Below are 72,089 nucleotides of genomic sequence, written 5' to 3'. Positions count from 1 at the left end.
TCCAGGATTCCCACATGAGCTCCCCACCCTAGAGGTACTGCACACAGTGTTAAAAATGTCTGGTCCAATACACGCCGCGTCCCAAATATATCATGCTGCGCTGCTAGAAAAGCCACACTTACCATCCGGGGCCAGAGAAGCGTCGGATCAAGATTTGGGAACTCCTATAACAGATGTACAATGGACTTACTGCTGCGAATTATACATTTTAAGTTCTTGCATATAATCTATTATACGCCTACATTTCTATGTAAATATAAGCTGAGAAACTATGGGGCATATTATCAAGAAACTGCGTTAAAATTATCGCCGCTTTAGCGGCAGTAAGTGGCGATAATGTGCTTGATAATATGCCCGTGAGAATTCCCATAGAAGCCCATGTTCTGGTGTCAACATGGGCTTCTGTTGGAATTCTCTACGGCATATTATCAAGCCCATTATCACCGCTTTAGCCGCAGTTTTCTGCCGCTAAAGCGGCGATAATTTTAACGCCGTGCTTGATAATATGCCCCGATGATCGCTGTATGAGATGTCTGCAGGAGGGTGCAGACGTCATGCATTTAGCGGGGGCATGCAGCAAGGTTCTGGGGTACTGGCGGGAGGTGCTGGATGCACTATCCAAAATGATTGGGGCCCTGCTTCTGAGGTACCCCTGCTTATGCTGCTGGGATACACAGCTGATATTCCAAAAACGGACACGAAATTCATAGCAATGGGTTTGATGCTGGCCAAGCGCAGGGTGGCCTGAAGATGGGGTAGGGGGCACGTCCCCAAGTTCAAACACGGGCTCGCTGATTGCATATATGGTAAAGATCAGCTCACGACCTATGCAGACCTACTGCCAGTTACCTCTCACCCCAGAGACATTTGGGAACCCATGATGGCATACTTACGTGAACAGGACGATTAAAAGTGTGCACACCCTGCTAGATAACTGTGGAATTCCTGGAAACAAGCTGTGGCGAATGCAAGAGTCTCACCCACAGGAGGTTTTGCATGTATTAAGATAACAATTCTGTTACACGTGCTGGCCGATGTCTGTGTGAAAAGAGATTTCAGGCTAGACTGGTGGTTTGCGGGATGTGGTTTGGATGAAAACTGTTTATAGACATTTAAAGACTGCAAGTCAGATGTATACACGAAGACTCATTACATGTACTGTGCCTTTCTATGTTATAATGTACCTGGCGGTGCCTGTATATTTTTGTGTTTGAAAACTCAATAACATTTCTTTTTTAAAAGGATACCTAACAATTCGGCTTCCATTAATACTTCATGTCAAACTTTAGCAATGCACGCTTGGCTCAAAATTGAAGCAGCCTGGTATAATCAGATGCTATTAGATACCCCGTCGGATGGCGTAAAGGATTTAGATATAGCAACATGGAACCTTTCCAATTGGCTGACCTTGGCGATAGACCAACTAACTCCTTTACAATTGCTTACAGATCATAATACTCAGCAACCTGGTTTTGTGATAAATTGAGAACTCAAAACCAACTTTGTCGACGTCAGGAATGTCAATGGAGGGAAAACTATGTCTCCAGTGAAAGAGATAAATATAAATAGTATATTAGTGACTATATAGCCATGATTCAGGCAGGAAAGTCTACCTATGTCATTAATAAAAATACGTTTCCAAAACATTCAGCCAAAGCACTGCTCCAGCGGAAAAGGCAAATTTACATATTCTCCCTACGTCACAGACTCGTCATCACACCAACTCATTCATACATTCATTTATTGGTGGGGCCCATAACACCAACACTCATACGTCTCACTTGAATCTGTGCACAGGAGAAAAAGCGCTGGACATGTGGGGGTACCTGGTTACCTATCAGGAGTAATTCTTTATTTTATTATAAACATTATGTACATCTGCACCTATAGAATCCTGACTTTGACATTAAGGCACTCCACCACTTGGTCGACGGACCAATAAGTTGGACTGGTTGATGGTGATTTAGAACCAGCTAAAAAACAATTAAAGCCTAGGAAACATTTGTTTAAATTCCAGTACTCAGTCAAAGAATCACAAACTCATTTCATCTTAATCCAAATCGTGTTTATCTAATATTAGTTTGCTCGGCATTAGCATTTAGGCACTACCGAATATAACATAATTCGATTTATTTCAAGAAGACATCAACTTTAGAACATAAACATTGATTTTGCATTGCATCATATTTACCAAAATCTCAAAGAGGATTGTTCAAGTCTCTGCGACAATCTCCAGGAGAAACTGTCCAACCCACGGCAATAATCAAACCATCAGATGAAATCACTCTCTCGGATTTGAAGAAACCCAATGTAAACCATGGAAATCTTCATCAGGTCAACGTAGACCCAACGCCATAGACAATCATCCCAGTGAACCCACCCCCCTTGGGCGGACGAAGGTCTTTATACCCTTTCCCCGCTTACTTCATATCAATATGCAACAATTTTAGGGGTAGAAACTGTTCGGATTGGTCAGTCCAATTCAATTTGTAATTCTTTTCAATTTTCACATGTCCCACGGTTTTCCATGAGACTTGGCATAGCAAAGTATAAAATGTGTCCTGTATTCTTCGGTTCACAGGCGAAAGTTCCGAAGTAAAGCAAGTCATTGTCCCCTTAGTAGTTCACACCGTTCCATTACTTGGCAACTCTCCATGCTCCTATCATTGACAAGGGACATACTGTTCACAGGAGCTGAGGTCACTTGGAGATCTCCTGAGCTATCCGATTCTGCGCAGTAGACATCGCGCTCACATGACGGCGGCACCCTCGGAGCTCCATATTAAGTACCGCGGCCTAGCAGGCCCGAATGCCAACTTAAGCAAAAACAGACATAACAGTAATTAGAATATAGAAATGAAGATTCTAATGTTTAATCCCACGCTAATCCCAATATATATTAGTATTTTCCTAGCTTGTAGCATCATTTAAAGCAATAATACTCACCATTCTGCATGTCTGAAAGCACAACACATCACAAAAGCAACGAGAATCATGCACATCTCTACTCCACCACAATCTAAAGTTAGTTTGCATACCATAATTAATAATTTAGTTATTCTGCCAGGCAATTAGCATTTTAGTCCCACGTGTATCTGGTGTTTATCAAGGTGTAAGAGTTGATTAGTCATCTCACTTCAAACTAATTAGTACGAGTTAACACTTAGAATGATTACGTAATTAATTTCATGCAAAATAGAGGAGGTATACAACATTTTGTTTTACCTGCTCCATCAATCCCCCTTTGGTGATTTTTAACATCACCACTAATCACAAAAATTAAAAAACTTTCTCTATGGAAATGGTTACTCATTTCCCTTGCATTTGTTAGGTTACATCATAGTGTTTCCCATATCATTCTCTCTTGTTTTCTTGTACATGTTTTCTTTAAATTCTTCTAGTTCTATATCTTCTGCCTCTCTTTCTCTTATTTCCTTCTCTTTTCTTTTCTTAATTTCTCCTTTTATCTTATTTTGTACTTTTCTTCTTTTTATACACACACATCCTAGTCTCAATAATAACACTAATATAATCACAAAGGTCACAGGTATCAGTATTTTACCCACATAAGAACTACCTAATTTTGTTAATAAATTCTTAATAGTAGAACAACCTTTACCAAGTTTCTTCCAAACACTTTCAGCCTCCAGTGGAACGATTTCTTCATGCAAATCAGTTATATTCTTAATTTACTTCTTTAAGTTTTGACTTTCGTCAGGAATGTAAGTACAACAATGTTGTACCTTCAGCATTCCACAGACTCCTCCCTCTTTGGCCAATATTATATCAAGGGCAAGTCGATTTTGCATAATCATAGCTCTCATAGCAACCATTTCAGTATTTACCATCAGGAACCAGGAACCTGTGCTGGTTGATAAACGATCCACAACTGTAGACAATTTTCTAATCTTATGGGCATTCAGAGATATTCCAACTGCTGGTATCAGAGCTCCAAAAATATCCCCTATAATTTCTGACCAACTCTCCCTCTTTCTACGTGTTAGTTGTCTACCTATTTCGTGCAAACCATCCTCTCCCCATGAAATATTTTTGGGAAGGGGGGGCGTGGTTACGCGCGACTGCGTGATGGCCGCGGTGTACAGGAGCTCCGCGCCGCTTGACCCAAAAACCCCTCCAACCGCCTAATTCATCTGAGTCCTGTAGTGGGAGCCGATTGCCCCGGGTGCTGTGACCCCCCCGGTCTGCCTCCTGCCCCCCGGTCTGCCTCCTGTCTCCGGCGGTGGCAAGGGAGCGGAGTACGGCTGGTAACAAGCAGCGGCCTTGGCATGTTTTGAGCCCGCGGCCCACAGTGATTGCTGCTGCCACCGGGATTGCACTGAGAGGCGTGCACGCGCCTACTTGAGGTCGTGGCTTGCGGCCTGGTCCGCGACCTGAGCTTGCTGCCTACCGTGTTTGTTGGCACCTTTTGAGACGGCCCGCCTTGATCTGCACAGCGAGTGGCCACATTGGAACAACAGTGTAGTGCTCGCCCTCCACAATTTGCCGATCGCTGCCTGCCTGATAGAACACAACTGAAGGAGGCCAAAGACTGCCAGAGGGAACCGGAGACTGCATGGACGTATTGCAGGTGGCCTGATGTGACCGATGGAGGAAGGTCTGAGCCTGGTGACCTGCAGAGAATTCCCGACCTGAGGCTAGCGACACCCCAAGGCACCCACGGGGTACTACCATCGTCCAACTGGTGAGGAACTTCGACCTCCCTTTATCTGTGCTATATCCCCAGGGACTGTTTCTGTGGGGGATCCTGTGGTTCAGTGCACATAGAAATAGCTGAGGCCCCTGGTGGAGTGCGCAATGGCAACTGGAAGAGGCACGAAGGTGATGCAACAGAACAAGTTAGATAGGTACATCTGCCCAAAGAGCCCTGCCCCTGATCTTCCGGCCCGGCAGATATCAGCTGGAGAGTCTGAGAGCGCGCTCCCTGAACTATCCCTTAAAGATGTCATGGAGGCCATAGCAGGGGTGCGCACCTCTGTGGAACAGCGAACTGACGCCATCATGGTGTTAGTGACTTTGATCAGAGCTGATCTCGCAAAAACCCATGAAAAGGTCAAACAGTTGGAGATAACTGCGCAGAATCTGGTGAAGTACGTATTGCAACTACAGACCGAGATCCAGGCTTTACACACCTTTAGAAAGTTTGCAGTAGACAAGCTGGATGAATACGAAGGGTGAAATCAGAGGGGCAGGCGCCAGACCTGTTAGTTGAAAACCTGGTACTTAACCATCTCCAGCCACGTGGCATCTCGAAATTCTTCGTAGTGGAGCGGGTCCATCGGGTCCCGGGAGGTCGCCCAAAACCGGGGGCTCCTCCCCGACCCATCTTGGCGAGACTTCTGAACTTCAGAGACCGGGACGTGATATTGCAGCACGCCAGGAATTCGCCGCCTCTCAAGTATGAAAATTCCACTGTCACGTTTTTCCCGGATTTTACCCAGGCGGTACAGAGAAACCGGCGTTCGTTTCTGGCTGTGAAAAAATCTTTGAGAGATAAAGGACTGAAATATTCCATGCTCTTTCCCGCCAAGCTTAGAATAGAGGCCAATGGGAAGGCCTGGTTTTTTGACCATCCGGAGGCAGCAGCGGACTGGCTGGAGAGATGCCAAGGAACATTCCCCACGTTGTGCCTGGTGACTATTGACACTTGTGTTATGTGGCTTTGAAAGTATTCTAATTATTTGAGGGGGCCCACGCGTGCTATAGAGAACTGACTGTGGGTCATGCGGGGGTACTCCACCATAGACCTTGATATACTGGTGTTACTGAATATACATCCTCTACTGTTGCCCGGGAGTAGTCTCCTCGATCAAGACTAATGTATTGTATGTTTTCTTTCCGGGGATGGGGGGGGGGGGGGAGGGGGTCGGGCGGACGGGGTCCTTAATCCCCGCATTTAACTTGTGTTGGTGTTCTTGGGGGACAGACACTCTTCGTAGTTTGTTGTTGGGCTGGTTTTTGCCCGAGATGCAGGGAGGGGGGAGTTGGAACCGGGGTTGGGGGGATGGGATTGTTCTTTGTTGTTTTATCGACTTCAACGATGCTCATGGTTTTGGATATGGGGTCATTTTTACTTGGGGTGGGGTCATGGGATGCGTATCCACACTAGTACTTCCTCATGGGACCACACTGGAACAAAAGTTTCACTTTAATTAGCTGGAATGTCAATGGACTGGGAGACAGGGTAAAACGCACTGTAGTCCTACAATATATCAAACGGCACTCACCGGACCTGGTCCTCCTTCAGGAAACGCATCTGGTGGGTAACATGTGTAAAGCCCTGAACAGATGGGGGTACAAGCTCCTAGCCCACTCGGGATTCACTAGTGGGTCTCGGGGAGTAGGTATTATGGCCAAAACTTCCTTTCCTTTCTCACCCCAATCCACGCATGCTGATGAACGTGGGAGGTTTGTTGCACTCACTGGTCAGTGGAAGGGAAGAACAGTGACCCTGGTAGCGGTATATATACCTTCGGGCCTACAGGCTCAATCTTTCACGGATCTAGGCACTTTACTCCTTTCTTTGCCAGAGGGCCTTCTTATAGTGGGAGGGGACTTCAACGCTGTGTCATCCGGTGAGTTGAATCGTCGGCCCTCCCGTGCTGTGGGGCCCTCCCATAGTTGGCTTCCTGACTTTATTGAGGCATGCAGACTATCTGATGCCTGGAGGGCCCACCACCCCAGGGAATTGCAATACACCTTCTTCTCCGGAGCCCACCATAGCTTCTCCCGCATTGATTACTTACTCTTGCCTGCCGCTCAGCTACTCCATTTGCATGAGGTCCGCCATCTGGCGAGGGGCATATCTGACCACTCGCCGATGTGGACCAGACTGGTGTTGGGAGACCACCGAGTTGACATGGTGGCACCGGTTAATCCCTGGTTTCTCCGTGACCCATCTGTTCGCAGAGACCTGCAGAAGGCGATCGACCATTATTTTAGTGAGAATCTAGGTTCGGTGGATTCCCCTCAGACGCTTTGGGAGGCGTTTAAGTCCGTCGTTCGAGGGGCTGCCCTCGCTTTAGTGGCAGGGATCCAGAAGAAGAAATCCAAGGAGCTTGAGGCAATTGAGAGGGATGTGATACGCCTGGAGGCAGAGGTGGAGAGGGAGGGTGCTCCGGACGCTGAGCATCTTTTGCGACTAAAAACGGAGGAATACAAGGCTCTTGCCACTGAGCGTGCTAAGTCCTGGTGTAAGGAGAATGACGGTAGGGTGTATGAATGGGGAGATAAGGCTGGGAAACTTCTTGCCTGGTTAGACAAAAGGGAGCGAGCTAGGCGACTGGTGCCTGAACTCACGACTAACTCGGTGTGAGGATTAGAGACCCGGTCCTAATAACTGAAGAATTCGCTGCACATTATACAGCGGTATATACATTACAATCATCTCTCGGGGAGGCGGACTCAGCTGAACTCCTTAAAGACAGTGGCCTTCCATCCCTGACGGAGGATGACCGGAGCTACTTAGACAGCGATATAACTAACAACGAGATTGCGCAAGCAATCAGGGCCCTTACACCGAGTAAGGCGACGGGGCCCAATGGACTGCCCATTGAGCTTTACAAAATGTGTCCAGATAAGCTGGGACCGCATCTGCGCGCCATGTTCGGGGATAGCAGGGAGGCGGGAGAGTTGCCGCCCAACCAATGGCTGGCGTCAATAGTGGTCATCCCCAAGGACGGTTAACCGAAGGACAGGTGCACATCTTATTGACCCATCTCCTTGATTAATGCGGTACCCAAAATACTAGCTAAGCTTCTAGCCACCCGCCTATCGCGAGTGCTTGCTTCCCTTGTACACCCTGATCAATCGGGCTTTATGCCCCACCGTAACACGGCTCTAAACCTGAGACGTGTTCACGGGGTGATAGAGCGGGCCGGCACAATACAGGAAGATGCCGTAATTTTATCTCTAGATGCGTCGATGGCTTTGGACACCGTCGAATGGCCCTACTTGTTCGCAGTACTCGCTAAATTTGGATTTGGCCCGCAGTTCATCTCTTGGGTCAGACTCCTCTACTCCGCTCCTCTTGCGCAAGTGGTGGTCGGGGCACTAGGCAGGGATACCCGTTGTCGCCCCTGCTCTTTGCCCTATCCCTGGAACCATTGGCTGCCTGGATCCGGCGCGACTTGTCTCTCCGAGGTTTGCGCTGGTTGGCGGATTGAGAGGATCGCATCTCCCTTTACGCAAACGACATTCTGCTTTATTTGGCTTCCCCCACCAAGTCGCTCAGATGTGTCTTGGATATCTTTACATCCTTCGGTAAATTCTTGGGCTACTCTATCAACTGGGGGAAATCTCTCCTCTATGTCCTGTCCGGCGGAGCCCCGTCTCTTCCTAGGGACTGCCCAATCCGAGTAGTATCAGATGGTTTCCGCTATTTGGGGATTTATGTCACAGCTGATGCCTGGCTCCTGTATGATAAAAACCTGCTCCCACCCCTGCAGCATCTTCGACGAGATATCGCAGTCTGGAGGGCACTTCCACTCTCGCTGCTCGGACGTGCTGCTCCATTTAAGATGATGTCCCTCCCCCGCTTTCTTTACGCCCTTCAGAACTACCCCGTTCCGGTCCCGGCGCAATATTTTAGGGAAATTGAAGGACTACAGAGACAGCTACTATGGGACGGGAGATAAGTTAACCCTCAACTGGTATGACGGCGGAATTAGCCTTCCCGATATTAAAAAATATTATTGGGCAGCACACCTAGTTGCCATCAACCAGGGTACATACCGGGCCCATGGAGATCCGGGATATGCCATGGATCGATGTTTACTGCCGGGGGGATCATATAATTGAGCCCTCTACTCTAATCCTAACATCCTGCATCTGACTGGGCCAACATCTCACTCGGTCCAGGTGTGGCACGCAGTTAACAAGAGTTTAGGATGGGAGCACAGATTGACACTTGCAGCCCCACTTTGGGACACAGCTAAGCTGGGTCGTCTTCATTCCTCTAAAGACTTCGATAAATGGAACCTCATAGGCATTTCCCGGGTTGGTGATTTGTGAATCAAGGGCCGGGTCCTTAGTTTTGACCAGCTGAAACAACAGTATGAACTTGCGGATACAGAGTTTTTCCGCTATCTCCAGATCCGTCATGCCCTGACCACCGCCATTACTGAGGGATCCATCCTCCCTGACTCCTCCCCACTGGAAGATAGGTTACTAGACGGGCTTCTCCCTCAGAAGGCCATCTCCCTGATTTATAAGAAACTCGTCAATAATACACCAGATCCCCTAATTAAAATGCGTGATACATGGGAGGCAGACGGCCTCCTACTCGATGATGAAGACTGGACAGAAGCGGTGGTCTCTCCTAAAGAGGTAGCGATTTCTGCACTTCTCCGCCTAATACAACTGAAAATCCTTCATAGGATTTATATTACGGGCCCGCAGCTGGCCCGTATGGGGCGTGGTGACAGTATAACCTGAAGGCGGTATTGTGGAATGGTGGCCACTTTCATAAATATTCTTTGGGAGTGTGAGTACATTCAGAAATATTGGAAAGGGATCCATAAAGTCATGAGTGAGGTCCTGCACAAACCTGTTAGCCTTGAGATCAAAAGATGTCTGCTTAATGTGTGGGAACCCATGGACTTGGTAGCAGTGGTAAAGCTATGGGTCACACTTGGTGCCATGGTGGCCCAGAGGGACATTGCTCAATTATGGGGGGGATCGGTACCCCCTACTGTCACAATGTGGAAGCGCAACATGGACTGGTGCATGTTCCGGGAAAAGACTGTGTTTGAGGCACGGGGTTGCCCCCAAAAATGGTCTCGAGTCTGGGCCAAGTGGAACTCATACAGGGAAGATATCTGTGTTGCTCCTATTATTCCTCCTGATGTTGACCCAATGTCCCCGCGAGTGTTTGATTCGCAAAAGTGCGGATCACCAGGTAAAATTATGTAGCATTGATGAACTACCATATTCAGACATGTGTAATTTTTTTTTTTATTTAAAGTCAATGCAAATGCCGATTGTTTGGTTTGTTTTTCTTTGTTCTTGAAATGAATAAAAAGATATTTTAAGAAAATATATTTTTGGGAAGACCAGGCCTAGGTAGCAGGTTCCATACCAGTGGTCCGGTAACCTATAATAAGCTCTGTTCCCACAGATGTAATATATTCCAGGGAATACCGGATCATTTCCTCCTTTAAATCCCCATCCTCCCATGATTTTATACAAGTCATGGCATTCACTCGCACCTACAAAGTAATTATCATAGACGGTATTATCTCTACTGATGCACAACTTCCCTTTCTGGGGCCAATCTAAAGCCATTGCAGGATTTGTTTCTCCCTTTAAATGATTTTCCTTTTCAACATCCCAAAATGTTGTTTCCATCTTTCCCCCAACACTTTCCTTTGCATCTTAATTATCCTCACCTCAACCATGTTCAAGAAGGTTTTCTCTTCTTTTCTCAAACTACAAGTAACATTATTCTTAAACACTTCTTCTAAAGTTAATTCCCTCGTTTCCAAGAAAGATTCACCTAAGAGTCTTCCAGGAATCACCTTGTTTAGTTCAGGAACTACAGGTATTTGTGAGAAAACATTATCAACATCAGTGTAATAGTATTCTAATTTCCCAGTTCTATAAAACAAGCTAGCTAAAACACTACAAGTTATCCCATATGTCAAAGGAAGATGATGATAAGTGACACCTTCGGATACAGATGCAGGTAACTGCATGCAAACATAGCAATCCCTAACCTCCATAGTCTTTACATACTCATACAGTAACCTTGAAAAAACATTATTAGAAAAATCATTTATAGACTTATCCTTGTGAAATTATGTTCTATCTACCAGTTTAGTAAAATGACTGTCATCAATCTTTCCCTTGTTAGTCCTGCTCTCGGTGTGTTTTTCTATCTCTTCAAATGTTACTCTAAATGAAATTATTATTGCCAATATGATCCAGACAAGCATTAGTAATCCTGTACAACAAAAACACATTTTACACCATTCTCGGAGAAACCCACATGTGGGTTTTCTGCCTTCTATGTTTTCCATTTCGGTAATGATCAGTGTCTTTTGACTTAGCCTTTTTCATAAATAGTTTTCCTTCGTCTAAACCCAAGGCTCGGACTGCCTACTTGGTTCTTTTTCCTCTGGTCGGGTCTCTCATCCAGAGTTTTAATTCCTTGTGATTTTCTTTGTCATTTCAATCCATGCATGAATCGTATTTGTCTTTAGGTTCACAATCTTTGTTCAGAACTTCCTGATCATCCGTTTCTTCTCTGATATCAGACAACATAACTCTCAGGATTTCCGAATCTTCTTCTCCATCTTCAACCACTCCTTGTACAGTCACTCCTAGACTTTCTTGGCTATCTGCTTCCTCTTGTATATCAGCAAGTGCCACATATGTCCATTCCGGTGACTTGTACTTCTGGTTCGGTTTCTTTATCCTCTTTGCTCCTTGCAAGCGTTTCTGATCAGTGTCTTCTGATTTTTCTTGACTAGACACTTCATTCACTTGTTCAGCATTAGAAGATTTCACTCTCATTAATCGGTATCTCAATCTTTTCAGTTTGTTGGGACAAATTTCTTCTTTTGACGGCCTCTTTAATTTTGTTCCTTTCCGTTCTCACTCTTTTTTCCAAACTCTTTTCCTTAAAGTTCTCCCTCCTTTATCTTCTTCTTCACTCTCTTCAGATTCTGTATCGGTCTGGCTTTTACGGTCTTTGGATTTTATTCTAAGGACTTCAGGTTCACTATCTACATCTATCCCTCCTCGTGTTTCTTTCACACAATCTTCCTGCTGACTAACTGTCCCTTCTTCTACCTGAGTGTGTGTTGTCCCTACACCTTCTCGGGGGTCTTCCGCAATGATCTTACCCTCACTCTCTGTATCTAATTCCTCACTGTCTATTTCTACGATTTTGGGCGGAATTGCTCTTATGCTTGTAGTGTACTCGGGACTTCTTTACCAAAGATTTCTTGTTCAATTTCTCCAGTATTCTCATGTATTCTTTCTTGTATTCCCACTTGTTCTGTCTCTGATTCAGAGCTGGTATCCAAAATTTCAAGCCGTCTCCTTAGCGGTATATTCTCCTGTCCCACTACTGGGCTCAAATCCGCTTCTCCTGCTCTTGGGGTTTGTCTTGTTCTGGTTTCTTCTGATTCTGATTCAGAGCTGGTATCTGACACTTCCAAATGCTCTTCTTCAGACCGATTTTCAGGACCAGGGACTCGAAGAGTGTGACTGGCATGAATCCAATTCTTTACCTTTGCACACTTCACAGCAGTTGTTGTGGTCAGAATCACTTGACGTGGTTTCCCCCAGCGTGGAACCAGACAATTTCTCCTTCTGTATGCTTTGATGCGTACCCAATCTCCAGGACTCAAGTCATGAGCTGGCTTCTTTTCAAGAGTGGTCGCATCTGGTCCAACCTGATGAAACACAGAATGAACTGTATCAGCCAACCCCTTGGAATAATCCAAGACGAAGTCATCAGATATAGGCAGTAGCTTGTTGACAGGAATGAAAACATATCTCATTGCTCTACCCATGATAATTTCATGGGGGCTTAGACCAGTGCTCCTATCAGGAATTGACCTAATAGTCATAAGCACAAGAGGTAAGACATCAGGCCATTTTAGGCCTGTGGCCAAACACATTTTTCCCAATCTGTTCTTTATGGTGCCATTTACCTGCTCAACCACTCCAGAAGCTTCTGGTCAGTAAGCACAATGCAATTTTTGTTGTATATTCAATGCTTCACAAATCAATTTTACAATTTCGTTTTGGAAATGTGTTCCTCTAGCCGATTCAATTGTTACTGGGAAACCAAATCTCGGAATGAACTCTCTCAGTAGGAGTTTTGCTACAGTAACTCCATCATTCCTTCTAGTCGGGTAAGCCTCCACCCAACGTGAAAACAGACACACAATCACCAGTACATATCTTAGCCTGTTACATGGGGGCATTTCAATTAAATCAAGCCGCATTCGAGTGAAAGGTTCTCCCTCCCGTCCTATGGTTCCCAAGCTCACCACTGTTTTTCTTCCTGGATTATACTGCTGGCATATAAGACATCTCTGACAAAGACTTTCAGCTATAAACTAAAACTTTGCATTATACCAGGTCTGTTTGAAGAGTCTGATCATGGCATCCCTACCTATGTGAGCCTGCCCATGGTACATCCGTGCCATGGTAGAGATCATGCTATCAGGCATCACTGGTCTTCCATCGCGATAAACCCAAACTCTGTCTACCTCTCGTGGTGCACACCCTGATTTTATCCACTGTTTCATTTTCCTCTTCCCCTGCCTCTTCCTGTAGCTGCCTCACCTCATCCCATGTATTCACAGCGTTAGTAAACGCAAGGGACATGACTCCATTTCCCTCTCCCAATTACGATTCAATGAGGTTTGTTTTCGCGCACAATATTGTGCTATATCATTGGCAAACTCGTTTCCAGCTGACACATAGTCAGTTCCCTTGGTATGCGCTGCACATTTTATAACTGCTATTTGTTTAGGCAGCTGTATCGCCTCAAGTAATTTTCCAACCATCTCTGCATTTCTGATTGGAGTTCCACTTGACGTCAAGAAACCTCTTTGGGACCAAATCTGCCCAAAATCATGCACCCCTCCAAACCCATACTGACTGTCAGTGACCACAGTGACTTGCAGATTCTTTCCTAACTTACATGCTCTAATCAGTGCAAATAACTCAGCAACTTGAGCAGATCGTACTCCTCTCAAGCAAGATGCTTCCAATACAGCCGCTACAGTACATACAGCATATGCAGCACTCAAAATCCCTTCTCCAGTATGCAGACATGACCCATACACAAACATCACATAGTCACTCTCTTTCAGGGGCACATCTTTTATGTCTGGACGCGGTTTGGTGCAAAAATCAAGCACTTCCAAACAGTCGTGATCAACATCATCCTTCACCTCCGCATTCACGGCATCAGGTAGTGCTGTTGATGGGTTCACATTAATGCATCTTACAAGACTCACATTTGTAGCGCCCAGAATGACCTTCTCATATTTGGTCAGACGACTATGCGTCATGAATTGTGTTTTCTCCTTGTCTAAAGGATTGCAACAACATGGGGCACAAACACTCTCACATGATATCCCATCACAATTCCTTCACTCTGTTCCAAACTCTTACACGTGGCTGCCACAGCTTTCAAAGAACCAGGCAAAGCTACGGCTACGGGATCTAACACAGCCGAAAAATAGGCAATCGGTTGTCTCAATCTTCCATGCCTTTGTACCAACAAAGAAAGTGCACATCCATCTCTCTCACTGCAATAAAGCTCGAATTCCTTTTCGAAATCAGGCATTCCAAGAGCTGGTGCTTCACACAAGCTGTCTCAATTGTCTATAAGCCTTAATCTCTTCTTTATTCAGTTCGAGGTGATCTTTCACATCACTTTTTGTTAAGCGTACCAATGGTTTTGCAATCAGCGAAACGTTGCTGATCCACTGGCGACAATATCCTACCATCCCAAGAAACATTCGTACTTCTCTTTGTGTCATTGGTGCTCTCGTTCCTTTTATTATTCTAATTCTGTCCACAGTCACCTTTCTCAGACCCTTTTCAATCTTATGACAAAATTGTAATTTCGATGGGGATACTTTTAGTCCTCCATCCACCAAATGATTTAACAGTGCAACTGTGTCCACTACACATGTTTCTCGTGTCTTAGACGCCACCAATAGGTCATCGAGGTATAGCACGAGTACTGAACTTTCGGGCATTTTTAAATCTTCCAGGGACTTCTTCAGAATCTAATTAAATATTGATGGACTTTCTGTATACCTTAGAGGGATACGTCACCATGCCAAGATACGCTCAACGAACTGGAACGCAAACATTTGTTGGCTGTCTGGGTGCAATGGGATAGAGAAGAAAGCATGACACAAGTCAATGACTGTGTACCATTCCGCATCATGGGGAATCTGATATAGGATTACCAAAGGGTTCAGTACAATGGGACAACATGGAACAACAATTTTATTCACTTTTCTCAAATCCTGTACTATCCCAAAAGTCGGTTTTTTAAACCCATGATCGGAGAATTACATGGACTACTCATTATTTCTCTCATAATTCCTTGTTCAATCATTTTGTCAATGACAGGCGGCACTCCGGCAATTATCTCTGGTGTCAGTTTACACTGAGGAATATTTGGGTAATTTACTCCTTCTTTTACAATTATTTTCACAGGATCTACTCTTTTCATCAATCCAATATCCTCTCCTGTGAAATTCCATACTTCAGATTTTACGGTTTTCTTCAACTCTTGAGGCAATCCCTCCGGATCAAATACAACGAATGCCTCAGTGATTTCAGGTTCTAAGTTTGCCATTGTCATTCTATACAGTACATCCTCATAAGGAATTTCAAAAGCAATGCCATCAGGTGTACAGAAAATAGTGCAATTCATCTTGCACAACAAATCTCTCCCCAACAGATTTACGAGACTAGTATCACACACGAAGAATCTATGCATGTCGGTGAATTTCCCTATTTTGACCTTTACAGGATCCGTAAGATACGTTTTTATCTGTCTATTTGAGACTCCAACTACTTGGATTGTTTCACCAGAGAGAGGAAGATTTTTAACGTCAGCTCATCTAACAGTTGAACGAGTAGCACCAGTATCTACTAGGAAAGTGATGTTCTCTTCATTCACCTTTCCATCCACAAAAGGTCCTGTCTGGTCTACCTCTAGAGTTGCGCCAAGTACGCACTCCTCTTCCTCTCCTAGGCACCGTCAATAACTCTCTTCTGACTCACTCTCATCGCGTTGCAGCCAATACTGCGAAACAGCACTAGCGCGCGGTAGCTTTGTTACCTGTTCCTCGGTGTAGAATCCTGTCTCATTGCTGTATCTCTGAGGATTTACGTGCTGTGGAAAAGGTGGCTTTGGCACCTGACACTGTTGGGTAACAACTTGCTGCTGTCACTGTGGTTGGCAACTCACCTCATTCTGCAACTGTGGATTCAGTGATGCATTATCACCATTAGCCCTCGGTGGCAGTTTACACTCGGACTTCCAATACCCTAGTTTTCCGCAATTATGACATGGCCACTTCTTTTTAGCTTCTTCTATGCTGACCTGTCCTTTTCCCTTTCCAATATTAGGTTTTAGTTTAACTTGGCCCATGCCATTAGCCTGTTCGATCAACTGGGCTTCTTGCCGCTCCGTTACTTTAACCTGTGCCCACATCGCCTTTTCTTTCAGTTTACGTTGTTTAGCTTCAATTTCATCACTAAAATATTTTGCATGTCGTAACACCTCATCTATCTTTTTATTCTGCCAATCTACGGTATGTTGTTTGATCATTTCACTAACCTCAGGCTTTAAACCATAAACAAATCTGTACACAAAATTACTCAGATCCTTTTCGCTTAATTTCTCATCCCCACTGTATTGCTTAAAAGCTAACAACAACCTTTCATAGTAAGCATGAACAGATTCTTCAGCCTCTTGGTGAGTTCTGTCAATTTTTACCTAGTCAGATTCCTTTGGAGGTACTTTATTTTTCAAAAAAGTAATTACTGATTATATTTTTTCATTACTTCTGGATCAGGGGCTCCAGTCTTAGGGTCCCTAGGATACTCTTGCGTTGGCCAATCTATTGTAATTTTACATTCCGCCCATAAATCTGCAGGTACAATTATATCAAAAAGACCATTCAGAGCTATCCACAACACCTTTGACAGTTTGACAAACCTTTCTACCTGCCGGTACCATTCAACAGGTTTTTCCATTAACCTGGGGAAATCATTGGTAAATGACAAAATATCCTGTCTGGTCCAAGGAACATGTACATAACCTCCTCCTGGGATTTCCCTCATGGGACATTCGGTTACCACTGGCTCCTTTTCTCTCACCGGGAATGCTGAGAAAGTCTTATCTGTAGCTTCCTCTCTTTTTCGGAACCATCTACTCTTCCAACGATCTACATCACCCCATTTCCTCAGCAAGGCAATCAGTTCTTTAATTTGAGTCAATCTTTCTGTCGTATTCAAGTTCTCAATATCCTTTTCAGAAAAATCTACTCTATATGGTTTTTGTAATTACCTTATTTTCTCAAAATCAATTCCGATTTCACTCGTTGTCTCTTCTAATGTTTCATGTAAAGTTCTCGCTCTCCAAGTTATACTTTTGCAGAGGAACATTAGCTCCTCATCCTGATAAGCTTTTAACTTTTCAGTTGGAATGGTTCCTACGATTAATTCTTCTAACGTTATTTTTAATTTTGCTACATCTAAAGGTTGTGGTTCTGTATCTTTTCCTCTGTACACTTCTTAACCAATCACTTAATTCTTCAGAAGTGGGTACTACAGGGGTTGTCTCGCTTCTTATTTTATCTGTATTTCTCTCCGGGGTTTCTGTTGCAGATTCCGTTGTCATAAGGGTCTTACTTGCTGGGCTTTGATTTACAGTCAAATTTTTAGGAGTACTCAAACCTGATGTTCCTGTCACATTTTTCCATTCATCTCCTCCAGAACCGCTTCTTTCTGTCTCTATTTGTCATCCACAATTGTAGGGACTGTTAAACAATGCTCACTATCTTTCTGTTTATCAAAGACCGGCATTACCAGTCCTATAGTTACAGGTACGGTCACTGCTTCCATATTCTTAGTTAAATCCCTAATTTTCTCAGTTAATTCCAGGGTAGTTCTAGCTAACTCGGCTGAATTCTCATTTCCAGTTCTAACGGGTAGTGGCATCTCAGACTCTTTAAATGGATTAATTTTTCCCAAATTAGGTGGCGTTTGCTCAAATTCTTTATTCCTCATAGCTTCTTTTACCGGCGCATTCGGCGTCAGTAAATTAGAATTTGGTTGATATGGGGCGAATTTTTATAAAACATGTCCTCCAGCACTTCATCTTCTGATTCACTCACTCCATATCTATAACCTTCTGACCCTGTGATATTTCTCTTTTCTGTACATTTCCTGCCACCATCTCTTCAGCATTTCTCAGAGGAAACATACCATCAGTCATATTCACATTCCGCCATCTTCTCATTCTGTCATCATGACTTTCCTGACCACAATGTCTACCAAACATGTAATTGTACCTTCTTCCACTCCGATGCCTTTCCCTTTCATACATCTCTTCTTCCCACTCCGTAAAAGCCTTGAATTGGGTAGGTCTGGGTTTCGGTTCTCAACTCATCATTCTTTCTCTCAAATTTCGTAATACCGCCAAACTAAACGAACCACTTTCTGGAAACGCTAGTACTCCATCATCTTTGGTATAATTTGCCCAATTCTCCAACCAGATACATGTATGGTACCCATATTTCGCTACCATAAAAGATGCAGGCGATTTCGGTGGAGGAAGTATCTGACCTTCCCTAGTCACAATCCGCTTATCCTTCTTAAATACATTTTTAATTTTCCCAAACCATGATTTTTTCTCTTTTTCAGGTGGATCGTAGTACATAATTTTCAACTTTTCAACGTTCTTAATCACTTAGCTTTGTAAATCACTTCTTTTCACAACTTCTCCGTATTCTGTCCAATCCCAGCGCGACTCACACTAACGCACCAATCCTGGGCATCTACGTCACTCCTGAAGCTCTCCAGTCCTAGCGCGACTCATACTAACGCACCAATCCTAGGCATCTAAGTCACACCGGTAATTCTCCAATCCCAGCGCGACTCACACTAACGCACCAATCAATGAAAGCTTCATCTCTCTACAGCTGACCAATCCCAGCGCGGTCTTTCTGACTTCAGCCTTTCTCGCTACTCCTGCTGACCCCTCCTTTACAAATTTTTATCGGCAAACGTTTTCTTACGTTTTCTTTACTCAAATCTGTTAGTAACAACATAAAACATCTCCACTGCCAGTTTCGTTAAACCAAAGAGATAGTTTTGTCCATTCACACAAGAATTCTGTATTTCCAGTAGGCAGTGCTTACCTCTACCCTACCATAGAATTATTCTTGTTCGCCGATAAAGTAGCACTTCCCTTTACCTTACCCTTCTAACGAGCAAAAAGCAAACTGTTTCTCTGGGGATATAACACATGTGGAGACTACAATGCTCCTGAGAATTAAGGCCAGAGTTTCACAAGAGTACCTATTGCTATTTTCACTCACACATGTTCATACGGAAAATGTCCCTAAAGATAACACACAACGATGTTACCACCTTGAAACCAGACAATGCGCTGTGCAACTCCACTTGCCACACATTTTCCCTTCCTGGATACAGGGCAACCAACTTCCTACTTCTTGGAAGTCTTTAAAAGAATTGACACCATAAAACGCAACACAAACTCAACATAGAGTGTTAAACATAAATCAATAATCACCAAACCAATGCAATAAAACCATTCTCTGCTACTAGGAAAACTGTTCCAGCGGAAAAGGCAAATTTACATATTCTCCCTATGTCACAGACTCGTCAGCACACGAACTCATTCATACATTCATTCATTGGTGGGGCCCATAACACCAACACTCATACGTCTCACTCGAATCTGTGCACAGGAGAAAAAGCGCTGGACATGTGGGGGTACCTGGTTACCTATCAGGAGTAATCCCTTTATATTATATACATTATGTACATCTGCACCTATAGATTCCTGACTTTGACATCAAGGCACTCCCCCACTTGGTCGACGGACCAATTAGTTGGACTGGTTGATGGTGATTTAGAACCAGCTAAAACACAATTAAAGCCTAGGAAACATTTGTTTAAATTCCAGTACTCAGTCAAAGAATCACTAACTAATTTCTTCTTAATCCAAATCTTGTTTTTCTAATATTAGTTTGCTTGGCATTAGCATTTAGGCACTACCGAATATTACATAATTCGATTTATTTTAAGAAGACATCAACTTTAGAACACATTGATTTCGCATTGCATCATATTTACCAAAATCTCGAAATTGGCGACCCTCTGATCACAAAAAGGATTGTTCAAGTCTCTGCGACAACCTCCAGGATAAACTGTCCAACCCACTGCAATAATCAAACCATCAGATAAATCCACTCTCTCGAGTTTAAAGAAACCCAATGTAAACCATGCAAATTTTCATCAGCTCAACGTAGACCCAACGCCATAGACGATCATCCCAGTGAACCCACCCCCCTTGGGCGGACAAGGGTCTTTATACCCTTTCCCTGCTTACTTCATATCAATATGCAACAATTTTAGAGGTAGAAATTGTTCGGATTGGTCAGTCCAATTCAATTTGTAATTCTTTTCAATTTTCACATGTCCCACGGTTTTCCATGAGACTTGGCATAGCAAAGTATAAAATGTGTCCTGTATCCTTCGGTTCACAGGCGAAAGTTCCGAAGTAAAGCAAGTCATTGTCCCCTCTGTAGTTCACACCGTTCATTACTTGGCAACTCTCCATGCTCCTATCCTTGAGAAGGGACATACTGCTTACAGGAGGTGAGGTCACTTGGAGATCTCCCGAGCCATCCGATTCTGCGCAGTAGACATCGCGCTCACATGATTACATGTAATTAGAATATAGAAAAAAGATTCTAATGTTTAATCCCATGCTAATCCCAAAATATATTAGTATTTTCCTAGCTTGTAGCAACATTTAAAGCAATAATACTCACCATTCTGCATGTCTGAAAGCACAAAACATCACAAAAGCAACGAGAATCATGCAATTCTCTACTCCACCACAATCTAAAGTTAGTTTGCGTACCATAATTAATTAATTTAGTTATTCTGCCAGGCAATTAGCATTTTAGTCCCACATGTATCTGGTGTTACCAAGGTGTAAGAGTGGATTAGTCATCTCACTTCAAACTAATTAGTACGAGTTAACATTTAGAATGATTACGTAATTAATTTCATGCAAAATAGAGGAGGTATACAGAATTTTGTTTTACCTGCTCCATCAGCATTTTTCCAGACGGTTAACTCTTTAACCAACTTCAATGAAACGAATATCTCCGGCAGCAATCAAATTGTCTGTGATAAACTTGCTAACTATTTCTAAACTAAAGTGGAAGAGGTTTATAATGCATTTTCCTGAAACAAGTAAGTCAACCTAGGCGTAACTAAAAATCTAACCTCTCATCCTCTAACTCAGACCTTGAATAAATTCACTTATCTCATAGTTGAGAAGACAAAAACAATTGTTGGGATCATTTAATTCAGGCTTTCCATCTGATCCTTGTCCTCCATCAATTTTACATCTTGCCCCGATTTAGTAACACCACATCTCACTAATAATTTCAATGAGATATTTAGATCAGGATATTTTCCTAAAGCCGGGAAAATAGCCTCTGTGTTATCCTCAAAGAAAAAAAGTCCGCACTCAATCCTGTGGAATTTAGCAGCTACCTCCCTATTTCCCGTCTTTCGATGCCTGTCAAAATTGTAGAGAAGGATATGAACCTGGAACTACCTTCCTTGCTTAGTAAAAAATCATTTTCTAGACTCCTCACAGTTTGGATTTAAAAGTGGTCGCAGCACTGAATCAGCACGAATTGTGGAATCACAAGAAATTAGAGCAATCCTGGACTATGGCCGTAAAGCAGCTCTCATTTTACTTGACCCGTCAGCTGCGTTCGACACAGTCAACCACAATTTGTTACAGGATTGTCTCAATAACATTGAGGTCAAGGGTACTGCTTTGGACATCTTAAACTCTTTTCTCTCAGACAAAAAACAATTAGTCGCCCTCAATGCGTTTGTCACTAGTCCTTTCTCCCTCCCTTGCGGGGTACCTCAAGTGTCGTCATTGAGTCCTACATCTTTTTATGAATATATCCCACCATTGACTAGCCTGATTAGTACCTTTAGTTTTTCTATAGTGTCCTATGCAGATGTCACTCGAATTGTAGTTTCTATCTGTAGCGATGATATGAGGCAATCAGTAGTATTCATGATTGAATGGTGGTCGTGGGCAATTGGAGGCAGGGCAATTGTCTTAAACTAAACTCTGGGAAAACGGAGGTTTGGTAATGACATCTCCTTTTGGTCCCCCACCTGGTGGACACAAGATCTTAGAACCTTTCCAACTCCCGTCAGGAAAGTTAGGAATTTAGGTGTCATGTTTGATGATAAGCTGATCCTTGGAGACCAAATCAGTACAGTCATCTCATCCTCATTTCATACTTTAAGGATAATAAAACAAAAAACATTCTCCCTTGCATTCCTTTCTATCTTCAGAAGATTGTAGTTGTGACCCATGTTCTTTCTAAAATTGACTACTGGAATGCCCTGTACATGAATATGCAGCAGTGCCAGCACCTGCTGAACAAGCTACAACCCCTTCAGAATGCAGCAGCACTCATGCTTTTAGGGATTCCCAAGTTCCAGTCAGTATCTCAAGCATTGCATAAGTTCCACTGTTTCTAATTAGGAAACGTATTGCCTTTAAGGCGCTCTGCATCACCAATAAGACCCATCACACTGCTGGCCCTGACTACTTTAAGCACAGTTTTAATGGTATACTCCCGTTAGGACACTATGTTCTATTTCTGCCAAAAATGTATGAGTCCCTAAATTCAAATGCTCTTCCTGGGGAGCCGAAGTTTTACTTGCTGTACTGATAAATTATGGAATAGCCTTCCTCTAAATTTAAACATTTAGACCAGTTTACTCTAAGAAGGCAGTAAAAACCTGCCTGTTTACTAAAGAATAATTGACCGACTGAGTTATGATCCTACTTGACAGTTGCCAGCGCCATGTCTCTATGCTGAAACTCATGGATCAAGAAGTGATAAACTACGCTATTTCTGTCTTGACCATGTTCCCATGAAAGTAAGAGGAGGTGACAGGGTGAAGCTGCTACGGCAGTTAGAAGCAAGATATATCATCGAACTACGCACCTGAACCCCCCTAGGGCTCAACAGTGAAGAAGAACTGTGGTCTTTTGTGGGTTGAATCAGGTTGCCAATATAAAATTGAGAGATATGGTCAGTTGGGTTCTTGTGCTGGTAATTTGTATTGGCCAGTAAGGGCAGGACTGTGTGTGTATATATGTATATATATATATATATATATATATTCACTTAGAAAACCATAGGTTTCACACATGTTATAGTTAGGTGGACATTTCACTCGTAAAAAAACAATGAAATTCCCCCGTTATAGTTAGTTCAGATAACTAAAACTCGCGCGCCCGCAATCCACTGCTCATGACGTCACATATTACATCACTCATGACATGGTCAGTGGCATCACTCATGACATCACTGATGACATCATCCTTTTGATAGAGTGGCGGTCGCGCGAGTTATAGTTATCTAAACTAACTATATCGGGGGAATTTCATTGGTTTTTTCCGAGTGAAATGTCCACCTAACTATAACATGTGTGAAACCTATGGTTTTTTAAGTGAATTTGCAAGGTTTTTTAAATGCTAATTCCTAACTATAACGTGTGTGAAACCTATGGTTTTTTCAGTGAATTTGTACGGTTTTTTAAATGCCAAGTTATGTATTTATTATTATATTTTTGATATATTTATTTTACAATAAACTACGTATGAAATTTTTTTTTTTTTATGGTTTTTCACCGTGCGTGCACCCCGCGATTTTTTTTTAAAAAAATTAAAATGTTTTTTTCTGCCTTCGGGGTCCTTCAGGGATCCCCTGACAAAGGCTAGGGGGTCAGGAACTCTCTACCCTGCCCCCTTTTCACGTTCGCCACCTTCCTTTTTCGCTCTCGCACTCAAAACAAACAAAATGGCGGCCGACACTTCCTGATTTCGACGGATTCCAACGTTGACTGACATGTAACCACCAATCAGAATTACGCTCGCGCACGTTAGGGTGCGCGGCTATAGATATTTATGTACTTTAACTGCAATTTTCTTAGGAACTACTGAACAGATTGACTCCATATATGCAAAAGGCACATCCCTGACCTGAGGACTACCTCTTTGCCAAATTTCAAGTAATTCTGTTCAGCCGTTCGGGCTGTACCTTCGACTAAAGGTCCTATGGGAAAATGCATGGGGGAAAACGCGTTTTGGGACCCCCCTTTTTTCTCGGCCCCCGCTTGACGAATCCCCCCCGAGACTTTCAGGGTAGGAGCTGAGTGGAGCGTCCCATTAGTTTTGAAAATTTCGCGAGGATTCGTCAACCGGCGCCAAAGTTATTCAAAATAGAATTTGGAGATTTCCTATGGAAACACGGTCCTAACTATAACTATCTACTGGCGACCGCCAGTAGATAATATATATATATGTATATATATGGTGGCAAATGTTTAAACTGCTGAGCACTATGAAAATATAAATTCCTCAGAAATTTTCCCACTATGGGAGTTCATGTCGTGGCAGGACATGAGCCCATTGAGGGCATTATGGTTCGGAGAATGCCAGTAGATTAGACTCTACCTGCTAGCTCATTGTAAGGGCATATAATGACATAGGACTATTGCATATGAATGGCCAATGTGTTTTCAATATTCTTCTCCTATTTTAAATAATGAATTTAGAATGGAATTTGTTTTTTAATTCTCGGTGGCTTTTTGTCCGCATATATGCAGTGGCGACACCGGGAACCAAAAACAACAAATAATGCAGGAATCAATCAAGAATATTGAATGAGATGATGTATATTTCTGAGTTCTTGAAATGATCATGAAAAAAAGTCCTTGAAATCTCATTATGCCTATGAAATGCTTACATGATGTATTTAATAATGATATTGAGTAAGGCAAATAGAGGTAGGCCAAGATGGCCTACACAGAAAGTTCGAATGAGCCACCATATGAGGAGTCCCTTTTCTATGTTTTTATTTTTTGGTGAGTAGTTGCATGAGTGTCTATATGGGTTATTGATTGCTTGCCTGAGTATTTGTAGGGCTGCCTGAGTGTGTGTGTGGGTGGGTGGAAGGTGTGTGACTCTTTGCATAGATGTGGGAGTGGTTGATTCACTGGGTGTATGGGTCCAAGAGTGCATGTGGAAAGAGCTGTATGGGTGGGTGAGTGTGTGTATGGGTGTGTTGGTGATTGAATGGATATCTCAGTGGTACATGTGCAAGTAACTACATATGTAAAAGGCAGTATATGTGAGTGATGGTGTATATAAATAACTATATGTGAGAGTCAGTAATTGTGAGAGTAGCTGCATGGATGAGTGTGTATTTGTATCAGTGAGTCTATAAGAGAGTAATTATGTGTTAGTATCTGTATGAATAAGTGAGGTGGTGTCTGTATAACTGTATAGGTGAGTAAATGGAAGTATGATTGATTCTTTGCATGACTGACTAGGTGTGTGAGTAACTGGATATGTGGCAGTGTGTGAGTGTCTGTATAGGTGTATGAGTGCATAAGATAGTGTTATATTGATGAGTGACTGCATGTATGAGTAACTGTATGGGTGAATGAGTGGATGTGTGTGTAGACCTAGGAATTAGTCAGTGCGTATTTAGTAACTGGTATTGATGTGTCTATTTTTTTGAAAATTGTAGTCTGTATTTTAGAGTGGGTGTATCAAAGATTATATTCAGGTGTGAGGAGGTGCGTCAGATTTTCACGTGGATAATGTCATCAGTGATGTCACTGACCACGTCATGAATGATGTAATATGTGACGTCCTCAGCAGTGCATTGCGGGGGCACGCGTTATAGTTAGCTGAAATAACTCCAACTAACTATAACGTTCCTGAAACCTATGTTGTTTTCAGTGAATTTCTATGGTTTTTTAAATGCTAATTTCTAACTATAACGCGCCTGAAACCTATGGTTTTTTCAGTGAATTTCTATGGATTTTTAAATGCTAATTTCTTACTATAACGTGCCAGAAACCTATGGTTCAGTGCATTTCAAAGGTTTTTTAAATGAAAATTTGTAAGTCTAATGTACCTCAATCCAATGTTTTTTTAATTTTCTATACATATATAGATTTAAAAAAAAATTGTGAATAATTTTTAGTTAGGAAAACTATAGTCAATCTTTTAAAAAAAAAAAATATTATACAGAAGTCGCGCACCCTTCGCGCACCCTACACGATGGCTGTGTGCATTTTGGTAGCCATTTTGAAAAGTCGCGCTGTGGTCACGAATTTGGCATAATTTGTAAAGTATGAAATATCTTTAAATTAATTATAAATAAAAGTTTTCCTTTAAGTGTTTGTCTAAATGTATTAATATAAGTATTTTTAAAGTATTATTTTCAATATAATTTCAACGAAAAATTATTCGATTATTATCAGATTCGGAGGTTAGGAGGGATGGCCATTTTGCTTGATCTGTTTTGCAAGATTTTTTGGTCTAGTCAGGTGGAGGTACGGCTTGGGGATTCTATTCAAAAGGTGAGGAATCCACAGGGAGAAGTATCAATCAGAAGAACAAGTTACTTACCTTCGGTAACGCTTTTTCTGGTGGATACAGTATCTGCCTGTGGATTCCTCACTGTCCCACCCGCCTCCCCGTTGTCCACCGGTTTCTACCAAAAAGATGATATTACTGTTTGGCATGAATGTTTTTAATATGTCTTAATCATGCGTATGTTTTAATAGTGAGAAATGCTTGATCTGTTGCCATTTCTTTATGCCTTTATTGGTTATGCATTTGTGTATATACATATTTAGTATACTATGTATACATGTGAAAATGTCTCGGTCCACCTGTTTGCCTCGGTGGCACGGAAAAAACGGGTGGAACTGACGTCAGGACGCCGACGAGGTTCTCTTATGGCTCCGATGGCTCCGATGACGTCATACGGTGTCGCGAGCGTAGTCGTGCTATTATGACGTCCTCGTAGACGTGGGAGAGCTAGGAAAGAATTTCCGTGGAATGCTGGTGCAGGGGATATTCACCTAAGTGTTCAGGCTAGTCCTTTGGGAGCAACTGTTTATGTTGCCACTCCAGAAACTGAAACCAGTGATCCGAGGGCAGAGGCCCTGCAGAAGGCACACGAAGTGGGGTGCCCAGTCATGTGCACCGGCGGGGCAGCGAAGTGACAAGCACCACAACCCACAAAAAAGTTAACGAGGGCACTGAATAACACAGGATCTTCTCTTTGTATCTGGCAGGAACAACAAGGTTAAAATGCCCTAGTTCCAAAATGTAGAATTAGTTCTACAATGGTCTTCAAGAGGACCTGCGATGCCGCTTCAGTACCCTGGAGGCGGCACATGGGTCACGCAGTACGGTCATACTGCGGTGGGACGCACACTGATTGACCTCTCATGGCACTGCTCTACATTTCAGGGAGGACGCTTTCCATTAGCTGTGTTTTCTGAGGACATGTCGCGCCGGCCCCGTCCAACAACAGAAATCCTTTAGATCCAAACAGACTCTTCCACTCTCTCACCGGAAGTGAAACCAGGCCACACGGACACTTTCACAATAAAACAGCACTTTTCTGTAAAAAAAAAACACATTCCTTCCTCCTTATTTATCAAATAAACGACTCATTGAAGAACAGGGGCCAGCTTCAATCGGTAAACAGCCGTTACAACGACTTTTTTACTTTGTGATACCATTACAATGCATGCTTTACCACGCATGCGTTGTACATCGCAAAGTCAATACTATGCATTTTTTTAGAACGCATGGTCATTTACCACGCATGCCTTTACAACGAATTTCGTTGTAAAGGTATGTATTGTAAATGACCATGCGTTCTAAAAAACATGTAGACGATCCACGTCGTTGTAAGAAAACAGAGGCTGTTCCATTTCCTCACAATGACGTGCACCTCCCCTCAGAGACGATGTGAGGCAGGAACTACGAGGAGTGAGAGGTAAGGGGGATTGGGCATGGGGTGGGTATTTTCTAGGGTTAGGGTAGTGCAGTGGTGTTTGGGTAGTGTAGGGGGTCGTGCTGCAGGTAGTGTTTTAGGATTTAGGGCAGTGCAGTGGTGTTTGTGTAGTGTAGGGGGTCATGCTGGGGGTAGTGTTTTAGGGTTTAGGGCAGTGCAGTGGTGTTTGGGTAATGTAGGGGGTCGTGCTGGGGGTAGTGTTTAAGGAAGTGCAGTGGTGTTTGTGTAGTGCAGGGGGTCATGCCAGGGGTAGTGCTTTTGGGGTTTAGGGCAGTGCAGTGGTGTTTGGGTATTGTGTTGGGGTGTGTTTTAGCATTTAGGTTAGTGCACTGGTGTTTTGGTAGTGTAGGGGGTCATGCTGGGGGTAGATGTAGCGTTTAGGGTAGTGTAGTGGTGTTTGTGTAGTGTAGGGGGTCGCGCTGGGGGTAGTGTTTTAGGATTTAGGGTAGTGCAGTGGTGTTTGGGTAGTGTAGGGGGTCATGCTGGGGGTAGTGTTTTAGGGTTTAGGGCAGTGCAGTGGTATTTGGGCAGTGTAGGGGGTCGTGCTGGGGGTAGTGTTTTAGGGTTTAGGGCAGTGCAGTGGTGTTTGTGTAGTGTAGGGGTTCATGGTGGGGGTAGTGTTTTAGGGTTTAGGGTAGTGCAGTGGTGATTGTGTAGTGTAGGGGGTCGTGCTGGGGGTAGTGGTTTAGGGTAGTGCAGTGGTGTTTGTGTAGTGTAGGGGGTCGTGTTTTAGGGTAGTGCAGTGATGTTTGGGTAGTGTAGGGGGTCATGCTGGGGGTTGTGTTTTAGGGTTTAGGGTAGTGCAGTGGTGTTTGGATAGTGTAGGGGGTTGTGCTACGTGTAGTGTTTTAGGGTAGTGCAGTGGTGTTTGTGTAGTGTAGGGTGACAAGCTGGGGGTAGTGTTTTAGGGTTTGTGGTAGTGCAGTGGTGTTTGTGTAGTGTAGCTTGTCGTGCTGGGGGTAGTGTTTTAGGGTTAGGATAGTGCAGTGGTGTTTGTGTAGTGTAGGGGGGTCGTGTTTTAAGGTAGTGCAGTGGTATTTGTGTAGTGTAGCTTGTCGTGCTGGGGGTAGTGTTTTAGGGTTTAGGATAGTGCAGTGGTGTTTGTGTAGTGTAGGGGGTCGTGTTTTAAGGTAGTGCAGTGGTATTTGTGTAGTGTAAGGGGTCATGCTGGGGGTAGTGTTTGGTGTTTGGGTAGATCGACAAGAATAGATCTCGCCAAGCGTGCAGCGCATGCGCTGCGTCGCTAGGCGAGACCTAAAAGCATTGCACCAAGATGACTGCCAACACTTCCTGGATTTAAGTGTTGTCAGCCAATTAGAGCCAAGCTCGTGCTTGTGTAGTTAGGTCCCGCCCAGATATATAAACACATGTTTCCTTTAATATCTCAAAAACTACTGAACGGATTTACACCATTTAAAAAAAAAGTCTCTTTCTGAACCAAGGGCTACCTTTTTGCCAAATTTGGTGTCATTCCGTTCAGCAGTTTCAGCTGTAACTGTGTGTAAAGTTTCCTATGGGAAATTGATTTTCCGACCTCTGTTTATATATATATATATACAAAACGTGCACTGCCCATTAATCGTTGCTCTCAGTAGCATGGGTGCTGCAGCTCGCGTTGGCCGAAACGCGTCATGATCGACTGCACCATATACTCTGAGAAAATAAAGAGCAACATTGGCAAAAAGCTTACTAAGTCGTCAGTATTTCTTATGTGCGCGGAAAGCATGAATGAGTGGTAACTATATATATATATTATCTACTGGCGGTCGCCAGTAGATAGTTATAGTTAGGATCGTGTTTCCATAGGAAATCTCAAAATTCTATTTTGAATAACTTTGGCGCCGGTTGACGAATCCTCGCGAAATTTTCAAAACAAATGGGGCGCTCCGCTCAGCTCCTACCCTGAAAGTCTCGGGGTGATTCGTCAAGCGGGGGCCGAGAAAAAAGGGGGGTCCCAAAACGCGTTTTCCCCATGCATTTTTCCATAGGACCTTTAGTCGAAGGTACAGCCCGAACGGCTGAACAGAATTACTTGAAATTTGGCAGAGAGGTAGTCCTCAGGTCAGGGAAGTGCCTTTTGCAGGTCTGGTGTCAATCTGTTCAGTATTTCCTGAGAAAATAGCATTTAAAAGCATATAAATATCTATACGCGCGCACTGTGCGCGCACGGTGCCGTGCGCGAGCGTAATTCTGATTGGTTGTTAAATGTCAGTCAACATTCGAATCGGTCGAAATCAGGAAGTGTCGGCCGCCATTTTGTCTCTCGCACTGAAAAGGAAAGGGGGAAAAAAGGTGGAAATCGTGAAAAGGGGGCAGGGAAGAGAGTTCCTGACCCCCTAGCCTTTGTCAGGGGGTCACAGAAGGACCCCCAAGAGGGAAAAAAACAATTTATTTTATTTTTTTTAAATTGCAGGGTGCGCGCAGCGCACACCCCAAGAGCGCGCACGGTGCGCGTAGTGCACGGTGCGCGCACGGTGAAAAACCTTGAAAAAAATATATATTAATAAATACATAACTTAGCATTTTAAAAAACGTACAAATTCACTTCAAAAACCATAGGTTTCACACACGTTATAGTTAGGAATTAGCATTTAAAAAACCTTGCAAATTCAATTAAAAAACCACAGGTTTCACACAGGTTATAGTTAGGTGGATATTTCTCTTGTAAAAAACCAATGAAATTCCCCCGTTATAGTTAGTTCAGATAACTATAACTCGCGCGACCGCCACTCTATCATAAGGATGATGTCATCAGTGATGTCATGAGTGATGCCACTGACCATGTCATGAGTGATGTAATATGTGACGTCATCAGCAGTGGATTGCGGGCGCGCGAGTTATAGTTATCTGAACTAACTATAACGGGGGAATTTCATTGGTTTTTAACGAGAGAAATATCCACCTAACTATAACCTGTGTGAAACCTATGGTTTTTTAATTGAATATATATATTATATAGTATTCTGATCACTTCAATGTCCTTAGGCCACACTATGTACAACTGCAAAAAAAAAACAAAGGTTAGCAAAGAGTCAAGACTGAAACATTTGTTCCGAACCGACGCCAATGTCCAACTGTCCACCGTACCCATTGCTATCAATTGGTCCCATGTCATGAGGTGGAGTCCTCAGCCGGTGCTGGCGTTATAGCCGAAAGCTGGGACCCTTAGTTTCACTTTTCCACATGTATATATGAGACTATAATTCACAGCATGCTTAGTGCGGTTGCTGAAAAACAAGTATTGCCACAATATGAGTAACATTAACCGCTAGGAGACATGATGTTATGTTGTTATGTTCCATGTGCTATGTTATGTATCCTGGTGGAGAAGTAGAAGCTTTATGGGCAGAGTCATGGCTGGTAACGAGCCTGGTCCTCCGTTTCTTGTGGAATCCAAGAACTGAGGAGGTGGTTCTGATGTGTGGGGACGGTTGTTCCAGGCTTTAAGAGCGAGGTAGCTGAAGGCATGATCGCCTGATCTGGTCCTGCTTATGGAGGTGTGTGTGTGTGAGTAGGGTTCCGGGTGAGCAAAGGTGTCTGGTGGTTTTGAGTACATTTACCATACAATTACACCTTAGCAAGCATATGAAAGGCTATTTAAGTGAAAGTGAATGTTCAAAATGCCTGTGCAACTGAGACGGGCCGCAAGGCATGTGCTTTGGCAATTATTTGGATTAAGCCACTGCACAAGGGGACTGGAGCATAGGTCAAGGAAAACTGGTTACATGCTAGATCTTCAGGATGTCCACAAAGAGATATATTTACATAAAATGAATATAAATCGAACTTATTTACATAGGGGTTGTCCTGGAAATCAAGCATTGATCCTGATCCCTTGGAACTATGAAGGCCACATCTCAACCAGGTACTATCTATCAACATTCCAAGTACCTTCCAAGAGACAAACATGCCAGTGCTCAGTCACAGCCAAAAGCTATTGTTCTGAGAAGCTTATGAAATGAAAAACTTGATGACTTGTGACAAGAGAAGGATAGCTCTGCTGCTTCTGATAAGAAAAGGATATCTCTGCTATCTGTGCTAAGCGAGGAAATGTTCAGCTATCTATCAACTGAAAGACTACTGTCATATGTGAAGAGAGGATCAAATTATGGTGCAAAGGTAGCTCTGCTGGCAATGGCAAGAAAGAGATTGGTCTTCTGTAAGCATTTCGTGAGGGATCAGTCAGCTGAGCAAATGATAGCTCTGCTGCCTGTGGTTAAGTGAGGGATAGTTCTGAGGTCTGTGCCAAGGGATAAAAACAGTTGGGCAAGAGACCGATCGGATGTTGTGTCAAGTGAGGAAGGGCTCTGTTGTTTGATGTGAGCCATGGGTAGAAGGTACACAGGTATACTGGTATACACTGTGGAAAGAGGTAAACTTCTCAGAAGGGGATAACTTTGCTGTCTAGTACAAGAGGGGGATAGCTTTTCAGTGTTAAGTAAATTAGGGGTAAATTGTAGCAAGAGTGGTAGAGCTTCCTTTGCAATACACAAAGGATCAGTCAGTTGAGCAAGGGATAGCTCTGCTGCCTGTGGTAAGTGATGGATAATCTGTTGTCCCTTGTTCCATGCTTTCTGCACACAGCAAGGGATAGCTCTGCTGCCTGTCGTAAGTGATGGATAATCTGTTGTCCTTTGCTCTATGCTGTCTGCACGTAGCAAGGGATAGCTCCTCTGCCTGTGATAAGTGATGGATAATCAGTTGTCCCTTCCTCTATGCTGTTTGCACACAGCAAGGGATAGCTCTGCTGCCTGTGGTAAGTGCTGGATAATCTATTGTCCATCTATGCTGTCTGCACACAGGAAGGGATAGCTCTGCTGCCTGTGGTAAATGATGGATAATCAGTTGTCCCTTGACCCATGCTGTCTGCATGCAGCAATGGGATAACTCTGCTGCTTGTAGTAAGAGAGGAACCACTGTTGTCAGTGACAAGTAAGGATCACTCTGCTGTCTGTACAGAGCAAGGGATAGCTCTGATGCTTGTGAACAGTGAGGGGTAGCTGGAATGGCCGCAAGGGGTTAAAGGTAGATGGACTCGAATACACTAAGTGAGAGCTAACACCGATCAGTAAAGCATAGCTCTCCCATCTAGGTTAACTGATAGACAGCACTACTGTCTGCCACAGAAGGGTAGAACAGCTGCATGTAGCTAGTGAGAGATATCTCTGCTACCTATGTTAACTGATAGCACTGCTGTCTGGCATCGGTGGGTAGAACAGTTGCATGTAGCCAGTGAGGGATAGCTCTGCTATCATGTTAACTGATGGACAGCACTTCTGTCTGAAGAATAATTTTAAAAAAAAGAAGTACGAGTAAGTGCTGTCTGTGAGAAGAAGGCGATAGCTCTGCTGTCTGCACTCAGTTAAAGAGGAGAAAGCTGAGCATCGGATAGCTTTGCTGCTGTGACGATATGTGGCTTCCACGCATGGATTGTTCGTGAAGACTTAACTTTAGGCACACCTTGTCCTGGCATTACTCAAAAATGTGTATCTTTTCAAAGTCAGATCGCACCTCCCTCGTGCCCCTGCCCATTTCTCAGTAACTGCATTGAAACCTGACCCACTTTACATATAATGAGTACACAATTAGACTCTGACTGTAATTGGTTAATAACAATGCATCCTGTATCCAACCTACAATTAGTGTCCCTCTAGGCCTCATACACAGTCATGTTTTATGCAAGCGTCAACCCCCTGATCAGCAGGCAGACACAACCAAAACACTGACCTTGTTGTCAGGTAGAACCTTAGCGCACTCCAAAGAGGAAAATGTCGAGTATAAAATCTTGTTCAATGTCTCACCCCGGATGCCACCGGCATTGGGGAGGAGAAATGACATTGCCCTCGGAAGCAGATACAATTGAAATAAAAAGAGGGGATTTAAATATATAAGAATTTGGAATCAAATATAGGACTAGAAAAACAGAAACAATTCCATGGCTCATGAGTTATAGCTGCTCCACGTCATCTAGAGAGCAGTTACAGAAGTATTCAGGAACACTATCAATCAATCGGGATTTATAAAGCACAGCTAGTCAACTGATAGGACATCCAGGTGCTTGCAGATCCCGGAGGCTTATTAGAACAGGCAGGTCTTGAGGGCCATTCGGAATTCCAGAAGTGCGGTGATGGTCCGGAGTTGCGTGGTGAGGATGGATAAATAAATATATATATATATACACACACACACACACATATATACATATAATAAACAGATCCGGGTCCTTCCGTGATCAGTCCCGTTGCCAGGTGGTGCATCCGCCGGCAGAAACCCAAGCCGGTATATAAATAATCCAAAGTTACTCGAAGTAAAGATGCACACTCAGAAGTCCATTACCAACCACAGGGGTTTATTCTTGTAAACCGCTACGCGTTTCAACACCAAAAGTGTCTTGATCAAGACACTTTTGGTGTCGAAACGCGTAGCGGTTTCCAAGAATAAACCCCTGTGGTTGGTAATGGACTTCCGAGTGTGCATCTTTACTTCGAGTAACTTTGGAATATATATATATATATATATATATATATATATATATATATATATACACACACACTTATACTTGTCAGGGTGAGGCACAAACCTGAATTAACCTGTGCTCTCAACATCTCAACACTCTGGTAGCTTGGCACTGAGCAGTCAGGATTAACTTTGCGGCAATGTGTAAAGTATTTGTGCAACACTTCAAACAGTAATAAAGTGAAAAACAGCACACAAAAAGAATTACAGACTAGATTATAAAAATAGAATGTTTTAAATAAATAAAACAAGTCCAAAATGACGAACATCCAATTAGTAGAGCTGGAGATATATCGTTTTAAAGGTTCTAGTAAAAATAGTGCCAGAAAGCACCACCTGTGGATATTTGGTCGCACAGGACTGGGACAAGGTCGCAATTCAGGTCAACCGTGATGGAGCAAGGGCCTCCTACAGGTACTCAGTTAGGCCCATTGAACAGATTACCTTAAATCCTGGTTTGCAGAGTGTTGTGAGCAAATGCATCAAAGGTGAGTTGAGCAGTTAAAGTGAGGCATCGGTTCTGAGGTGCGACAAGGCTGAGATGCGAATTCCTGCGGTTTTGTTGAGGATCCCATCGACAGAGGCCTGCGATGCAAAGACCGGCATCGAGTATGCACTGCGGAGTTGAGGCGGTGCATCAGTTCCGAGGAGCTGCGATACAGAGTCTGTCGTCGTCAAAGCTGCCGTTGACGAGAAATGTGAGTACCTGGGTTGGGGGTACGTCGCATAGCGGCGGTTCAGAAAAAGCTGCGGCGGTATTGGGTTTCTTAGTGACTGTTCTAATCCACGAAGCAGCAGTAATAGGTCGGTTCTGCTCGGGGTTGCGCTGTGCAGTGGCGGAGATGCGTCCATTCTGCTGGATCCAGAGTCTGGCAGAGCACCTTAAGCCCACTTCAGAGGATCCATGACTGGGGTAGCACCACTTAGCAGTATAGACTCACAGATGGCAGAGTCCAGGTGCAAGTGTGTTAGAAGCCTGTTATGTCCCAGAGGCTTTCGATGAGGAGGCCAGACAACTAGCCCTTGGAGTCACTCTGGGGTTCTGAGTCCAAGAGATACAGATACAGTCCTTCTCCCCAAGGCAAGAAGGCAGCAGGTTAGCATAGCAGGGTAGCAGTCCTTCAGAGCAGCAATCCAGCAGAGATGCAGTCCTTGGAGAAGTACAGAAGTCCTTCCTCCTGGCAGGGTATCCACAGGTCCAAAAGTGAACTGAAGAGGTGGTGTCGGAGGTCCAATTTATATACCCAGTTGTGCATTTGAGTGCAAAAGTGGCCTGCATTCCTGCCCCCAGGCTAACTACAGGTGGTATGCAGTCCTTTGTGTGGAGGCTGGACACAGCCTAGTCAAGTGTAAGTGGGGCTGGGCCCAGCTCCTCATTCCCACCCTGCCAGTAATGACCCATCCAGACACATCTAATCTCCCTATTGTATGTGGGTGTGTAGGAGGAATACACAAAGCTCAACTGTCATCTACAACTAGTCATCTGACCGAGACAGGCTGCTGACACCAAATGGCTAAGTCTGGAAAATGCCAGATTTCCAAAAGGAAACACAATAAGATGATGGACAGAGTGCTGAAACATTTCCACCACTCACCCCCAGTTAGGATATCTGGGTTTAATACAATGTTCTTTTGCTCACTAAGCCACCCCAGTTTGAACCCAGCCAATCAGTCTTGGGAACAGTCCAGCCCAAAATGCCAGGCCAGGTCCTCCCTCGACAGGAAACAAGCATCCTGGAACCAGTTTCGGGGTATCCCCCCTCATCAGGCAGGTTAGATAAAATCCAGTGCCACAGTGCAGTGGCATAGAGTGCCATGGTGTAGAGCACAGTGGAGTGGCTTAGAGGGTGTTGAGTACTGAGTGGCATAGAGTTGAGCAGTGAAGGTGAGTGGAATGGCATAGAGTGGAGTAGAGTAGAGTGCAGTGGCATAGAGTGGACCAGTAGAGTGGAGTACTGTGTCATAGAAAAGAGTGGTGTAAAGTGACATGGAGTGGCATAGAGTGAGTTGCATAGAGCATTGTAGAGTGGAGTAGTGTTTTAGAGTGGCACAAAGTGCATTAGAGCTTAATGGAGTAGACCGTCCTAGTGGAGTGTTTTAGAGTGGCCTAAAGTGATGTTGCGTAAAGCTCAGTGGTGCAGAGTAGATTGGTGTAAAGTTCAGTGGAATAGAGTGTATTGGTTTTGACTAAAGTGGTGTAGAGTGTATTGGCATAGTGTGCAGTGGCATAGAGTAGAGTGATACAGAGTATAGTGCATTAATGTAGAGTAGGTTGTTTCAGAGTAGATTGAAGTGGCGTTCAGTGGAGTGGTTCAGGGTAGAGTGGAGCAGAGTAGAGTGGCAAAGATTAGAGTGGTGTAGAATAGCGTGGAGTGTAGTAGTGCAGAATACTCAATTAGAGTGGCGTGGAGAGAAGCAGAGTGTAGTGGCGTAGAGTGCAGTGGTGGAGAGTGTTGCAGAGTAGAGTGTAGGCTGCAGTGGCGCAGAGTAGTTGGCATAGAGTGCGTTGGTTTTGTGTAAAGTGGTGTTGAGTGCATTGGTGTAGCGTGCATTGGTTTAGAGTAGAATGGCATAGCAGGCAGTGGCGTAGAAGAGAGTGGTGTCGAGTTAGCATTGAGTGCAGTGGCGCAGAGTCGTGCAGAGTAGAGGGTCTTCGAGAGCAGTGGTGTAGAGTACACTTGTGCAGAGCAGGATAGAGTGGTGTAAAGTTAATTGATGTAGAGTACGATGGCAGAGTGCAGTGGTGTAGAGTGCGGAGATGCAGAGTAGAGTGCAGTGGCACAGAGTAGAGTACAGTGTTGCACTGTAGAGTGGATTGGTGTTGAGTGCAGTGGCGCCCTGCAGTGGCATAGAGGAGATTGTTTCAGAGTAAAGTGGAGCAGTGCACGGTAGAGTAGGGTGGCGTAGAATGCAGAGTAGATCAGAGTGCTGTTGAGTGGACTGCTGTAGAGACCAGTGGCATAGAGTGCAGAGTTGCAGACTAGGGTGGTATAGTGTGGAGTGGTGCAGAGTGGAATAAAGGGAAGTGCAAAATGTGCAGTGGTCCATAGTAGAGTAGTTTAGGGTAGAGTGCATTGGCATTGAGTAGAGTGGTGCAGAGTGGGGTGAAGTGGTGTAGAGTGGAGTGGTGCAGAGTGGGGTGCAGTGATGCAGTGTGAAGTGGCATGAAGTTGCGTAGAGTGGAGTTGCACAGACTAGAGTGGAGTGGGGTAAACTGGAGTGTGCATGGTGTGGTAGCACACTGCCATTAAATAAAACACATTTTCAATTGAATATAAGATTACATTTGCACAGACATACAGTTTTACTGATACAAGTATACAGTGCATAAACGATTATGTGTGGAAATGTTATCAACTAGTGTATTGATGTCTTTTGATCATATTAAAATATTTATTTCCACTACACTTCAGAATTACCAAACAATTTGCTTCATTTGCACTTTTTAAATTTGTATATATTGGCACAGTTTATTTACAGACATTTAAATGTTATTGTGTGCTTGAAAGAAAAAAAATAACATTGTACAGCATTCCTCAAGCACACCACCAGTAACCAACATGGTTGTCACAAAAATCCTCTCACTTTGAAGTCAGACAAGAAAAAGTAAACACCAAGCTGTCTGGAAGACAGCGCCTGACATCCAACCTCAGTCTTTGAATGTAAAGCAAATGTGACAAGATAAGAACAGGATTAAAAGCCTGTTTAAAGAAATTCAGTATTAGTGGGAGAATAGAGTAAATAGGGTTTGGGCAACGGCAGGGACGAACTCAAGCTGGACAGCCTGAAAACAAAGAGTCAGCAAATGTGAGTTACAAACTACAAAGCCAATGGTAAGCAAAAATGCATTCGCGGGGAAGCTTTCGGTATGTCCCCAAGATGTCATTAGCAAACTAGACACTGCGCTGGCTAGTAGGTTTTGACCTAAAAGGCCTTTCAAATTTCTGTGGGATCGAAAGGGAGGCTTACAGCTCTACTTTTTAAACCACAGCACGATTCTGTACCTCTTTTTGAGCTTGTTATCGTCTCCTCATGCCATTTGTTCTGACCTTGGTCTAGCTGCAACTATAGAGGGAGAACAGCCTATGCCCTTACCATGTTCACCTTATCAGTCACTGGTCTATCCATTGTCCTAAAGCTGCCTTTGCCCTTTGAAATATGGGTGCATTTTGGAAAGTATTTCCTACTATACTCCGTCTTGTATCGTTCAACATTTTCCAAATGTATGAACTTCAAATTGAAATTGTAGTGAATTTCACAGGGCGTGCCAAATATCAGGGAATATCATAAAAGACCATTTCATTTGGCACTGACACAATCCTGAAAATGTGGAAATCAGCTATACATCACACCCCAATTAGTCACCTGACAAATAATCAACACCCTTTGAAGCACACCAAACAACCATTTTTAGTCTGTTTCCATACACCATAAGTAGTCCACCCGGATAGTGATGTAAAAGAACATACTTTTTGCAAACCTGCATCCGATGCCTTTGCAAGATCCAAATACACCGTATACACCTGATTGCTTACACAATTGAAAGTGCCCATGACCTCGCCACCCAGAGCCCCAAAAAAACACTAGCTGTCCACATCCAAGTTACTTTAATTATTCATCTGTTGCCGTCCGAAGTTCTTTACAAAGTGATCCTTAATTTTACATTACCAGACTGCAGAACCAGTCAATGATACTGGATATTAGCCATTTGTCAACTTAGTGACCCGAGCTAGAAGGACATAAAAAAGCAAATATCAGCATGACTGACAACCTCAGTATTGGCACATGAATTTGCCATCACTGATGACTCCAAACTCTCCTCCCTGCTCCGAGTCTCCGTTGTATTTATCATTATACAAATCACCTCTGTCAGAATTTGTGACAAGCCAATATTTAGTGATAACTGAAGCACACATCCTTCCAAATTACCCCTTCCCATGGACTATTGCCAAAGTAGCCCACTTTTACAACTTTAGGCTCTCAAAAATAACTGCCATTCTAGTTTACGTGGTCTAGCAAATTGATTTTCCAAACTAACATTTGATGACTGCAACAGATTTCAGGAATTTGAATCTTCTAGTTGTGCGGACCTTAAATTACCGTCTACGGCCTTTCAGCTCCACTCAAAATCCCATCTAAGACAGTAGTGATTTAGAATATATACAATAAATTGTCCTGAGCACTCAAAAGTAGATAATGTTTAAACGTCCAACAAGGAGTTGTGAGGTTTCTGTTGGTCTTTTTTTTTTTATTTGTTCAACAAAAGGTTCCTTGATTACAGCAGTTCATGTACAAAAGTTACACACTCTACACAGCCAACACGTGTTTCGTCGTCGTGGCACAATCATGGCCGACTTCCTCAAGGCTTAAGCGTGTCTAGATCAGTCTCTGCCTCCTTATATGGATCAAAGTAAAAACGTCTGTACTTTCCAGTCAAACAGGCACAGTGTTTACAATCTGCATTAGAGATTGGGGAGTACTCCTTCCTTGTGTGTTCTGGCATAGAACGAGGAAGGTGTACTCTCACACCACTAATGAAGATTCTCCAATGTGCCGTCACGACCGGAAATTACAGAACGTTTTTACACGTTTAAGACCTGAGGAACTTGGAGGCGAATGTGCCACAACAATGAAACACTTGTTGGCTGAGTAGAGTGTATAACTTCTGTACATGAAGTGCTGCAAAGAAATAAGGAATCAAGGAAGCATTTGTTGAACGAATAAAAAAAAAAGACAACGGAAGGATCACCACTCCTCGTTCGACGTTTAAACTTTTTCTACTTTTGAATGCTCGCAACAATTTATTGTATACATTTCAACCCTCCTTATTTGGCTTATATGTGGGTTGTTAGGTAACCGACTCCTCCCCTAAAGTGCCGTGCACTTGTTTGACATTTGGTCACATTCCCCTGATACTTTGTGGAAAGCACCCACTTGCCTGGCTACCGGCCCCCTTTTTCAATAATGCTAATTTAGAATATGTTTGATATAACCACAACCCCTTATCCAGAACTCATTGTTTTATGTCACTGAGCTAAATGTCTGGCCACAGCAAGAATGAGTCACTCCTAAAATTTCAAGAGCATCCTTGGAAATAATTGATTCAATTTCTTTCACATTCATCTTTTTCAAACTCTGCTCAGTCCTGCTGCTGTCGTCATACATTGTGTCTAAATAACGCCTCTTTGTCCTGAGCTAACAGTGTGTGTGTGTGTGTGTGTGTGTGTGTGTGTGTGTATATATATATATTTATATATTTATACACACACACACACACTCACGCATTACTGTAAATTCAGGACAGAGAGGCGTTATTATAGCCTTATAGCCTGCCATAGCGGGCTATACCGGCTATTAAAGGCCCGCTCTAGCGTTAAAGTCCCGAGCCGAAGGCCCGTAAAAGCATGGAGCACTCTATTGTCTTCAATGGAGCTCCCAACATTCCAATGTTCTAATTAGAAATGATATATATATATATATATATATATATATTTTTTGTATTCATCGCTTATGAATAGATTACCACCATGAATCTAGCTAATTGAAGCACAACTCAAAAAAACTGAAAAACTACATCAAAAAATAATTGAGCTTGAATAACGTAGCATCAGTAAGATGCTACAAATATTGTATGATGATTTATTTACTTATATCATGAAAGAGCTAAACATATGGACTTTACCGTTCTCTGTTGTAGCCATTAACTGCTGCCCGTCAATATGTGCTCAAGCCTAATGTAAGAGTGTATAAGTGAAGTGCAGGAACAATAACCTTCCCTTAGATGTCACAGACCACCACCAAGCTCTTCCTTCGCGCACTCCGACTACTGGCTCTGTGACTGAAGGCCCCCCCAATGGCATCTACCGTGATCCGTGATCCGCAGATCACAAGTTTGAATCCCAGCATGCATACTGTCTTCTATCCTTCAGAGGTCGATAAATGTAATACCTACCGTTAAATTGGTAACAGTAATAACTCTTATTAGAATGCTAAGAAACGCAGCATGAAGCTCTGATTAAAAAACACCCAAAGACACTGTAGTCAATACAAGAGTACAAGCTGAATAGCAAAAACATGCCTCAAAAAGAAAGGGATCTGGAGGTCCCACCTAGTCAGAGAAGAAATATTCCACGTGTCCCCGTTCTACGTTTTAGTTGTTAATGAAGGTTTAGCAAACTCAATTTAAAAACAAAAATGCCACGTTCTGATACACGGAGAGATTAAAAAAACTGTTGTTTTAATTGATGTTTCAAAGGTCTTGTTGGCCCCGCTGGGCTAATACACCCGATTAGGAACATTTTCCCCTATTCTACAGGCAATGGCCGCCTACTGCATCCCAACACTTAGCCACTGCCGAAGGCGAAGATGCCTTTCTGATAATTTGTTGATGTACAAGCTCTATTGCTGTTGCTCCCATATGACTCGGTAACCTAAGAATCGTCCAATCATGGCCTTGGAAATAATTACTGTAACATCCTTTAATTGATCACATCTTTGAGAACATGGATAATAGTGTTTGTTGTTATTATGGTAAGCAGACAATCCAATTAACACATTTTTAGTAATTGGCAGATTTTCTGATGTTTCGTTTTACATGGCTGATCAGGTTACATCAGTTCCACAACAACAACAAGTTTTACAATGAAGACTTTAATACATGAACCTAGTTATATGGATTAAAACGAGAAGATATGTTTGCTTTTTGTACTCCCAGTGTTTAGTATGCCAGGGACCCAGTACATCAGAGTTTAAGACCTGGTTCCTGACTAAAACAAGATCGTAAAAATGTACTGGTACTGGGGCTTTCATTGGTTATTGGGAGAGTATACACGACTCTGTGACTGTAGCACCTATTAAAAGGCGACATTCCAAAATACTCAAGGAGGGCGTTTAGAATTTCACACTAGCTGGACCTCAAAGTCAGATGAGGCAATGTGGGTCATGGTGAAAAGCCGCCATCTGGTTTTCAATTTTGATTTTCCATGTCAATGGTCATTCGCAAGTTCAACTATGCTGCCAGACACTTGGTCATAATAGCTGCATGCAGAACACACCAGGTTTGGAAAATTTGCCAACAACTTTGCCTAACAGACCCTAACAGACGCTCCGCATGCAGAGGCTGCACAAGTTTTTAATGGCGAGAAGAAGCTACAAAACCAAGAATCTCACGATATAACTGTGGAAGTGTTTGAACTAACTTCCAATAATTCAACTGGTTTAGGACATTCATTTAATCATAAACTTTCACAGTCATTTGGGGTCAGTGTCTGGATTGGTGAGATAATTAATCACTTCTAATGACTCTTGAGAGTTCAGGCAACCATGGGCTGTTTGAGTTCACTGGACTGTCCTGGTTTCAACTCTAATCATTACATCACTAGCTATCTTGCTCTGCCAACCTTGGGCAATCTGGCGCTCTGCTGACCAAGGCATAACAGCATTGCAGTCATACAGTTGGGACATAGTCAACATTTAATCATTGGCTGAACTCTTCTGGGAGCTTCACAAAATTCCTGAATACAGGTGACCCAGGCTGGCATTGAGCACAGAGCTCTTTATTTTGAGGTGGATCTCCATGAATGGAGGATTGTCAGGATACGGTCACTTTTTCAGACAGAAGGCTGTATACAAAAAACTACTATAAGTCGCTTGCTGTCACTGAGTGAGCATTGCAAGTTACAACAAAGAACTGAAGCACAATGATCACCCGCGTGTACTAAGCAATGAACAAGGCTTGGGTCAATGGCTAAACAAGACAGTCCATGCTAACCAACACCCATCTCAAAATGAACAGTCCTGCGGGAAATGCAGAGGATGGTGCGCCAACTAATCATCCCACTGTGTCACTGTACATAAAATGACATTTACAAATCACCTTGTATAAAGGGAAACAAAAAATCAAAAATCAAACGTGTAAAAATTAACTCTGGGTTTTAGGCAGACATACATGCAAAGCAGGACAAGAAAGTACTCATGAAAACTGCACAGCTGGCATTTAAACTACAACTACTCAATATCCTACTTGAGCAGCCCTCAAAGTTCATCTGAATCACTAACAGCATCACACACACAAAAAAAAATGCAAAAAAAGTTCCCCCGGTTGAATGTCGCATGATGTCTGTAGGTTTTTATTCCATAGCAATATAGGAAACCTGCTGTATCGCCATCCTGGCTTCAGTTCTGCAAGGTGGAGTATGGAGACAGACTATTCCTTGGGGATCTCAAACATACAGAGCGTCTTGTATTTCTGCAGGAGCTCATTCTTGGTCCGGACCTGGTCCCTCAGGTTCCGCTGCTCCTGCTGCTGCTGCTCGGGGCTCAAGTCGATCCCCGGCATGGCACCGATCATCCTGCGCATCTCCTGGAACTTGTTCTTCAGCCTGTTTAGCTCCTGGTGCACGTCCTGGCTGTCTTTGTCCATGCTGCAGTGGGAACAGAAACCAGACGTTGTTGACACTATGGACATGTTTCTGATGAGTAACATAGCACCACCAATTCAAAGAATAAACAGCATCTGATCTACAATTAAATGTTCGCCAGCTTGACTGAAATGTGATCGCTAATGACAATACATCTGCTTAAAGCAGCCAGGAGCTCACAGCATATCACGCTGCAGAGGATGCCAGCTGGAGGATTAACTGACAATTTAAATGTGATGCCAACATCTGAAACTACTTTCCTTGCCCAGTTATCTGTGTTTTGGTATGTGGCCAGAGTTTTAGCTCTGGAGGGATTCCTGCAGCACAGCGTTCTGAAAATAAAATCACCATCACTAGATGTAGCACAGGGAAAGTTAGTGTGGAAGTGGAAGCAGTAAATTCAATCGGAATAGAAAGATTGGAAGGGCTTAGATTACTGAAGCAGGACCCTGCATGCCCCCTTAAAACTCCAATGGAACTAGAAAGCCACTGTTGGCCTTCGGTGGTACACAAACCAGATTCTCAAAGGTTTGCTCGAATCTGGAGCCAATTGGAAGGCTCGGTTTAAGACACGGGCACTGCAGAGGAGATAGAGTGCCTTGCAATGACTCCAGTGGGCGTGGCTGATGTTCACTGTAGAAATGTCTTTCTGAAAAGGACTATGCTTTTCTTTCACTTTATCAAAATGGACAATGTATTCTTAGTGTTGCAGAGAATGTTTATCAATTTACCAGCTTCCTTGGGTTGTGGTGCTGGAATGACTTAAAGATGGGATAGGACTTAGTGATGTTGCACAAAAGTAACTTTACACTATTAGTTAAAGAATCCAAATTGCAATGAAAGTCGGAAAAATTGAGAACTACTTAGTAAAAAGCAAACACACTTTCCTGAAGACAGAGAACAGGTGCTTACCTGTTTTCCTGGCAGTTCTCCGTTTAAATGCAAACGGATACAGTCACAAACATATATATATATACCATAGGGTATGTCAGTACCACTCAAAATTGTAATAGAAAACGTGGATCCACTGTGTGACCAAGCCATTTTAACACCTGCCTTCCATTTATGCCAAGCGTATTGTAACGAAAGTGAGGTACAACGCGGCTATAGATCTACTATCTCATAACATTGGGACATTTAGACTGCCAACACAACCGAATCAAGTAAATAATGAATGACTGCCAACACAACAAGGTCAACTCAAAACCGAGGTCAACAGAAAATGCTTGAGTACAGAGAATTTAAAGACTCACTTTCTACAGGCACAAAAAGCATGCCTGCAAAGTGTGGGACGGGCCGCTCTTGGGCGGGGGGTGCTGGCAGTCAGCTGTGGGGTGGAGCCAGAGGTGTGAGGTTCACGCTAGATGGAGGCCAGTTCTGCCCCTCTATACATATCTATTAGAACCAGAATTAAGGGAATTATGCAGCAGAGGAGTGCCAAATTAAGCAGCAGAGTTGACTGAATTATGCAGCTAGAAAAGGCAAAGAATGCAGCATAATGCTGCAAATTTTTTTAATAGTATTACTTAATTATTTTGTCATTTTTACACATGGTTATACTGTCTGGCAAAGATTTCACTTCATTAGTACCGGTTTAACAATCAAATACAGAAATAAGCAACTGAATGATGACCAGTTCATTTTTGCAAAAGGGCTTCCACTATAAGTGAAGATGTGGCCACATATTTAGTAACTTTTGATTTTGAGCTAGAAACAAATTTGGTTTTTGTTAAAACCTTCTGATTATGCATCAGATGATGGATTATGTGGCAAACGAAGCAAATGCATACTTATGAGGACAAAAAGAAGCAAATGCAGAATCGCATAATTCCGGTGGCCCACATTAAAACCAACACAGTTTTGCCCTGTGCCAAGAAAAATGCGCCTTACAACCGATTCCAAATGAACACGACTGCGAGATGGAAATGTTTAAGAATGTATATTACAGGCAAGCGTATTCATCTACAGCTACTTTATAGGACACCCTTTTTAAACTCCCAATGCGGTCAACCAGCACAGCTGACACTCCGTTGAGTCGCTCATAATTAGACTTAATTTCCAATTTTTCTATTCTTGAAAATAAATACACAAGTTTTATTTCCCGTCTCCCATTATGTGTACAAAAAAAAGACAGTAAAAAAACAACATGTCAGTCTTAACCACGAGTAACCATAATAAAAAATACCTGCTGTTGAATTCGGACGGAATGCACACACTTAACTAACAAACTCAACGTGAATTTCATTCGAAAAATAGTTTATTGCCCTGTCTGCACAAACAACAGTGTCATACACAAGCTTGATCAAACTTGACTGTGACACAAAAACAACAGTTACTTTGGAAATCAATGCTGCCGAGGAACCATGGGCCTCAGAAGAACTAGCGCGCACTCGCCATCGTGCTTTTATGTCGACTAGATAAACGCATTGGGTCCCTGAAGGTCGAATCGTTGGAACGTGCGCCCCCTCAGTGACTGAGTGGTAAATCCCCGCGCGCGCCTCTAGCGCGAGCCCAGTTCGCTTCTGAGAACCTGCGGTGATTCACTCCAGAATCGTGTCCTTTACGAGTGAACACAGGTCGTGCGTGGCGTGCCACCGAGAAGGATGCTTCAGAGAAAAAACACAGGTGCTCGGACTTCAGACGGTTGAAGCAGCAGACAACACAACAACAAGCCGCTGCTAGAGAGAATATCCTACACTTACGAGTCGGGAGACGCTATGGCTTCCATTGTCACAGTTTTAATTAATAGGCTCTAGATCCCTGGCTACTATTAATTAGGGGCACTCTGCCCTCAGGGGGAGAGGTGGACAGGACTACAGAGGGCTGAAGAGACTTTCGAGGCTGGGCCCTCAAAAAGTTATCTGGCAGAGATGCAACACACAATTATGACCCCCACCAAGCAAATTGTGTCACGGGGCCCTCGAGATTTTTTGCCTATATAATTACGTTTAATTGGACCCTTCAGAAGGAGTGCCCCCCTGAACCACATGGGCCTTCATTAGACCAGTCATGTTTTTTGGGAACTCAACGGAGTAGAGAAAAGCTAGATGGGGCGAGAGAGAAGTCTCATCTTCCCAGAAGGCCTCTTATACCACTGCCGAAGGCTTCACAACACATAACTAAACAGGCAGTCCAGCGCCCTCTGCCACTGTCCTCACAGGCATGGCACCTCAAAGTGTCAACAAAAGCCACCTTAGTCATAGCGAGCATTCCATTTGTACATTGTTAGACACAGGCCTGTTGCTGAAAAGTATGGACAAGCGTAAGTAAGTTATGCTGTTAAAAAGATGATCTCTCCCGTTAAGTTTGGAGTTGGTTAGCAGCTGACTGGTTCCATTTAAAAACCACATATCACAAACTGAAGTGTCTCCAAGTGCTAAAATAATCAGTGCAGTTATTGGCCAACTTAACCAAACTCACTTTATTCACCATGGAATGCTGAAAGAATCAATAAGGAGACCAGGCTTAAGGCCAATTCCATAGACAGCCACCAAGCTCATTGAGATATCTTATTCTCTTTTTAGTTTTGAACATAATTAAACCTTTTATCCTCAAATATGGTTTGGCAAAACTAGAGACCACAACTGTCCGATATCCAACTTGTAGAGGGACCAGTCTACAACCCAACCCGGAACAACACTGTCCAACCCGGCCCAGTTTAACTTCAAATCCTTCAACCAGGCTAGTTGGACCCCAGTCTAGAATAATCCAGACTAAAGCACAGAGGCGAGTAGCTGCCTACCTCGGTCCCTGACCTAGAGCTGGTGTTACAGAGTATTTTATCAATTTCATTACATCCTTGGGTTGTGGTGCTGGAATGCCTTATAGATGGGATACTAAAAAACAAAAGAGTAAGTCAAGTTTACATGTCATTTCGTTTTGCCCATCAACAGACGGGACTGAGTGGTTTTGCATAAAAGTAACTTTACACTATCAGTTAAGGTATCCAAATTACAACGAAAGTACTGAGGCATTGAGAACTACAAAGGAAAAAGTCAACCCACCTTAATGTCTAAATGCAAAATGATACATTCACAAACATATAGATACCATAGGTTAAGTTATTACTACTCAAAATTGTAATAGAAAACGTGTATCCACTGTGTGACAGCCATAATAACACCTACCTGGCTCCTTGATGGAGGTGACAGAAACTCAGTGCTTCTTGGTGTGTGACACCGTGTTCATGCAGGTGATGAAACATTTTACTCATTGCTCACTCATTTGGCTAGCCTTGAAATGCTTATCTGAAAGGCGGAGAGAACAACCTTCGCATATCACCATCCTGTATATGCCACCTTTAATGTAACGGGTACAGACATCCACCATTACCATTAAAAGAGTCATCCAGTAAGTGATGTCTCAGTACATTGTAGAACACAATGAGACGTCATCAAAGAAAGCAACATCCTGAAATGCCCATTGTTGGTGATTGTTTTTGATGTGGGAAATTAGATCTGCTTTTTTTTCTCTACAGCAAATGCCCCCTTTAAAAGAACTGAGTGTACTGACGACCTGGAACTCACTTTAGACTATTGGCCAGGCTTACTCCAACACAAGTAAAATTTAATTATTAAAAATACTTTGAGCCACCTGCGTTTTTCCTCCAGGTTGTCAATGTTGGAGACCATACACTCAATACCCTGACTGCATATGAAGCTGCATTTACAGAAACATGTTCCCTGTCTCATTTAAAGGAACAAACCCAAGTACCAACAAACAGCATACATTTGTATTGTGCAATGCATGCTCACTAATACTCCAAGGTAAATATGGAAAAAAAGGACGAGCGATAAACACAGACAGACTAGCTTGGAACAGGAAAATCATTGAGTAAGAAGCAAGCAAATTGGGGACAAAGTAAAGCTAACCAAAGGTAAGTAATTGGCAGGCTCTAACCCCAGTACATTCTTGGTTAGCTCACAACACAAAATTGCACTGGTGACGTAAATGTGCTAGGAAGATTGGAAACTAATGCCCAAACCATTTATCCCTCACCCTTTTTAAAAAAAACTTTATTTCCATTCTGGCCTTGTTGCACAGCATCTCCAAAAGGCAATGGCAAAGCCAATAAGTCCCTAAGCTGAGACATTCTGACCATGCAAATACTTGTTTTACTATGAAGTCTGACACTATGGTTTGAATACAGGAATCCACCAAACACAACTCTTTGAGTCACTGCGTTGTAATAACAAACAGGCCTGGTATACCTCCTCAACTTATGACATGAAGAGCTGATGGACTGATAGAAATACTATAAAAATAGTATAACATGCAGGGAAACGTTCAATCCTATTTTCTCACTTTACAGGGGCCATTCATCCTAGAGGGAAAAAAAAGTTAATTTTACCCAATCCATAAACCTCAACAATCAGCAACAGTAGGCCTTCCAGAATGTTTCTTTTTTGTGATGAGGTCTCCTTGGGCTTGGAGATATATTATGATATTATTCGCTGGATGGCCCCTTTAAGAGGAAGCGCTCTGTGTGCGAAGTTGAAACAATCCTGGCGCTAATACAGCATGCTCGAAGCGCAGATGGGGGGACCCGGGCACAACTATCTACAACGTACTTAAAAAAACCTTGATGAATATCAACCGCTACTCTTGTTTCCCGTGCCCAGTTTCCAAGAAGAAACGGCCCCATGTTACCTCAGACCCATCCACAGTCTACATAAATAGAGAACACCTGGCTAGAGTGAGGGCTCTAAATATGACTCAGTTGTAAATATTAACATGAGGCAGCAGATGGCCCTCGCGACTCCTTAATATTTATCACTTCAAGTCCTACGCAGTCAGTATTCAGAGGTCCACCACACACGTATGTCTCTCCAACACATCACCGCGGTCACTCGCGGCGGCTCTGCGTCACTGCTCCTGCACCCGCCATGGTAAGGTGGAGCAGGTCACATGAGGAAAACCTACTGTACGTGTGATGTGATAACCTTGGGAGCGAGAGGTCTATCACATAGGTAAAAGAACAGATGGTTACTGGTCTGCCTTTGCTGTCATTCATTCTTGCGTATGCCCTGGACAAAGCATCCTCCTCTCTAAGTCACTCGCCTAAAAGGGGAAAAAGTTAGTTAATCTTCAATTTCCACTAAAGACACCTGTACACCGATCTAGGGAAATACTCTTTCAACTCCTTGGGTCGATTGGCTAAGCGGTTTGTGCATGTGTGCTTAGTTCACAGGCGCAAATAACCTTTTTTTTTAACACAAGTGTAAAAACGCTTTTGCGAATCACAAACTGATTTTATACTTGTGGAAAGAGCCACTTACAAAAATATTGTCATGAGAATAAATATATTTGGGGGGGCTGGCGCATCCTTACATTTTGTGCATACTCACAAACATTCACGTTTGTGGGTATTAACACATTTTCCATCTCAGCTAAATGTATTCCTGTCAAGGGAAATAATAAATCACTTGCCAGATAGGAAATGGGAATTGAACACCCCCAACACTGGTGGCAGTGTATTGGAAGAGGTGTCTTCATAGGGTAAAATATTTTCCGAGTACAGGGAAAAAAGGAAAGGTATTTACATGCATGGCAAGTAATTTCCCTCCATTTGCAGTTGCACATGCAGAATACACCTTCACATGTGAGTGGATGGAAATTCACATGAGATTCATATGCGTATGCCAGGAAACCAGCGACAGTTGCAGGAAATTTCCTGGAACCTGAGTAAAACCTTTGTGAAAACTAAAAAGTCAGAAATCTGCACCTACGTAGGGGTAAGATAACTTTGGGTGTAGATTTCCGACTTTTTCTGTGCATGAAGGTGTAAAAGGGAAAGCTTAGAACGATTATATTTCGGTAGCACGTTAAATACGTCACTTCCTGATACACTGAGCAAGTTTCTCTTTGTTGGTAAAAGCAAACATCAGGTTGAAATAAGATGGAAGCCAGATCTACGTGAGAAACAAAAAAAACAGAACAGAAGTTGTTTAGCTCTATGTGGTGCGGGGATGGAAAGCTAGGACGGTACCCAAAGGTGTCGACATATCTAGGGGAAGAATACAGAAATCCATCTTGCACAGGATTATGAACATGTTTTTCTCTGAATATTGCAACGTGGATATTTATTGTCGTTCTGTAGTGAGAAGGACAGACCACAGCAAACATCCCTTGATGGAAACACAACTGGAACTGTCTCTACACTGCTCAAGCTCACTGGCAAATCATGAAGCCTTTCCACCTCAATATGCAATGGCAAAAAACCTCATATTTTTAAAGTATGTGAATAGCTCAACTTGAGAGGCAACGCAGACTTCCAAGCACTTACAAGTTGTACACAAGTAGGTGACAGGATGCCTAGCTAATTTCAGATATTGTGATCACATCTTTCCTACATGGCATGAATGAGATTAGCTGAGCTATGGTAACAATACAAGAAAATCTGCTCTGTGACAATCCAGCACAGCTACCACCCCTTCGGTGGAACTCAGTTCATCACTCTTGAAAGCTGTTGAATACATGTTGGAATTTAAGAAAAGCATCAAAACATACAAAGCATGGTCATAATTATATGAGACTCCATTAATGTCTCCACATTCTGGCCCTTAAAGTGTACATTAGAATCTAGATGAGGCTACTACATCCAACCCTTACAGTATAAATTAAACGCCAATGGAACTTCCAATGTCAAACCCTTAAGCTAGACACAAGAAGCCACATAAGCTCCAATACCCAAATGGTATGCTTTAGAAGAGACTCCAACTGAGCCTCCATCATCTAAATTCTAAAATTTACATGAGATTTGATTTCAGGATACTACACCCACCTTTTATCTGGTCAATTAGATTACGCCGGATGTTAAATGACACAACTCTTTAGTTGTATGTTGAGTTTCAACTTGAGTCTACAACAAGCGGCTCTTTATGTCCTCCAGAGTTCAATCTAAGCCTCCAACATCCAAACCCTAAGTTGTACATTAGACTGACCCTATCTAACATGTACATGAGACTAAACACCAAGCCCTGATAATGTCAGCAACACACAGGCTACAAAGAGGGGCTCCCTCTGAGACCAGCCCAGGATGAAGAGCCATGCTGGCTAAACAAAGGCAAGCAAGCTCAATTTAATGATGAAGGACGAAGACCATGGTAAAAAGGTGCGGTTTTGTGGCAAGCATATTGCACCACGGAGGGTGCCAGCACACAGTGGGCTCACGTGACCAACAAAAGTGACACTGCACAAATGATGATAGCGTTGAGAGCGAGCAGCTCTTGTGAAGGGGATGGTGAATGCTACAGTGCAAGAGTAAAGTGAGTGCATTTACAGAAAGTTGGAATGCTGTCATAGTATCAAAACTGTACAGCGAGAGCCGATCTTGCCGTCAGTGATGATTAAACGTTACAGCAATTTTTAAAGCAGAAACCATCGAAAAAGATAACTTTATTTTCTCTTCAGTTTCACTGCTATCAGTTTCGCAGTGGTGTCACAGTCTACACTTGACATTTCCCCCCAAAATCTTTTCTTTTGGGGAGGCGTCATGCTTTCATGATTGATTTTTCTTCTAATCTAGACAGAAGAAATGAAGGGGGAAATGAATATATCCTTGGGGCATGCATGAAAGGAGCAGGGGGAGCCATATGTGACAGCGAGTCACACTATACCACTCAATCCCCTATGGAAAACTGCCAGGACTTTCAGGATCTAAGAGGCATTACAGACAAACAAAGGGCGACCAGTAGTGCAAACATTACAGCACCTGGGGTAAGGAAGTCACTAACATTATGTTTTGGAAAGCCCTACAACTAATATTGAGACAAAGACACACCGAAGCACCTTCCAACCCAGGATCAAATTATCAAAGTGACATTTGAACAGGAATAAAGACACCCGAAAAGGGAGACAATATGATCACCTGATCATGGACAAACTGATGTATACGCTGAAACAAAAGATACTGTCTCATAAACAGAGACAAACACACCTGCACTGGGACTAGAAGTAAGAAAGATCAACAAAAGGTAATGAAAACACGGACATGTACAAAGGGACGGATAGATACAGACATACACAAAACCCACTGATCACACATAGTCTGACTTGATGCAGGACACAAGACAACTAGTATGGGAATACACCTGTACCCGAGTAAGAATAAACAATTATTGGATCTCCATTGACAATGCACGGTCTCAATTTAACACAAACCTTTCCTTTCTGAGCCTGAGATGGGACATCAGGATTGAGACAAATGCTATGTGAAAGATGGATAAGTGCCATGTAACAGAATCACAGGAGGTCAGAGAACACTCTTGCACACTGTTGGAGAAGTTATCTGCAGTGTGGAACACCATATCAGGAAGGACATAGTCACAAAAAACACTGACTTAGGGATAAACAAACGCTTATGAATGCCTTGGTGCCAGATGACACCGCCAGATGACACCGCCAGACAAAGCACAGCCCACAGAGCACACCCATAAAAGACTGGTAAACGAGTTACAAGATCAGATTCCCCGATGGGACTTAGCATACTGGTCAACTGGCAGGAAACCCAATAGAGACTGTGGACAAGAAGGCATGGTACTTTAGATAGGTCACATAGTTAGCACAATCAGAAACAGGCGGCCACACCAACAAGGACAGTCATGAAGAGGCAGAAACACAATGATGTAATGGAACATAACATAACCAGTATGACATACAGATACCACGGAGGACCACAATGCACAGCCTTGGTGATGCACAGGCTATTTCAGGCTAAAACTCCAAACTCATGATGTACCGGTCAGGTCAAACTTTCTGGGACATTCCATCACTTCCCTCAACCCCAGGCTCTGAAAAAATGCTGCAACCTTGGTGTAATATTCGACAGTCAGCTATCTTTCCGAACCCAAATAAATGCTGTCTCAATTTGCTTTCCACAGTGTACGTCTGCTCATAGGGGTCTTACACTGCCTTTCCCTCTCTTAGAAGATTGCCTTGTTTCTTGCTGTTATTTCTTACCTTGATTAATGCAACAGCCCCCTTAGCAAGTCAATCACTAACACCTAACGAGATTAGAACCATGCCGCTAATCTCCTGTTTGGCTTTAAACAATATAACTGCATCAACACCTGCACTGACATCTCTCAGTGGCTAGAGTGAAATTCTAATCCATCTATCTTATGCATAAAGCCTTACGTTAGTGAGCACACAACTGCCAGGCTATGTTGTATGTCCCATATCTCCCTACCAAATGCCTACGGTCTGCCAACTTTAACTTCCGGATAAATTTGCCATCTCACTACAAGACATTCATAGGAAGGGCCCTCCATATGCAAGGTTCATCGCTGCGGAACTCTCTACCACTGCCCTCACTTGACTTTTTCAACACCGGGAGGTCACTAAAACCCCATCTCTAAAGTCAAATATATGATTAGCCCACCAAGGACAGGACTAATCCTGTTTGGATCTTGGGCCTTCGGGTAGGCGCCCAAAACTGACTAACAGCCACTTGGGTTTCCTGTTCATTTCAAACACTTCTCCAAGACTTTGCATTGTTAACAGTATACAAGGTGGTTGGACTCCGTCAGTTCATAACATATCACTGGAGACTAATTATTTCTCAGAACTTGAAACACTCCTCCTTCTTGCGTGTATTTAGCCTAAAATGCTCAGAGTCCACATCAAGATGGTTTATAGCACTTTACAAAAATCATAACTAAATAAAACAAACAAATTAATCAAAAAACCAGAACTTTGTAGCTGTTATTGTGGCATCTGCTAAGTATACACTGTATACATCCACTTTCATATGGAACAGCATGATCACACCACTCGTTTGCAGTAGTGATATTTAATAAAATAATTTGATCTGGTTCAGCACGCGATATCAGACCTTAGTGCTTCACTCATGTATATCCACAAAAACACACACACACAGTTTTGAAGCCTGCCTAGATTTTCGAGGTAGAGTAACTGAAAAGAAAGGTGAAAGCAAGTGCAAGCTGGCAGTCTTAAAATGTTGCAGCCTTCCGTATGTTTCGTGGAAAGTGATAGCGGTAACAAGGTATTCACATAACTAAACTAAATTCCAATTCAACTGTAAATATGTATCTGGTATTTACTCTCAACATGTTGGAAAAATAATAATGCATTTCTAGAATTATGAAAAGAAAGCATTCACCCCAGGTCTGATTTACACCTGGTATTGTTTTATCAAATTGAAAGAGAAGCGTTTATTCTCCCAATTTTAAGGTGTCATAATTGTACCCAATGTAGGGTGGCATTGTTTTTTTAAAGGCTCTTCCTAATCCCTATGTCTGCTTTTCGGTAGCATCCTTCCTGTGGGCCTGTCTGAGAAAAAGAAAGATGAGGGGTTTGCCGCCTTAAATCATTGCAAGCATGTTTAAAAGACGCACGTGTGTTAAGCGACTTGGCTTTAAGAGGTACCTAAAGCCAAACAAGATTTTAACTGTTTTATGATTTTGATATTATTGGTTTGATGAAATTGTGCTTTTATGATCCGTTTGTAAATAGATCGAATAAAGATTTTAATGAATGAATGAAAAGAAAGCATTTTGCACATACATTATTTTTTATCTTTTGTTTCGGAAACGGCTCTCTCAGCTTGAGTTTTCTTCATGTACAGCACATAATAACCACTTATATTAAGTGAAAAAAATTGGGAGCAAAATGGTATAAGGGAAGTTGTTAGGTTTAAAAAGGGATAATGTAAGAGGAGAAAGATTGGTTATCATCAGTAATGAGTGTTACATTTGTCCTGCCTCTCTAGCTCACATCACTTTGAGTTCTAGCACTCCAACCCTGCATTTCACATATGGGTTCCCCCCTTGATATTTCAATTACTTGCTATCTGTGAATAGATTGTGGCTTTAATTATATGTTCAAGTAAAGCATTTTTGGGTTTGGTTGGCTATTTGTAAATGTCCACTTCAAATGAAGACCTGCTGCTCCAAACTCAACCTGGCTATCCAGCGTGTGCCAGACCTGTTGCTGCAGGTAACCATCCTGGTGCACTTCTAGGACACAGGGCCTGGACCAGGGCCAATCTCCGTGCCCACAGCATAATGGTATGACCAAAGGCTGTACACAGCCAGTTCTGAGGGAAAGGATGGCCAGCACAGGTCATTGACAAGAGCAGGCCCGTTGGTCAAAGTCAGTTGGGGACTGCTGACGGCTGTACTCAGCACGCCCTGAATGTAGGTGTCCAGAGCACAAGCCCTGCCCAGATCTCACTGGACACTGCCGAAGGCTGTGTACTGTATGCACACATACAGTTGTGTGAAGACCGTGCCTCCCAGAAGACCAACCAATATTCCCAGAGTCCACTGGGGAAGGCCAAAGGCTGTATTTGGTAAGCTTTGAGGTCAGGGTCACTGGTGTAGGGTATGAATGAAGTCCACGCCTGGTGCTTAGAGAGTACTTCAGGCAGAAGTCAAAAGGACATCATATCAATCAATGCACTAAAGATAAATCTCCTTAAAAACATCAATTTAAGGGACGTTGTAGTTATGATTTAAAACATAAAAACCTCTGGCTAGCAATAGTCATACTGCCACCCTCCCAATGCACTGATCAGGACTCCACACGTCGTCACAATTTATATAATCGATGACATCACTTGTGACAATCAGCACGCCTGATCTTTTCACAGTATATTTGCAGACAGTGGAAATGTAGTCTTCTTTCTACAGGCATCCAATTCCAAGAACAGACATATATGGCCATGGAAAAACATAGATCATGCAGTCTTCCAAGTACATTGACTGCGTACAGGACTTTGTGTTGCTCGCGAGTAAATTAATAGCAAGGTTTATTCTGAATTCACAATGAAAAAATTAGACATGACATCAGCAGTGGCAGACCTGCGGCCATGACACTGCACAACGACACCACTGAAGGACCCCCCCACAACATGTTTGCTGACTGAGTACACCCTTATTTCTACATACATCCATTTCGAGGAAGCGTGTCAGCATCCCATGTAAAATTACATATATTGAATAATGAGAAACTACTGAATAAAACAAAGTGGAATCATTTGTTCACTAGCATTCATAAACATTTTAAGCATGTATCAGGCCTCAAAGTTCTAAAACTTTTTTCAAAATATTAGTAAAGTCTGCCTATTTTTAACATAATTGATAGCTGGGGTGGTACTTCAAAATAAGATCAGCTGCATCGATATCTAAAGCGTCGAAGGAAGCAGATAGTGTTATCCTGACTTTTATTTAGAACAGGGGTGTTATCCTGACTTTTATTAAGAACAGGGTGTAATCACGGTGAGTGATTTCTAAAGTCATCTGTCAAGTACAGTGAGACTTGTGAATTGCGCTGCATTTACCATTTTCAAATACATTTTTAAGTCCTGGCTACAAACAGCTTCGGCTGGCTGCTGGCTAGACATTTTGTTTACATATATTGGATACATTCAAGAAGGGAGTTTGGGTCAGCCCATTGCTCGTGGTTGCATATGTTTGTGATTTATTCCACTTCTATGCTCCTGATGTAATGGCTTTCTTCTCTATGCTCTATTATTTTGGTCTCTTAGTGTTCTGATAGGATGAGTTTTATTTTATTGTTTTAGTGCATGTGTCTCCTTGCCTCCTACTTTTTCCGCCCGCCCAAACCCACACTCTTTTTTCACTCCCCGTATCCAGATCTGTGTTATATATTTCTTATTATTTTAAATTTTTATTTCTATCATTATTTATATATTTGAAACAAGGACTCAACAGATGTTAAGTGCTGCTGCGCCACTACTCCTTTATAATGATTTGTGTGTTCTTTTAACTTTTTTTTTTACATTTTAAACTACCGTTCTGACATGGCTGTCTGCAATCTTAAAATGGGAAAATAATACAGTCGCTATGTGTGACAATGCATATGCTCACAACACTGCTATCTTGGAATGCGTTTTCTGTAATAGAAACCTGATGTCAATATTAACAGCCCTACATACTCATGGATTTTGATATACGAGTTTGCATGTTCGGGCCAAAACGAATTAGCAAATCCGGTAGCTCAGCCTTTCAAAGGGAAAACCTGTTCACTTTTGCAAACCACTGTATTCTATACAAGCTCTAGCCATTGTTTTTTTTGCCTCATGAACCTTCAGCCACTTGCTTGAGACAATGCAATCATCTTGGATCAGCCAAAAGGAGTATTTTAGGCTCACCACCTTTCTATTAGTTATGTTACAGTATCTTTCCGCTTCAGTGGAATGCGTGATGTACTATTTTACATCTGAGACATACACATGGTCATCACATTTTTTATTATTTAGCTCATCCATTTATGTATTCACAAATTAATTTTAAAAATGTGTTTATCACTGCAGCAGAAATTTTTTAATGTTTTTGTCAGTATCCGAATGGCAAACCTAACAGCTTTTGCCAGTGCTTGTTTTAAATACACCACTAATAGTTCTGTGTACTTTCTCTTCCAAGAAAAGCTCTTCATATGAAATGTTTACCCGATGGACTATATTTCACTGCTCGCCAAAGCATACACTGTTCGTGTCAAAGATGACAAAGATGCAGAAAACATCATTTTATGCACAGATGACTGCCCTTAATACAATATTATTCTTTTGCGATTATCCTTTCCATGTGGTATCACAATTCCCAGTTTGTAAAACTTGTGATGAGCACATTTTCATGTGCAAGCATCTTATACATTCTGCTTAGAGGACAAACATAATTTGGAGGCCACCAATCAGTCATTTTAAGTAGTTATCGTATTGCTCTTTTATTAAAACTTCATTCTAGTCAAAATATTTCAGTGGCGAATCTGACGTTCTGCTCCAAATGGGCCTTTTTTTTTTTTTACAAAGTTCATATGCAAAGAGGTATTAAAGATAACTAACAGCACTAAAGTGCTTGTAATGACTCTTTACAACGGTTAAATCTTCACCAGACGTCATGTATGCCACAACAAATTCCTCTCTGCTTCCTGCAGGCAATTGCCCTGCCTTTCTCATGATGTCAATGACCGATCTATTCTCCTCTGACCTTCTATGCTTTGCATTCACATACTGTTTTCCTGCAGTTCACATACTATTAGTTAATCCACCCTTGATCCCCCTTTGCAGTTGAAATTCCACTTATGGCAGTCCAAGATCTTCTGCTGCCCAAGTGTCTTCCCATTTTGCATGCTATGCTCCCGCTCCCTAATTATACAACCGGAGTGTCTTCTTCCTCCTACTGTTCAAACGCATTTTCCTTCCTTGTGTAGGCCAAGTACATCTTATATTCCATCAACAAAAAAAATAAAAAAATCACTCATACTTTTAAAATGGTATTACAGTAACAGTTTGCCCCACAACATCCCACTCTCAACTATGAAAAGGCTGTAGAGAATTCAGAACTTGGCACCATCATTAGTACTACATGAAAAAATACAAACCCCTCTATCTCGTATCCCGAAGGGTCACGACTGGTTACCGGTCGAAAGATGAGCCTTATAAGCTATAAAATATAGCTCACAGAGCCATAAACAGTAAGGATCCTAAACTCCTGCAGCCAAAACTCAAATACTTTTAAGCTAGAAACCTACATTCCAAGATTTCACCACACATCAGATAATTCCAGAATAAAGAGAAAAAAAAACGGTTGGTGGTACAAAGCTCGCCATACAGGCTGCCAAATTATGAAATTTCATCATGGAAGCTCTGAGAACCATCTTGACTTGAGAAGAATGGTTAAGAGTTTGTTATTCCCAAACTGATTACTGGGGAACACCAGTATCATTTGTCCACAAAGACTAGAGTCAATACACATACTGCTGTGTCTACCGACAGAGGGCAACACAAACTACTTGTCTAAGACCAAGAACACTATGATAACAGTAGTATTGTGAGATAATCAGATATTAAACATGGAGAAAAGTTTTAATAAAAAATGTAAACATATATATCATCAGCGGGAGTAGAGAATTTATTTTCTGTCCGTTTTCTAGTTGGTCTGGAAGATTGGCAGCAGGTGTAGTGGAAGTCAGTGTCCTTAGTAAATAAAGTGTGGCCCTTGAGAATCTTCAGCATGTACACTTAGGAATCATTTTGTGTATAGTCTGACATACTCAGTGTGTCAAAATTATAATATGAATAATTAAAAGGACAAAAAAAAAACAGGGAAAAAACCTGAAAAAGTGGCTAGTGCGGTGAACCCTTGCAATCACTCAATGGGTCAAACTACATGTTTATAGTACACAGGAAACCCTAGGGATTACTTGGTCCTGGAGCATCAGTAATATTTCATAGCACAGTGGTTCATCCCTATGATAACAGTAGTATTGTGAGATAAACAGATACAATATTATTTGACAAGTTCTATAAAATTTAGAACATACATATAGATAAGACAAATTCTACATGGAATTTCAGTGGGGTGAGAGAATCGTGCTCGGTTCCTTCCGCTTGTCCTTCAGATACAATTGTAATTCAGCAATTGCAATCTTAACAATTACATGTAATGCTGCAATCATGTACTCGTTCTCAATGAGTCAAAAGACATTGTTTATTTTTCCTGCTTTATTGCCGATTTCTGTTTTTAATTTATGGACATCCTGTTCTTTTTGTTTGTTTCGCCATTCCCTTAGTAACTTAACAGGCTTATACAGATTAACGTCTTGATGACGATCCTCCATGGATAATGGATAGAAATGCCAAGGACATGTAATACATACTCACTCTTTATGTTATTAAATCAAGACATGCGGGCCGTACATGTACTTTTGACTTGTGATACATATATATTTATTTATATACCAAGCATGGTTTATTCACCCTGCTAAAATTCCATGTAGGTTTTATCTGTATTTATACGTGTTCTATTTTTTATTAAAACTTTGGTTCATATGTGTCATTTGTTTATCTCACAATACTACGGTTATCATAGGGGACACTGTGCTTTGAAATATTACTGATACTCCAGGTACCTATTAATAACTTGGATTGCCCTTGTACTAACACATAAGAGCAATAATACGCCAACACTACTACCAGATAAATGTATTGCCATACGTCTTGTTTAAAAAAAAACTTAAACAAATAGTTCACACAACCTACTGCAAGCGTCCACTCCTTTAAATCTCAATCCATAAATCCCAAAACAAATCAACTGAACAAAATATCTAATATAACATTCTATACTATGAAGACGCCGAGTATGAAACCCAGAAGTATAGACACAACCTTATTACAGTCTAGATCAGAGAAAGTGTTTCAACAATACTGGAGGTCAAACCCATTACTCAAGATGACAAAACATACAGTTCCTCATGCATGCAATAACCATCGACCCTTTTACGACCATGGATGAAAATAGGCATGGCTTCCTCCTTCGACGTTCCACCTCACCCTATCAACCTCCCATAATTTCCTCTACACCTCCTAATTATCTTTAGCTATGGCTTCACAAAGCTTCTGCCTTCAGGCCTATCTACACCTTCCTTATCCATCTGCGCACCTCGTAAATAATCTGCATGGATGCACAACTCAGCAGCAACAGTTTTCCCGCTTCCACAATGTAATAAAGACCATTAATCACTTATTTATAAATCTAACTAATCTATAATTATCCTAACTGAACACAAATTAAGTAACTTAAAATCACAAGAATCTTAGACGGAATACACAACATGGTCATCTTGAGAGCAGAAGACTTATACCCATTAATTTCACACAGAAAAATTCTAGAAAAATTAATTAATTAAAACAATGGACTCCTCACTAATCCATGGTTTCCTGGAGTTGCGTGCTACAGGTCCAAAAAACTGCTTTTACTCCTCATCAGGGGTTGGTAAGTGCTATGTGAATGAAATTAGAGTACAATACCTTGCAGACCTTCAGTCCTGTTCCCCCATCAATGTGTGACAGTCCTCATTCATTATACCCTCTCCAGTGGTCTTCATCTCCCCCACAACCTTTCTGCTGTGAATATTTTCATCCTTGCCTTCTGCAGTCTGAACTCCTGTTACATTCTTATGCGATCCAATATCACTTATCTACATGTCCTTTCCTCTTAGTCTGGCCTGTCTCACAAGTATGTTTCTGCATACACCTCCACTTGCAGTCTTTGATCCCTCAATCTCATAGGGCTCATATCCCGTCCTGACATTCTGCAGTCAAGGTCCCTGTTCTGTGCCCCAGAATACCCTCCCTCCTGGTGTGGCACCCGCAACCGCATATAGTCCAATTGCAACTAGCATGCCTCATTCAAATGACAGATGTTTATGACCAATGTAGCATACAGATTCTAAAAGAGAAAAGCTGTGAGAAAACGGGAATGATTTACTATTCTGTTGTTGATATTGACTGGGAGGACACAATGGAAAAACCATGCAACATTTAGCTAAAAAGCAAAAAAGGTGAGTCTCTCTAAAAACTTTCAGAATTAGGCAATTACTGTAGATCCATTACCCCAGCCTTTTGCCTTTAAGGACCATTTGAGAAGAATAGAATGACCTACGAGCGCCCATGTTTGAGGAGAATATGTGGTTGATGGCTGAAGCAAATTGTGTGATCCTGTGAACAATTCAGTAATCCCTGTTCCTCAATACCCTTATAGGACAACCAAATGACAACACATAGAAACAGTTAAGAGAGGAAGCCCTTAACACAGCCAAGATACCCGTTTCCCAGTTGGGGCTGTGAGATGGGTTATGACTAGAGATTTAAGGTGAAGAAAGCAGTTCCATCTCCTTGCCGGACTCAAGTCGTCAGCCATTGTGATGGCTTGTGAAATATTACAGAGCAATCCACAGTGGCCAATGCAGCAGAAAGTGGGGGAGGGTAAACACATGAATGACAGGGCAAGGTTTTGTTGGCAAGTATTTTTTATCAACACGAAAGGTGAATAAGGTGTGTATGAAAAGTTTAACATGGCCACGCAAATAATAAATATACACCCTTCCTGCAGTAGGTTCAGTCGAAGAAAGAGACTTTATAGAAGAGTATCCATGTAAGAAACGAGTCCACAACAGGGAAGCAGCCATGACTGGGATATACCAAATGCACCAAACTAATGCTCTAGAACTAAGCTGTGTAAGTAAAGAATAGGACACTTTACATTGCATGCGTCGTAAACGCATGCGATTACAACGTGGTTGTTACAACGACACGTTGTTATATCGCAGTACATTACAACGCAAGTCTTTACGTCGACTTGCTGTAGTGGGCGCACTGGACTTAGGAATAGTATATTTTACTATTCCAACTCCTGTGTGCGCAACAGTAGGGAATGTGTTGGAATAGTAAATTATACTATTTCTTATGTTGGCGCGCCCCCTACAGCAAGTCGATGTAACGACTTGCGTTGCAATGTACTGCGATGCAACAACACAGGCGTTGTAATCGCATGCGTTGCAACGGCGCTTTCCCGTAAGTAAACTGATGTGTGAAATAGCATTTGTGTAATTTGACTTGTAAAGGTTTTTGAGTATTTTGCCATTTCTAAATTTTAGACTAGTCAAGTCTCTGCCTGGGAGGCATGAGTGTGGTGGAGTGATAAAGGGAGGGGAAGAAGAGAAAGAAACAGAGGGAAAGAAGAAAGAGAGAAAAGTCAGAGATGTATTACAGATGTTAAACATTGTGATTTTAAGATATTGCCAAAAAAGATGTGCTGGAAAGTGAACCGAGAGAGATGAATGATGCAAGTCTGTTGAGCAGGGTATGCATTTCTGTGGATGACCTGCAATGCACGTTTGAGGACGTTCTGGGTCACAATTGCATTCACAGAGGGCAAAGTCATTGTCCACGGTCGTACTGTTGAGGCGTTTCCGCACAATGGTATTGGATGCCCCTTTGCACAAGCTCATGCAAGAGTTGTGCACTATGGAAGATGGTTGTCACTTGGTTCAGTGGCTCTACCAGGCCCAGTTGCAGCCTACAATCACAGAGCTCTCGTCACTCAAGTACAAGTGAGTACTGGACATAGACAGAGCGTTTAACAACATGGAATGGGGGAAGATAACACATTACCCACACCAAGCCTCACTTAACTCTAAATTCAAGCTGATCCAATTGTACATGTTGCACAGCGCCTACTTTACACCATCTAGAACAATGAGGATTTTTCCTGGTGCCTCCTAGTCCTGCTCAATATACCGCTCCCCTGAGGCTGGTTTTCTACAAATGCTCTGGTTCTGCCAACCCTGATGTAATACTGGAGCAATGCCACAGCTGTCCTTTCTGGATGCACAGGTGATCCCAACTCCCCAGAGATCTGCCTGCTGTGGGAACTTTGTAAGACCGAAGATTGACAAGGCTTTTATCGCTAGACGTAACATTACCACGGCAAGGAAGAGCAACCAGCTCCTTACTCATGGTACATGGCTATGATCACTACACGTTGGGCTGCTGCAAAGGGTCACTCTCTCAGCAGTGAGAAGCTCAGGGATTTACATAAACTCCCCCGAAGCACAGCGCTGGTAGGAGCTGACAGAGCAGCTACTGGCATCCACCAAGGATGATGAGAGACCTCCTTGTGGTGCAGCACCTACAATTGTTTGTCTTGACTTGATACTCCTCCACCTCATCTGTTCAGGATGAGGGCTCGAAATATGCTCACAACTCGCAGACCCTGATCTGTCATACAAAGCCTAAACCTAGGGTGGTTGCACTGCGGCACTCCTGCTCACCAACACACTGATATAGAGCATTGGATACTATAGCTGAACACTGACCCTGCAACGGACGGAGCTACCTCCCCCTCTACACAATACGGACTCTTAATTAGACTTGACAAGATTACCGATTGACTTCCCAGGGCCCTGGGTAGTTTGTTGCTTGTTACTTCATTTAGTTTTTTTGGGCAGAGGGAGGGTATGGGTGAGTGGGCTCCCCTATCTACTATTATGAAAGAAAGGCGATGAACAGTATTTTTCTACTATGATAGTGCATGTTGTACCCACTGTGTTGACTGCTTCTGTACTTTGCATACTGTTGCGTGAACTCATCTTCCCTTTATTGCCAATAAAAATTGTTTTTTTTTAAAAGTGTGAGTAGGTGGGTGTATGATCAGAAAGACAAACTGCACGGTAGGGGGATAGGGGAAACGTTTTCATTTCTAGCACAGGCTGGGTTCAAAAGGATTGCCTCACTTCACGAATACTGAGTAATTTTGTTTGTCATGACTACAAGCCGGTTTCGGAGGTCAAGTGGAGAACAATGGGATGTTCACATCTTGATCCAAGACTCATCATCATCCAATCAGGGGAAACAAAGAAACACCAAATTGAAAAGAGATACATTGCGATCAATTAGCATATCTCAAGCTCTGTAACAGTGCAAGTTACATAGGTTTATGTATGTTCTCTTGGATCGTCAGGTAGGTGTATGCGGTTTCATCAATCATCACTGTTTATTGAGGGCACTATACAAAGTGCAACAAATGTTATCAACTTCAGATGACAACAAAAAAATTCAAAATTTCGAGATTTCAAACATCTGCTCTAGCAGGTTACGTGCAGCTGTTTGTAATAACGCATTACGCACAAAGGTAGTTTTATGTGGTTGAAAGTGGTCACATGTGGCTTATACAAGGACCTCTTCAACAAACTCCTTAATCCACTGAGCTACCTAGCACAGAACACAAATTGGCAACCAACATTTTACACAGTTTTATTATTTTATTTTACACCAGATGTTTCCATCATATTCATCTCATTTCACAAATTGATAGTCGTAGGAACAGCCAAAGTGTGTTTCGCCCCCTGGTGGCCCATGGGCCTAGGGCTTTCTCAAGGCTCTTATACATCAAAGTTGTCAATGTTGCAATACATATCTCTTAACCCCTTCGACGCCGATGACGGAACGGTTCCGTCATGCACGTCGGTTGGGCTGTGCTTATGACGGAACCGTTCCGTCATGGCCCCGCCCGCGCTCAGAACCTTCAGCGTGGCGCGGAAATCCGCGCCGCGCTGAAGGGGTTAAAGGGTGTTAAACAGCAATAAAGGTGAGCCGGAGGTATTATTTTTGAAGTTTAGTTTGTTTTTTAGTTTCACGTCCTGGGTCAAATCCCTTGAATCCATGTAAGTCGGTGGTATGGATGTGAGGGATCTGCCCCCCAGCTCACCTTTATTGCTGTGTAACACCCTTCAAGAGATACGTTTTGCAACGTTGATAACTTTGATGTATAAGAGCCTTGAGAACGCCCTAGGCCAATGGGCCACCAAGGGGTGAAACACATGTCGGCTGCTCCTACAACTATGAATCTGTGAAATTGAGATGAATATGATGGAAACATCTAATGTCAAATAAAATAATAAACCTACAAAAGAAATAGTATTCAGACTCATTAGACTGTATTACACTCGATCACTGGAATGAGAAATTACTTCAAACTAACAGAAAGATGCACTCAATCTCTTCAAATTTGTTCATAATAGAGGCATGAAAGGTCCAAACCTTGAGTTAGCGTCCTACCGCTAAAAAGAAGAGGCATTATTTTCAAGGGAGATAGACCTTGGACCTTACAACTGTAACACTGCAGGCTTTCTTTGATCAGCTGTCTTGAGAACCGTGCTGTGTGCCTTTTAAAGACACCAAGCGCCCTCTCTCACTGTGACCGGACCTAAAATTATGAATATAGGCTCCTTGATGGGTAAATTAAGTAGTAGCAAAAATGTATATTTATGAATTGTATGGCAGAAAAGGGGTGAGATGTTCTTGGGGACACTTCAACATACATAATGTGCATGCCGATGTCACAAATGGTATGATGTGCGCCTGCTCCTGTGAATATACATCGTTGGTAGGTAGTGAGGGCCTACAGAGTGACAGGCAAAAGGGCAGTGGAGAGAGTTCGGACACGCATCATTAAAATAGATTGACTTAAGCAAAGTTTGAACCATGGTAGGTAACAAGAGAAGTTCTGCATGGGTGTTCGTTTCTGTCTGAAATAACAATAGTGGTTAAGCTGAGCCCGAAAGCTTTTTACCCAAACCACAGTCCTGTAGGAGAGTAGGGGGCTGGAAGAGAAATGTATTTGAAGAGGTTTTACTGAAAGACATAAAACAACTAAAAGAAAAGACATTCGATAGTTAAGACTAAAATAAACACTTGAGGAACTAAACGCTGGCTTTTCATCACTTTGTAAAAGGTTGATCACTTAAATACAATAGTAAAGGGTACGGAGCATCTTAGAGAAGGGGACGAGTCAGATGCAACAAAAGGTTCAGGGCACTATACAGTGAAGAACATTTTAATACTGTACAGATATTAGACATGGAGGGGATATAAAAGCGGACGCGAAATGCAATACTATGGGGGAAGGTGCAGAAAAATAGTGTAAGAAGAAGGTGTCACCCTAATAATTCTAGCAATGCATGGACATTATGCAGGCAACTGTCTAGGTCAGTCACAGACTGAGGCAGCCAACGTGGTGTGGTCTCAGGTGCTAATGCAGTCAGCTGAGCCCAGCCGGCCCGAACACAAGCCCAAGGACGACTCAGCAGAGTACTTATAGGCAGCCGCACCGGTTGCTAAAAAATTATATTGTGTTGTCATCTCAACAATGATCACGAAACATGTATGTGATATTTTAATTAATTAATTAATTAAACTTACTGTTCAGACACACATTGCCAGCAAACAGTACTGTTAGTACTTACCGGGAGTGAGCTGCGTTTGCAGCACGGTCTGCACACACAGCACTGAGACTGTGACAGAGTTAATAATTAGTGCAGAGGAGTGCTGGCAGGCTGTAAAGCGTGCCTGCTTCTTCGAAGCCAACCCCACCCCCGGCCTCTTCAGCAGTGCTCCTCTGCTTTAATTATCACTAATCACCACCACTGACCGGCACCGCACCTCTCCGGTTCATTGGCAGCGGATAGCAGCTGGGCAGTGGGTTGGAAGGGCCAGGGTAACCACAGACTGTGATGACCGAGCAGGCTGCGGCTCTGGGGAATGACTCCAGGGCTCAGAACCGCTCCTGCCATCCCTTCAGAGACGCCCTGCTGCCGGTGCTGGAGCGGGTAATGCAAAATTTTGTATACCCTCCCCATTCTGCATGTTTTTACTAATTAGATTAATTAATAAAATATAATCGAACTAATTGATTGAAGTGAAAATTATTAACCAATCTCATTAATAACTGAAATACACGTGGGATTGCATTTGCATGACTTAATACGTACACTAAACGATGTACGCATACTAATGATAGACAATTAGAATATTGCATGATATATGTTGCTTTTGTGATGTATTTGTGATTTGTGCTTTATTCAGTAAGTATAAACCGCTTGAGTGTTGCTTTCTGCTAGATAAATACACACGCATATATGGGTATTAGCGAGGGAATAATATTTTATTAGTCATTTCTATGTATTAATTGCGTTTTGTGTTTCTTTTGCTTAAGTTGACCATTTGGGCCTGCCACCAAATGGCTGCCTCCTGTACCTGACTTGACGGACGACGCTACACGAGGTTTTGGGTGAAGTGCGCCTGCGCTAACGCCAGCAACAGTGGCCTCGTCGTGACCCTTACCAGACTGTACCCACCAAGGTCGCCCTGGGAAGCAAGCCAGCTTTTCAGAAGAACAATAAGATGCCTCCTAAGAGACATTATTCCATGTGAACTCTGTTGGACGATCTCTGATTATAATCAGAAGAGCAGAAAACCAATATTTGATACTTTTTGACAATGATTTTACTATAAATTATGGTAGAATAGAGAGGTTGTATGGCTTTTTCTCGTTTTCCTGACGTTATGCTTACGGAGAGGACGGTGACGCTGCAGGACAGCTGTTTCCCTGAATCTTTGACGGACTGAATTAATGCCCAATCTCCTGATGAACTGAAATTACTAAATTTGATGGGCATAGATTTGTGAGACTACTGGATTTGACTTGGAGGACGACGATTAGCCAGAATAGGTAAATATGATGATTGGTGGCTTGAATAAACAAATGATTTAATTTGCATTAATTAGATAAAGATTGAATTGATTAATTACAAAATGAGTTGGGTTGTTTATTCATCGAAAATGTATTGATTCAAAGGTAAATAGAGAATTAGAAATTAAACTAAACCAGCAACTAACTGATTCATCCCAATTTATGAGAGAAATACCAAAGGTGAAATTCAGGGCCTAATGAGTATCAGAAGGTTACGTAGATTTGTTGCTCATTAGGGTAAAGAGGTATTTTCTTTCATGTCAGCGTTTGGAGTAATCATCACCCGAGAAACACAGATTGATGGTGAGTGAATGTTGGTGTTATGGGCCCCACCAGCGAATGTATTGGTTGTGTGCGTTTGTGAGATCTTTGGTCTGTGACAGAGGGAGGGATTTTGTACTCCACGCTGCAGCACAGGAGCCGGTGGTGTAGCCGGCCGCGCCTGCCCCAGCCCTCATTGAGCACTCAGAGGCCTTGCTGCTGTTCCAACAGTCACAGTTACTCTACCTGCCTCACCTTCAGCACTCAGGTGGTCAAGCCGGCGCTAAGAATGTGTGATTAAATGCATTTTAATGCGGTGATGCGGACCACTGCATTAAAATGCGTTAGTCTAACGCCCGATGCGCAGTACTTGGCAGAGGTGTCAAAGCGCTTCACATGAGAGCGAGGAGTGTTACATGAGAAGGTTTAGAGTAATAAGGTAGTAGGGAAGCAAACTTACGGCTATAACGGTTACTCATGGTGAGAATTACATATTTACAGACTACAAATTACAGGTAACATGTTTGGCATTTTACACAGAGAAATAATACATAGTTACAGAGATAAATACAAGTTGTTATGGAGCATAGTTAATAACTGTCAATTTCTGTGGGGGTCAGTTTATAAAAATAATTGTACTGGCAGACCATCAGCAGACTTTAATTATCTCTTTTACCCATGACACTGCCCTTCACTGTGACTCCGTCCTTCACTCCTTCACTATTTTTCTCCTTCCAGTCGATTTTTTAAGTACGTCATTTTCCCATGCTCAGCACTACTTATGGCGATTCTCGTATTTATTTCATATATATACTTAAGATTTAGCAATAGTGGTATTTCTTTTATATCTACGACAGCGATGCTATCCCCTTGCAATCAAGACCTATGTCTTGCTATCGTGATCGCTTTGTGTACTTCCCTAATGGGAAACTCATTACCATTTGATAATCTCATGCACCAGCGGCAAGAAGGAATACTCTTCTTCTTCCTCCTCATCCTCTTCTTCCTCCTCTTCCCCTGGTCCTTCAGACGGCCTCGCGGCTTGAGCCGGAACCCCCGGTGGCGTAGCCATATTCCCGTTCGATATCGTAGTTTCGGTTTCTGTATGTAATGTAAACCACTAGTGAATCACTACATTGCGTGACGTATCATGGACTCTAATCCAATGACTACAGGTCACGTGATAAGGGCAGGCACGGATTGCGCATGCGCAGTTGCCATACGCTCCTTCGCTGCCACTCTTAATAGTTGGAAGGAAAGAGTAATGAAGTGCTTGGACGGGGGCAGTATTTGGGTTAAGTTACTGCTGGGTGAGTTTGGGTTATTAAAAAAATAATAAAACGCAATATAGAGCTACTCCAGGGAAAACAGTAAGGCGCAGGACGGCAGAAAATGATCTCCACCCCATTTCTGCATTGTTCGTGCAGCTGCTTTTCACGAAGAAAAACAAATTGAAGCCCGAGTTTCTTAGTAGTGGTGACTCTTGCTCCTAGAAGAGGTCTAGCAGCTGTAAAGAGATGGGGTCGAGGAGAGGCAGTTGAGCCGAGGAGAGTCGGAGTGACACCCAAGGAGAGGGATGGATGTCTAGGATGGAGGCAAACTAACAGAGCTGAGGCGTAAATTGAATCAGGAAATTTTAGAGGTGGGCGAACCGCAGAGCTTTAAGTGGGACGAAAAAGTATGTGGGTGAGGAGTCCCTAAAAGGGGGCAGGGCTTATATTATTACATAAAATAAAATGCCCATGGATTGCCATCTTGCCCACATATTTTCAGAGAGTAACAAGTGCAACTGTCACACGCGATCATTGCTTTCTGCGCTATACAGAGAGGCCAAGGATTGGATGTCCATATGTTCTGAATATATTTTTGACCCACAAACAGAGACAGTAATTGAGAGAAACTCACACTTACTTCATTATCTACTCAGTCGTGGCGCCTATAACTGCCTGGATGTGACTCAATTTAAAGTATGCACAATACATGAGTTATATGCTACCTGAACAAAATACTGTAACACAAATTCTGGAAATAGCTAACACTAAAGGAATGCAAGATTAAGGAAAGCTTGTTAAATATAAACAGAAACGGCATGAATCATCTTAATTTTTTTTCAGTTACTTTTCAGACATCGATCCATGTTTTTGCCTGTAGAGTTAAGGACATGAATTCAGGGCCAGAAAAGGACCAGTTTAAATGTCTGTTTTTACATACTATTGTGTCTAAGACCCAGAAGGATCGAGCCTACTTAAAACAACCTGCCGAGCCAACAAATTAACATGGCAAGCTGAGCCATGGGTCTAGGTTTTCTCTTAGAGCCCATGCATGAGCCCTGAAAATGTTTGCGATGTAAATCACACAACAAAAATCACTTAAAATATCATAAAATGTGTCAAAATGTAAAAATGTATTTCTTGAATACATAGCAGCTTTGTTATTATTACAAGAATGTTAAGATTCTATTAAGGACACAGAGGTGAGGATTATGTTTCTCTATCCTTACAACTCAAAACATAGCAGCCAATGAAGAAACAGTAAAAACACAACCATATATCCCATGAGGCTTTGAACCACGCCTCATCAACATCAAAAATAGTGTACAGGCATATTTTACAAAACAGAGAGGCACGATCTCTCCTGCCTCTTTCTTTGCAAAAAATGCAGTCCAACAAAGAAGTGAATATTCATAATAGGAACAAAAGAACAGTCCAAGACAACACTCACCCGATAGTCCCCAAAGTCCAGATAACATCGAAACCCAATGGGGAGAGAAGCTCCACAGTACTTAAAGCAGATACTTGAACGTAGTCCACAAGAAATAGCAACTCAGATGCTTCTGCCCTTTTTCGTTTTGGATCCTGAAAACAAACCTAAGAAATGAATCCAATTCCACAACCCTTACTGAATCATAAGGGCAGGAAAACATTAACAGTCTGTACAAAACTGTCACGTTAAAGCAGTGATACCATACAGCTTACCTGTCCCAACGGGTGGGATAATCTTCACCTCTGTGTCCTTAATAGAATGTAAAATTCTTGTCGCAAATGCCAGAACATTTTCAAATCCATGGCAGAACCAGAGGCTCCAAAAATGCTTGTTCAAAGCAGATAAACCTGAACAGAAGAAGCATGCACAATAGGTTTATAATAACCAATATTAAACATAGAATCAGATGACCAATCAGTGGCACATAGAATATCCTCTAAACTGGATCTCAGTGCAAATGCTTTAGACGCCATGGCCCCCTTAGCTGAATTAGCATCATAAATGGTGACATCAATGCCAGCTTCCGACATGACCCAGCAAACCCAACAGGCCAAGGT

At 42.6% G+C, this 72,089-nt stretch overlaps 1 protein-coding gene across 1 annotated transcript; it reads right to left on the bottom strand.

Annotated features, from left to right (window-relative positions):
• Nucleotides 1-41,447: 41,447 nt before the first annotated feature.
• MED9 (mediator complex subunit 9) lies at nucleotides 41,448-69,915 on the bottom strand. Its single transcript, XM_085628930.1, has 2 exons — nucleotides 69,708-69,915; nucleotides 41,448-43,654 (listed from the first exon to the last, which is right to left on the bottom strand). The coding sequence occupies exons 1-2, from the start codon at nucleotides 69,839-69,841 to the stop codon at nucleotides 43,438-43,440; spliced, it is 351 nt and encodes a 116-aa protein (XP_085485056.1). The 5' UTR covers nucleotides 69,842-69,915; the 3' UTR covers nucleotides 41,448-43,437.
• Between the last annotated feature and the right edge of the window lie 2,174 nt (nucleotides 69,916-72,089).

The sequence above is a fragment of the Triturus cristatus genome, chromosome 10, assembly GCF_964204655.1.
Source record: "Triturus cristatus chromosome 10, aTriCri1.1, whole genome shotgun sequence".
NCBI classification, from domain to species: domain Eukaryota; kingdom Metazoa; phylum Chordata; class Amphibia; order Caudata; family Salamandridae; genus Triturus; species Triturus cristatus.
Note: the sequence above shows the minus strand (reverse complement) of the source record. Positions and strands in the feature narration are given on the sequence as shown.

Bases quoted from the DNA above. Each gene is read 5' to 3' on its own strand.
- MED9 (XM_085628930.1), bottom strand. From the start codon at position 69,841: ATGGCTACGCCACCGGGGGTTCCGGCTCAAGCCGCGAGGCCGTCTGAA. The intron at 43,655-69,707 runs GTAATGAGTTTC...TTCCCACTGCAG, and splicing joins GTGCATGAGATTATCAAATG to CATGGACAAAGACAGCCAGG.